At 35.6% G+C, this 72,089-nt stretch overlaps 1 protein-coding gene, 1 long non-coding RNA gene, 1 other non-coding gene and 1 pseudogene across 19 annotated transcripts; 3 read left to right on the forward strand and 1 right to left on the reverse strand.

Annotated features, from left to right (window-relative positions):
* Positions 1 to 27,676: 27,676 nt before the first annotated feature.
* Positions 27,677 to 29,671, forward strand: LOC147382045 (small ribosomal subunit protein mS80 (rPPR6) pseudogene; annotated as a pseudogene).
* Positions 29,672 to 40,888: 11,217 nt separating this feature from the next.
* Positions 40,889 to 40,995, forward strand: LOC147382046 (small nucleolar RNA R71). Its single transcript, XR_015174169.1, has one exon. It is a non-coding gene; the product is annotated as a small nucleolar RNA R71 (small nucleolar RNA).
* Positions 40,996 to 46,450: 5,455 nt separating this feature from the next.
* LOC147382047 (biotin carboxyl carrier protein of acetyl-CoA carboxylase, chloroplastic-like) lies at positions 46,451 to 55,056 on the forward strand. 17 transcript variants are annotated; one of them, XM_086429654.1, is made up of 9 exons: positions 46,451 to 47,766; positions 47,884 to 47,952; positions 48,142 to 48,217; positions 50,743 to 50,809; positions 50,949 to 51,030; positions 51,896 to 53,395; positions 53,533 to 53,604; positions 54,005 to 54,093; positions 54,246 to 55,056. In XM_086429654.1, the coding sequence occupies exons 1-5, from the start codon at positions 47,754 to 47,756 to the stop codon at positions 51,003 to 51,005; spliced, it is 282 nt and encodes a 93-aa protein (XP_086285780.1). In that variant the 5' UTR covers positions 46,451 to 47,753; the 3' UTR covers positions 51,006 to 51,030; positions 51,896 to 53,395; positions 53,533 to 53,604; positions 54,005 to 54,093; positions 54,246 to 55,056. The 17 variants fall into 16 exon arrangements, with proteins under 17 accessions (XP_086285780.1, XP_086285767.1, XP_086285776.1 ...); XM_086429641.1 differs by having other exon boundaries at positions 46,451 to 47,952; XM_086429650.1 differs by lacking the exon at positions 50,743 to 50,809.
* Positions 55,057 to 68,185: 13,129 nt separating this feature from the next.
* LOC147382048 (uncharacterized) lies at positions 68,186 to 71,031 on the reverse strand. The gene is made up of 3 exons (XR_015174168.1): positions 70,894 to 71,031; positions 69,899 to 70,001; positions 68,186 to 68,721 (listed from the first exon to the last, which is right to left on the reverse strand). It is a non-coding gene; the product is annotated as an uncharacterized LOC147382048 (long non-coding RNA).
* Between the last annotated feature and the right edge of the window lie 1,058 nt (positions 71,032 to 72,089).

The raw sequence follows: 72,089 nt of genomic DNA on the forward strand, positions 1-72,089 counted from the left end.
ATAAGAATAAGATTTTCCAAAAGAAAATAAAAAATTGATCTTTTACATGGACCTTGGAAGAGTACTAAAATACCCTTTTGTGTCAAACCAGGATGCTAGTCGCAGGCGATAACCCAATCGATTAGTTAGTCAAAACAACCGTCGTAGGAATGCACCCTGTAGAGAAGATCAATTTTGGGAGATTCATGTTGAGGAGTGCTCTTTACTTCCATGAGTTTGAGATAGACTGGAACCTCTTACATGCTATGGCTAAGCGATGAAACCCCTATCTTCACATATTCCATATGGGGTATATGCATTTATGCCCTACTCACGAGGATTATTGCGGCATCATGAGGATATCCACTTCAGGACCTCTAGTCAGGCCCTCATTGAAGACCGGATATTCTAGTGAACTTGCCACAGGACTAAACATTTCCAAAGAAGAAGCCAAAGTCTTAGTCAATGACGGGAGATTGAACTTAGTACCGTTACTGGGCCTGTATCGCTCCCGTAGTCACCTTATCAATGTAAAACCCGAAGCTTGGCGAGCCACTAGAGATTATCGATTATGTCTAGGAATCCTAGCCCAATACATACTGACCTCTAATAGTGATGGCCAAACTATCCCTGAGTCCTTCATAGATATAGCCTCTCAACTCTCAAGGAAAGCCAATCCAGTACCTCTCATCCTAGCCGAAACCTTCTCAGGTTTAGATGCCATAAAAAATGGTGAGCGGGAAAGCTTCAAGGGAAGCCCCTACTTACTCTATATGTGGCTATGTGACCATCTCAAAATCGTAGAGGTTCCTTCAAACCTCAAATATGGGCCAGAACATTTTTCCAAGAGAAACCTGTTAGTGCGTCATAACTCAGTCAAAGCTTGGAGCAAATGGTTAGACTCTCACCTCGCCTGTCACATTGATTTTAGGTGCCCTTGGTGGATGACTGATCCCCCTGTTCTAGGAACCAAAGGATCATACTATGTCCGTCTGATTGATTTAGAAGCAACATCTTTTTACCATCTTAATCTGATCCTAGAACAGTACGACATACCTACAGAGTTATCCTTACCTCAGCACAAAACTTTCTTTTCCCCCGAGCCTTTAACTGAAAAGTTAGTACACCTCATTAAGAAAGCTTGGAACAAACGCACCTTAGGGTATCCAGAGGGACCAGCAGAATTCAGAGAGTCAGTTGTTAGAGCCAAGAGGGTCAAGCCTGACAGCAATCCTGATGACCATCAAGACAAAGCCAAGCGTCCATGTAAAATAGATCAAATCAAATTTGTTGAAAGATGTTTTATAAGAACATATTGTTTGTCAATCATTTTCAATAAAACTATCTTTCTTTTTGAATAAATATCTCATTTTCAAATACTCATTTTGTGAATGGATTAATTAATGGATTGGTGCACAAACCTCAATAAAATGATTCTTAAAAATGTTATCAAGGGGGTAATACTGAAATTGACTAAATCTACCTTTGATAGGGTCATATAGGATTATCATTGCGCCCAAACTCAAGTGTCCACCTCCTAGTTGGAGTCGTAAGTCCAGTCGGTTAAAAAGAACCACAGTACCAAGTCAACAAGCAGAGATGGCTTCAGAATCTGATCTCACAGAGATCCGTAAGATCTTGGCAGCCTTTGCCAATGATATCAACAATATAAAAGGCAAAGTGAAAATGTTAGAACAGACCTCAGAATCGACGGGAATTCCCTTAGATGACCCAAAGGGGAAAAAGGTTGAAGAGAAACGTCCACGTGAAGTCTTCGAGCTCGACGGAGACAAAGAGTATGTTGATGAAAATCTGACGTTATCTAATAGAATGTCTCAATTGGAGTCAACAATGAAGAGTATAAAGGGTATTGATGAAATTGCAGCAAGCATTGAAGCTTTGAATCGCATCCCTAGAATCCATTTGCTAGAAAAGTTTGTGATGCCTGAAATGGACAAGTTCAGTGGGACAGGGTGTGCGAAAACACATCTTAAGGTGTATGTTACCAACATGCGCACTATGAGGCTCAGCGACGAACAGATGACATGTTGTTCCAAAGAACTTTATCAGGATCAGCACTACGTTGGTTATGTCTCAAGATCCAGTTACTGTGGGTACATGGGAAAAACATGTCAAAGGCCTTCTGGCATCAGTATAAGTACAGTACCGAAATTGAGACTTCAAGAAGGGATTTGGAAGCAACTAAACAGAAAAATGGGGAGACATTCACTGATTTCATTGGTCGCTGGAAGGCCAAGGCTTCTCAAATGTGGGATAGACCTTCGGAGAAGGAACAAGTAGCAATTATCCTAAAAAACCTCTCTCAAGGATATGCTCAACACCTAGTGGCCCAATACCTCCCTACCTTTGAATCCTTGTTGCAAGCCGGGAGCCAACTTGAGGATGCATTTGCCTCTGGGATCCTTTCTAACCCCTCAGATAACAAGCCTAAGAAACCATATGTTCCCAAACCCAACATCAACCATATTTACATCTTCAATACCTCAGTTACCCCAGCTCAACCCCCAGCCCGGACTAATAACCAGGTTCACCCAAGTCAACCTTGGACTCCGAGTCAGTTCACCAATCTAGGGATGAGTCTCACTGTAGCGATTCACAAATTGATGAAAAAAGGGCTTCTTACCCCTATCCAACCACGACCTTTACCTAATCCCTTGCCAGCTGGACACAATGCTAACGTGTTCTGCGAGTTCCATCAAAATCCTGGCCATCACACGGATCGATGTATCACCTTGCGCCATGCCATTCAAAACCTTATTGACAACAAAAGGTCACCATCCCTAGCCCACCAAATGTCACCACTAATCCACTACCTGCTTATCAACCTCCACCAACCCTGAACATGGTTTCTCACACCCCCATTTACCATTCGACCCTGTTTCTCTCATCCATCCAATCCAAGTTAAATCGCCCAGTTACCCCCTTGCCGGATAGCCTTCACTAATGAGGTTTTCACCACAAACTATGAACCATTTGATTTAACCTCGGATGATACCTATTATTTATCCCCGCCTCGTTACGATAGTCCCGCGTTCACTAGTTACCTGTTGGCCCAAATGAATCTGAAAAACCCTGAACCTTTGACAGCCGAAGATCCATACTTGTTGACTGAGGAAGATGAGTCTTTCCCCCTTTCCTGTGATGAAGTTAGACATATGACTCGAGGGGGAAGAGTTTTTAAGCCACAAGAACTCTGTGTTGATAATCCTGCAGCCCTGGCAAGAAAGGAAGGAGAAGATCCCACCAAGGAAAGCATCGAAGAGGATAACTCCGTGATCAAACAGTTAAAAAAATCAGGGGCCAATATCTCAGTATGGGGTTTACTCATGGCTTCCACTGCTCATAGGGAGGCTGTTCTCAAAGCACTAAACACAGCCCAAGTCTCCCTTGAAACTTCTCCAGATCAGCTGACCAGTATAGTAGGGGCAACTTACGTGGAGAATATCCTATCCTTCTCGGAATCGGATCTCTCAAAAGAAGGGGCAAGCCACACTAAGCCGTTGCACATTACAGTTGACTGTAACGGGATGAGGGTACCTTTGGTTTTGATCGACAACGGGAGTGCACTGAACGTTTGTCCGCTGAAAACTGCTACTTGTCTCGGGTTTAAGGCTAAAGATCTCAAACCTACTAATCAAGGTGTTAGAGCCTATGATAACACCAAGAGAGATGTACTGGGAATTTTGCACCTTCGACTATCCACAGGCATAGCTGAATTTCCTGTGGAATTTCAGGTCATTGACATCCAGTCTTCTTTCAATTTACTGTTAGGGAGACCATGGTTACACCAGATCAAAGCCATCCCTTCTACGCTACACCAGAAGGTCAAGTTTATCAAAGATGGGCTAGTAATTACTCTTCATGGAGACGCTGAAATTGTAGGGATCGTAAATAATACTGAGGCTAAGGATGAGCCGTTGCTTGAGATTCAACTAGAACAACAGGGAATAGAACTCAGTGGGTTCGAATTTGAAAAGATATGCTCAGTCCAATGGGATCAAGCCATGAAAGAATATTTTCCGATGAAAAATACCTCTAATTGCTACATGGCCAATATATTCAAGAAAATGAGATTCTTCCCTGGTATGGGCTTAGGTCGCAAGCAGCAAGGTATTAAGGAGGCACCAGTGATTAACGAGGTCATCGGCACATTCGGACTAGGATATAAACCTACTAAGGAAGATTGGGCCCAATACTGGAAGACAAAATGGGTTAAGGCCATTGCTAAAAGGCAAAGGCGTACCACAGATCTCATTAAAATGAAGTCCTATCGAAAGACCCTCAATGGTTATTTTGTGAAAGAAGGAGAAGACTTCCGCTACTGTGGGTTCCCAAAGCCGTTCATTGATCACATCACAGGTACTCGTCTGCCGGGGTTTGAAATCTTTTTTGGCATGGAATGGCCCGAAAAGGAAGTAAGCATATAAGTTAAGGAGAAGAATGTTAAAGACTGGCAGCTCGATCTGGACTCCCTCAACATAGATCAGCTATTCATTGAAGATCATGGTATCTTAGTGTTGTCAGTTGAGAAAGGAATCCCAAATCCTCAGTCTGTAATCAAACCCGTTGTTGGGTCTCTATCAAATTATCATGTAATCAGTCATGTGTTGCATGTCAAGGCTAGGTCTGTCAGTCCCATTAGTCCTGTTCAGTCTGACATGCCAGTTGAGTCATTTATTTCTGTTGAGTCAAGTAAGTTAGTTGTTTCTGATGAGTCTGTTGTTTCTAGGGAGTTGGTTTTTCCTACTGAGTTGAGTGAGTCTGTCAAGTCTGCAATGAGTCCTGTTACCCCATCTCTTTTTAATGAAATAAAAGAAATTTTTGATTACCCCGAGCGCAATAATAATTTAACTAATAATCTGACTTCGGAAGGAGAGTCTTCTGACGAAGAACCTCCCCTTGAAATAATCAAATTACTTAAACAAGAAGAGGAACGTCAGGCTCAACCTCTAATAGAGGAAGTAGAGGTTATTGAAAGCGCCCTCGATCCGCAGGGTGCGCGGATCCGCTTTTGACCCTTGAGGTTTGGGAGTCGCCACCTAGTTATTACGGTCTAGGAACCGATCAATGACTCTAAACGGATAAAACTAATCTAAAACAAAAAAAAACTGAATTCGGGGATCATGTTACGGGATTGGAAGGTGTTAGGCACCAATCCCGCCCGGCCAAAGCCGGTCTCTACTAAATTCCCAAGTAAATTACATTGCTAAAACCTAGATAAAAATAGAAAATAAAAAAAAAATACATTTCCGATGCAAAGACTTTATTCCCTCAGATCTGACAAAAAGAGCTCCTTGTACCGTGCTCCCTTGCTTCGTTCTGCTTCCGGATTTGACTTCGGATCTCCGAGGCAAGGTATCTCCTTGTTTTTGAATTTGAACTCTTCAAGTTCGTTGCGGATTTAGGGATGTTTTTAGAAGGCTTTTGGGTGTTTTCTAGACTAAAATTGAAGGAGGGATGTTAGCTAAGGAGTTGGGGCTCCAAAACTAGGGTTTATGGGGGGCTAAGGGAGCTTCTAGACCTACTTATCTTTGGTTTATATTTGATACGAAAATAGGGTGTGAGCACCTCTATTTATAGATGTTTTTAGGGGTTGATTTGGATAGAGTTAGTGTTTAATTAGAGATCTTTTAATTAGAGTTGTGTTTTAATTTGACTTGTTTTAGGTAGAATTGGTTTAATTCAAATTGTTTTAGGTAGAATTGTTTTTAAGTTAGAACTCTATTAGATAGAGTTATTATTTAATTAGATCTCTATTATGACTTTTGGTCTTATTTGATTGACTTTTAATGTTTTGACTTTAGTCTTAATTGATTGACTTTCAATATCTTGACTTTAGTCTTGCTTAATTGACTTTAATTTTGACTTCAGTTTCACTTGATTGACTTTAATACCTTGACTTCAGTCTTGCTTGATTTACTTTAAATCTTTGGAGAAGGCCCCTCCATTATTTCTTTAATTCTTTGGACCCCCAAATGGAGGGGTCCTTAAAGAAATATCCCACGAACCCTCAACAATTTTGCCTGAGAGTCCGATTGATCGATTTTTTAGGTTCAAATTTTTAAATTAATTTCATTAATGTTTAAATTTAATTATTTAATGTTTTATTTATTAATTTCGAAAATTTTTTATCATGAAAATTGTGAAATTACCGTTTTGCCCCCGGAGAGGACTTTTCACGTTTTAAGTCGGTTTTTAATGTTCTTAAGATGTTTTAGAATCGATTTTTCGTAAGGAATTCAATGGAAATATTATTTTGTGTTATTTATAAAAATTTTATGTGAAATGATTGTGAACTTTATGAGGGGCATTTTCGTAATTTTGTCAAATTCTGTTAAAATTGGTGAAATGATTATTTGGTTCCGATTTATTATTTTATAGGTTCGAAAGAGTTTTTCTAAGCGTAATGTAGGCTCTATGGTTGTTTTGATGTTAGGGGTATTTTGGTAATTTGGTAATTTTTAGTGATTTTTAACGTGAAGCTTCTTTTTGGTCTGCAAGATGATGATTTCTATGTTTCTGGGGTCGTATTTTCCTAGCGTAGCGTGGTTTCTAAGGTTTTGTCAGTTTGAGATACCTCATCCGGATTTCTGAACACATCTGGTAACAAAATAAAGCAATAGAATACAAATCCATCATTGGGAATCATTGCGATCGGGTTGACGAGTTGATTAATCAGGCGGATGCAAAAATGGGGTGTCTACAGATGCCCCTCTTTGGCAGAGGGTTGAAGCAAACTAGATAGCAAATCTATTTTGGTAGATAGTGCGATATCTGAATGCCAAAGCTAGTGACAGTTCATTTTGCAGCCTGATTCAGCAATTCGTCAGGGTGTTCGGATCCTTGAGGGTAAAGCTCTCCCCGAATTAAAAGGTTGTCAGGTCCTCGAGCTTGAACTCTCACTGACGATCTCAGATCCTCGAATTTTAGAAGATTCTCCCTGACTGATGCAAAAGTGCACGTGTGTGCAATGGTGTGATGCTGTGTGAAACTAAGTAAAAATGTGCCAGGTCCTAGAGATCTTCTCTCACTGACAATAATGATTCAAAATTGAGATACACTTATGCAACGAAAACAATCATAGCAAGGTTTAACAAAAGTAATTGGAGTTATAACATTGTAGGAACTTCGTTAAATCCTATTTGAAATTCTTTTTAGAGTTCGAAAAAGTTTGAGTCTTATTTATCGGACTGGAGCTTATTGTAGCCAAGCTTCTCAGGCTAAGGAACTTAAACAATCCTATTAATTCAATATGATTTCAAACAAAGTTGGAGTCTCGTTTCTCGGACTCTTGCTAAGGTTTGCAGGAACTTAAACAATCCTATTAAAATTGAAGTTTCGTTTCTCGGACTCGAACTAAGGTTAATAGGTACTTCAAAAAGCCTATGATTCAAAACGTTGGAGTCTCATTTCTCGGACTCGAACTTAGGTTTATAAGCACTTCAAAAAGCCTATATATTATTCAAAAAGTTGGAGTCTCGTTTCTCGGACTCGAACTTAGGTTTGTAGGCACTTCAAAAAGTCTATTCATTCTATGATTCAAAAAGTTGGAGTCTCGTTTCTCGGACTCGAACTTAGGTTTGTAGGCACTTCAAAAAGCCTATTCATTCTATGATTCAACAAGTTGGAGTCTCGTTTCTCGGACTCGAACTTAGGTTTATAGGCACTTCAACAAGCCCATTCATTCTATGATTCAAAAAGTTGGAGTCTCGTTTCTCGGACTCGAACTTACTAAGCCACGTTTCTCGGGCTTAGATTTATAGGAACTTAAACAATCCTATTAATTCATTTTATGATTCAAAATCGAGTTTAAAGTTTGAAAGATCAAGCCTTTATTGGCTTATCATGCATCTGGATTCATAATTATCATTGGGCCTCACCGGACTTTTAAGCTTTTGTAAGATTTTCTTTTTATCATGTGATTAAGAACAAAAACTTTGGAATTAAATGACCTTCAAAAATGCCCCTAGTTTCAAGGTTGGCTTTAATTGGGACTTGACTACGAGACTGATGGAATAAGACTCTTAAGATTATCATATGTGCAATAAAGAATTGATCATTTTCTTTCGAATTTCTTTTGAAAAATGCTTGAGCTGGACTTAAAAAATCTTGATAAATAATAGAATAAAAGATCTTCCTCTTCAAAGTGGTTGATGATTCTACATCTTTCATTAGCGAACACTTGAACAAGTAAACATACTTTTGAAGATCCTACAATGTTCAAGATGACTTCTGATTTTTTTCGACTTCAATATTGTCTTTGTCGGATGTGAGCTCTTGGCTAAAAGACAAATATCATGGCTTGAATGGTTCTGCAGTTTCTGCACAAGCTTCCTTCTGAATTTTTTTTCTTCTTGACGGGACCTTTCCTCCCGTTTGATGATGCCCTAATTTTTGCCTAGATCGCCTTTCAGGTTTTCAATCTAGCGGGCTTTGCTCTTTCTTTTTCTGATGATACCTTGATTTTTGCCTAGGTCGCCTTTTCAGGTTTTCAACCTAGCAGACTTTCTTTTTTTGGTTATGCCCTAAATTTTGCCTAAGCCGCCTTTTCAGGTTTTCGACTTAGCGGGCTTCTCTTTTTTTTCTTGATGATCTTGTGTAACCAAATCGACAATTTCTCAGTTTCCTGCACCTTAACCGAGTCAATTAGCCTTCAGGAGGACTTAATAGGTGGGCTTAGGATATGGTTTAGAAAGAAAAGGTATAAGGCTCAACTTCCCAAAATGCCCCTAGTTTGATATTCTCTCTTTTCTATCAATTATTTTGATTTTTTTTTCTAAATGCCCCTAGTTTGGCATTCTTTTCTTTTTGTCAATTCTTTTGATTCTTTTTCCTAATGCCCTTAGTTTGGCATTCTTTTCTTTTGAACATTTCAATAGTAGATTTTTCTTTTGGATGACACTTTCCTTAAGAGAATACATTTTTCTTTTAATGACCGGGCCTGAAGTAACTTCTCAGGTTGCCTACGTACCCCAAATATTTATTTTTTTCCTTTTGGGATCAGGTCAAAACGTAGTTCATACTAAGATTCCCTCCCAAGGTTGGTTGGTATGGTTTAGAAAGAAGAGGCTACTGCTTTTATTTTTCTTTTAAAAGACTGCAAGGGGCTAAAGAAGGTTTTTTTTTTTTTTTTTTGGTAAGACAGGATGATTGTTCGACCAAAGAAGGCCTCCTTTGGTGAATGCTGCTTGACTTGGTCAAAGTTTCAGGAATTCGATATCTAATTGCTCTGTCGAGCAAGGTCTTCTTTTGAGAATGAATATTCTTCAGTCTTCTTTTTGAAATCGAGTATGATTGAGTTTTCTAACTCTAAAATTTCGAGAAACTCTTTTATTCTCTTATGAATGAAAATTCTCCTCTTTTGAGTGAGAAACCTGGTAGATCCACTTGTAAGTCTTAGTGTCTTTGTCGATGCCTTCAGCTATATCATTTTTGACCAATAATCTTCGACTTTGAAGTTCACCCTTGACTATATGTCTTGATCTATATTTTTATGCGATCCATCTATATATCCTTATGAGACCATGCAAGAAATATTGTTGAATTTCTCAAGTAAGTTTACCATGCTCTCATGTTCTCCTGAGGATAATGTATCACCAATTTGCACTTCTTGAGTGTACTCTTTAATTCCAATATTTATCAAATTTGATTAGTGAGCTTTAAGTCATTTCTCATGTTAGATTTTATGTTCACATCATTATTGCACACATGATAATCAAAAGCTTCTTTATTAGAATAAAAAAGAACACAAACTGACAAACCTTACTAAAACCCAAAAATAAAGATGGCTAACTGAATTCAAAGACTGACGCAATTGAAGCTAAAAAAAAAACTAAGAAAACTTAAAAGATGACATCATTATGAATAGAGGGACACAAATCTAGAGTCTATGCCACTTCGGTTATCTTCGATGGATGACTTGAACTTGCCTGCTTTTACTATCTCTTCATATTTTGATTCAAGCCTCTGTCATATGCGCGACAATCCGTTGCTTCAATAATTTCCCTGTTCTTCAGTTCTGTCGTTGCCTTAGGGTAGTTGTGCTCATTCTGGCATGGAGCGAATGCACTGTTAAGACCCATTGGGTGAATGAAGGAAACTGGATCAATTGATTCGGGTTTGGATATGGATATTAGGTTCAGAGTAGGAGGGGGTTGATTTTGAAAAGTAGGCAAAGGGTTAGTCTTAACATTGGGAGTAGTAGGAGTGGGTATGGTGACTTTTCCTTGCTCAATAAGGTCTTGGATAGCATGTCTGAGAGTAATACACCTGTCAAGAACATGACCAGGCATCTGATGGAATTCACAGAATTGCCCATTATCCATGTTTGGAGGAAGAGGATTAGGCAAATGCTTAGGTTGTAAAGGCGTCAACAATCCCCTTTTCATCAATTTTTGATAAGCAACACTAAGGGACATTCCAAGATTGGCAAACTGTCTCCTAGGCTTAGTTTGTGAAGGTTGAGTAGCTTGAGGAGATAGTGCGAAGGAGGTGTTGGCCACTTGTAAGGAATTGACATTAGGCTTGAAATGTTTGGGTTTTGACTCAGACGAGTTACCAAAAAGTCCCGAAGAGTAGGCATCCTCAACTTGATTTCCAGCCTCAAGGAGGGATTGAAAAGTAGGAAGGTACTGAGGCATCAAGTACTTGGCATAATTTGGAGTGAGATTCCTGAAGATAATCTTAACTTGTTCCTTCTCTTGAGGTCCGTCCCACAGTTGAGCGGCTTTAGCTCTCCATCGAGCAATGAACTCAGTGAAAGTTTCCCCAGGTTTTTTTTTAGTAGTTTCTAAATCTCTTCTTGTGAGTTCAATATCCGTGTTGAATGAATATCGACCAATAAACTCTTTCATCAATTCATGCCATGTTCTTACCCGAGATGAGTCCAATGACATTAACCAGCGTAGTGCAGGACCTGTCAGGGTTCTTTGAAAAAGTTGAGCCATCTGTTCTTCATTTAGACCCTGAGATTGTATTATGCCGACATATACTTTTAAGTGAGTCCTAGGGCATCCAATACCGTCAAACTTCTCCATATCTGGCATTGTGAACTTTTCTGGTAGACGGACCGTGGGAAACAAGGTCATTGACCCTAATCCAAGAGTAAGATCATCAGGGTCTTTGATGTTCTTCAAAGCAGTTTCAACTTGAGTTATTCGATGAGTTAGAACAGGGTCAACGTGTAACTGATCATCTTCTTGGTTTTCAACGAGGTCAAACACATCCTGAGGTTCTATAGCTTTATCTTTTCCCTTTTCAATTTTCAGGGATTCAATTTGTGTTTGGACAGAGGCAATATCTGGGCTTGAAAAGATTCTAAAATCTGACGGAGCGCAGCTTCATCCATGATACTCGTTTCTTCTTGTGGGGCAATGACCGACTACTTGGCAATGGTACTCTAGAAAGACGACTCTTTTCACGTACCCAAAGTGGTACAGATGGAGGTTTAGAACGTTTAGGACCAATTATCACCTGATTGGAAGTAAACCAAGGTTAACCATTGACTCTAAAGGCTTGACTCTTAACCACATGATTAAAGTTTTGACATAAAATAGTCCAAGTCTGACGGAAAATTGAATCCAAATGCACCATAAGTCTATAGTGATCAAGAAAGTGAGAAAGGTTAGATGCGGGTCCACCCCTGATTGGGATTGAACCTTTGATCAGATAAATTAATTTGATCTTAAGATCGAATCTTTCTAGATGAAGTGGTCTGGATCTTTAAAAGTGAAACCAATTAGTCCAACTGATTTGGTATTGATCAGTTTGATCAATTTGTCCATTGAGTCAACTGGTTTAAGTGGTTCAAATTAATCAGTACATTTCACCGATTGGGTAGGACCGATATTGCGGGTTTTGTTTGATTATTCTGGATCGGTCCGCCCACCTACCTGTTGGTTGGATTGAATAAAGCAACCCGGGAACACCCATAGTCAGTTCGGGTCGTGACCTATAGGAAGGCTTCTAGACTCTAGGTTTACTACGTGCAATGCATTTTTATCTAGCCACCCTTGCCCAAGCACACCTATATACCTTTCGATACGTGGTGACTTGGTTTGATATACCGTATAGGTGATGATCTAAAACCTCAATTCACTTCTCTGAAGTCAAAAAACAGCCAATCCGATCTCCAGTTGAGAGGTGGCGCACAATGCTGAGCAAGGGCCCACTTAAATACCTCTCGTCTAGAATAAACGTAGTCTATCCCCCTCGTACAGTAGGGTATAGCGGGGCAAGATCTTGCTTAGGCACCGGTTTTGACCAAGAAGTGCAATTGTTATACTTAGATTACCTTTTATACCTACGGGTACGAGTCAAGAGTTGTAGCTTTCATAAATGGTTTGGCATCCCACGAGGGGACCGACCACGTATTAGTACTACGTTGGCAATCGGGACATGTGACTGTGTGGCTTACAATAGGACAAAGGCTCAGGTTGCCCCAGCCTGGGTGCATCAATATGTCTCTCAGAATCACCTGATCAGATGGTATTGATGCCCCAGTTCGATATACCCTAAGGTACGTGACTGGAGTTGTGGGTTTCATGAATGACGTCGCATCTCCGAAGAGACCGGGCCACGCACTAGTGCCACGTTGGCTAAATGGGACGTGTAAGTGAGTAAAGCGGTAAACGTGCATGTGGTGTGTGCAAAGTAGGGTGGGGTGTGCCCGGGGCCTTTTTCAAACACATGGGTCCATGGGCCTAATCGTATCATTATACATTGGATTATGTGAAAATCTAATCAAAACCAAAACTATTTGAATCATATGAATACAATCAAGATCAACATTATTCGAATCAGATAAGTATAGATAAGCACATTAAACATCTACTGATATTAGAAATAAGCATTTAATCCAACATTATTTCCTTATGTATTCCAATCGAGGGTTATTTCGGGTGATCCAAAATAATTTGAGACTCCTCAAACATTGAGCCAATGATAAGTAATGGAATAATAGTTATTGGGATATGGGGCGATGTGCTCTTTTATTATTATTTTTTAGAAACAAATTGCTTTCTATTTTTCCAAAACATCACGCCCTTTAATCAATTGATGTTTAAAAAAAACTAAAAACTATTACCAAAAACACAGCCTAACACAATTTTGGGTGACAATTGGTTTGCCAACAAATAAGACCCCAAAAAAAACTTCTTAAAATCCGACTCGGGGCTGCCCACAAATCGATCATTCATTTTTTTTTTAAATTTTTTATTATTTCTGATTTTATTTTGGGAAAAAATAAAACAAGAAAAAAAAAATAATAATAAAACAAGATAAAATGAAATAACCAAACTTTACACAGAAGACCCCTCATCACTGTTCAAAGCCTTTTGACTCATTCAACGAGTCACAACCAGATTCACTAATAATCTCGAACTCAATATCTCAACGAAATAACAAAGCTGATTCTCGTGGTTACATGCTTTTTTTTTTTTAAAAAAAATCATTGTCTACCATCCATTCACGCTGGAGGTTTTACCAAAGAAAACACTAATAATAGATCAAACAAGAAACAATGAGTTTCTTCTGCTAGATCGGAATGAGCAAACAGAGACATCTCATGGTTCAACAGATTTTTTTTTAAATCATAGAGAGAATTCAAGCCAAACTTGAATCGGATCACTATAAGCTTCGAAAATCATTAACAACAAAACCAAATCTCTCATGGAAACCAGCTCTTTGTTTCTGTGATTTGTGTTTTAGCAACACAATATTTTCGATTTTAAAAAACAGTGAAACCAAAGAAACCACCAAGGTTTCCTTCGGCAGCAAGCTCCCAAGTTCTTTCGATCGATCGAAACTTCTTGTAGATAATGGGGGTACGATTTGACAAGAACCTTCGACTGGGCTTAAGAGACCACATCGATCGATTCTGGGTTGGAACCAGTCGGTCTCTAATCGAAGAAGACGAAGTTTGAGTGAATCAGTGGAGAAGCCATCGTCTTGGAGCTTCATGCTTAATCATTGAAGGAACGCGGTAATTTTTTCGAGATCAGAAATTGATCAACATCGAAAAATCGCCGATCGTTTGGAGCTCAGATTGGTCTCCGTTGGAAAGAACAAACCCACTTGATTCTTTTAAGAAGATGATGTGCATATAGAAGAAATTAGATTTTCTTCTAACACACCACTCAAATCAGCATTGTCATGCGGTGTGGAACACATAAGAATCACACTTTACTTGGGACACCCCAATCCTACCAGCAACCTTGTGCTGTTGACAGAACCCACAAAAACCCTTTTTTTTTTTTAATTTTTTTTATATTTCTCCTTGCTGTTAAAAGGGCAGCATGCCTAAAAAATTTTTTTTTGAAAAATTAACCAACCAAATTAATAAAATTTAAAAGGCTAAAAAAATTACTTGCACGTACCTAAAAAAATGGTCAAATACCGAATCAAGCACACACCTAAATTTTAATCGAAATATACTTACACGTGTAAAAAAAATCATGGTCTAAAAACCTTATCCCATCCTCAATAAGATTATTCCTTTGAAATCTCATATTATTTAGGATCATTCCGAATGGCCCTTGATTAAACCATAGAGATGATATGTTAAATCAAAGTGCTCCAAGTAGAATCAAACAATTAATGACGTACCAACAAGAATAAAAATAATAAAGGATCAATAACATGAAACTAACTAAAAATTGAATAACATAAGCTAAACAAATAAAACTAGGTCATTGGCAATGTCCCGATACTTGGGGTTTTTCAAGTCTGATCCTCAATAGTCCCCAGTGGAGTCGCCACTGAAAGCGCCCTCGATCCGCAGGGTGCGCGGATCCGCTTTTGACCCTTGAGGTTTGGGAGTCGCCACCTAGTTATTACGGTCTAGGAACCGATCAATGACTCTAAACGGATAAAACTAATCTAAAACAAAAAAAAACTGAATTCGGGGATCATGTTACGGGATTGGAAGGTGTTAGGCACCAATCCCGCCCGGCCAAAGCCGTTCTCTACTAAATTCCCAAGTAAATTACATTGCTAAAACCTAGATAAAAATAGAAAAAAAAAAAAAAAAAAACCTTTCCGATGCAAAGACTTTATTCCCTCAGATCTGACAAAAAGAGCTCCTTGTACCGTGCTCCCTTGCTTCGTTCTGCTTCCGGATTTGACTTCGGATCTCCGAGGCAAGGTATCTCCTTGTTTTTTGAATTGAACTCTTCAAGTTCGTTGCGGATTTAGGGATGTTTTTAGAAGGCTTTTGGGTGTTTTCTAGACTAAAATTGAAGGAGGGATGTTAGCTAAGGAGTTGGGACTCCAAAACTAGGGTTTATGGGGGGCTAAGGGAGCTTCTAGACCTACTTATCTTATGGTTTATTATTTGATACGAAAATAGGGTGTGAGCACCTCTATTTATAGATGTTTTTAGGGGTTGATTTGGATAGAGTTAGTGTTTAATTAGAGATCTTTTAATTAGAGTTGTGTTTTAATTTGACTTGTTTTAGGTAGAATTGTGTTTTAATTCAAATTGTTTTAGGTAGAATTGTTTTTAAGTTAAACTCTATTAGATAGAGTTATTATTTAATTAGATCTCTATTATGACTTTTGGTCTTATTTGATTGACTTTTAATGTTTTGACTTTAGTCTTAATTGATTGACTTTCAATATCTTGACTTTAGTCTTGCTTAATTGACTTTAATTTTGACTTCAGTTTCACTTGATTGACTTAATACCTTGACTTCAGTCTTGCTTGATTTACTTTAAATCTTTGGAGAAGGCCCCTCCATTATTTCTTTAATTCTTTGGACCCCCAAATGGAGGGGTCCTTAAAGAAATATCCCACGAACCCTCAACAATTTTGCCTGAGAGTCCGATTGATCGATTTTTTTAGGTTCAAAATTTTAAATTAATTTCATTAATGTTTAAATTTAATTATTTAATGTTTTATTTATTAATTTCAAAAAAATTTTATCATGAAAATTGTGAAATTACCGTTTTGCCCCCGGAGAGGACTTTTCACGTTTTAAGTCGGTTTTTAATGTTCTAAGATGTTTTAGAATCGATTTTTCGTAAGGAATTCAATGGAAATATTATTTTGTGTTATTTATGAAAATTTTTATGTGAAATGATTGTGAACTTTATGAGGGGCATTTTCGTAATTTTGTCAAATTCTGTTAAAATTGGTGAAATGATTTATTTGGTTCCGATTTTTATTTTATGGGTTCGAAAGAGTTTTTCTAAGCGTAATGTAGGCTCTATGGTTGTTTTGATGTTAGGGGTATTTTGGTAATTTGGTAATTTTTAGTGATTTTTAACGTGAAGCTTCTTTTTGGTCTGCAAGATGATGATTTCTATGTTTCTGGGGTCGTATTTTCCTAGCGTAGCGTGATTTCTAAGGTTTTGTCAGTTTGAGATACCTCATCCGGATTTCTGAAACACATCTGGTAACAAAATAAAGCAATAGAATACAAATCCATCATTGGGAATCATTGCGATCGGGTTGACGAGTTGATTAATCAGGCGGATGCAAAAATGGGGTGTCTACAGTTATCAACCTCGGAACAGAAGAAAGTCCTCAAGAAATTCAGATAGTCACTTTATCTCCCAATGAACGCAAAGGGATAGTAGACTTGCTCAGAAAGTTCAAAGACGTGTTTGCGTGGTCTTACGAGGATATGCCGGGGGTAAGCACAGATATTGTCCAACATCAGATTCCGTTATATTCTGATGCTCGACCAATCAAAAAGAAACTTAGACGTATGAAGCCGGAATGGACTTTGAAAATCAAAGAAGAAGTTACGAAGTAGATTAACGCTGGATTTTTGAAAGTAGTAGAATACCCTGAGTAGATTGCTAATGTCGTTCCGGTACCGAGAAAGGATGGAAAAGTCAGGATGTATGTGGATTTTAGAAACTTGAACAAAGCAAGCCCAAAGGATAGTTTCCCTTTACCACACATAGATGTTCTAGTAGACAGTACAGCAGGACACGCGTTGTTGTCCTTCATGGATGGATTTTCAGGGTACAATCAGATAAAGATGGATCCTCGAGATATGCAAAAGACGTCGTTCATCACACAGTGGGGGACCTTCTGCTACAAGGTCATATCTTTTGGTTTGAAGAACGCTGGAGCTACCTATCAAAGAGCAGCCACGACTTTACTACATGACATGATACACAAGGAAGTCGAAGTCTATGTTGATGATATGATAGTCAAATCTAAGGAACGACTAGGGCATGTTACAGCGTTAAAAAAATTTCTCACAAGGATTCAAAAGTACCAACTCCGCCTTAACCCACAGAAATGTGTATTTTGAGTAACTTCTGAAAAGTTATTGGGGTTTGTTGTCAGTCAAAGAGGGATCGAAGTAGACCCTGTAAAGATTAAAGCTATTCAAGAGATGCCGCCGCCCGAGACTGAAAAGTAGATTCTAGGTTTTCTGGGCAGAATCCAATATGTTAGCAGGCTCATCGCTCAACTCACTAACGTCTGCGAACCTATTTTCAAGCTTCTCAAGAAAAATGAACCAACAGTTTGGAATGAGCAATGTCAAAAGGCTTTCGATCAAGTCAAGGAGTATCTCTTAAACCCACCTATTTTGGTTCCACCCACACCGGGCGAACCACTTCTTCTTTATCTATCAGTCACAGAAGAAGCTATGGGATTCATGCTTGCACAGTATGACAAAGATACTCGCAAAGAAAGGGCCATCTACTACATGAGTAAGAAGATGTTAGAGTATGAACAAAAATATTCATCCTTGGAGAAAACCTGCTTAGCACTGGTATGGGCCACTCAAAGACTCTGGCACTATATGTTGTCTCATTCAATTATCCTGTTATCTCGGATGGATCCCTTCAAGTATCTTTTCGAGAAGCCGGCATTGACAGGGAGAACCGCGCGATGGTTATTGTTGCTATTAGAGTTTGACATCACGCATGTTACACAGAAATCTATCAAAGGAAGAGCTGTAGCAGAATACTTGGCAGATCACCCTGTAGTAGAAGGAATAAGGCCCGTCGATCAATTCCCTGATGAGAACATCTTGCACGTTAAAGAAGAACCGCAGAACCAAACATGGCAGTTGTACTTTGATGGAGCCGCCAATCAAAATGGGTATGGAATAGGGGCAGTCATGTTTTCTCCGGAAGGATGCCACGTTCCTATTGCTATTAAATTAGCCTTTTCGAACACTAATAACACAGCCGAATACGAGGCATGCATCGCGGGGCTCGAAGTTGCTTTGAACTTAGGCATTACAGAAATTGAGGTTTTTGGGGATTCAGCCTTGGTCATACATCAATCGTTGGAAGAATGGAAGACTAGGGATGAAAAGTTGAAACCTTACCATGAGTATTTGTTAAACTTAGTCAGTAAGTTTAAGGTTATCCTGTTCCAGCATTTGTCAAGGGAGGATAACAGGTTTGTTGACTCTTTAGCAACTTTATCTTCAATGATCCATTTGCCCCCTAGCATGGAATTGAGACCGATCACTGTTGAAGTTAAAGACAGACCCGCATACTACCATCAGATCAACATTGCTACTCGACTATCCGATGGAAAGCCATGGTACACAGATATAAAGAGAGTGTTGGAAAAACAATAATTCCCGGAAGAAGCATCGAGGAAGGAACGACAGACCCTACTAAGATTAGCATCTCAATTTATCCTGTGCGCAGGAAGCTTATACAAAAGGTCTTATGATGGGATTCACTTGTCGTATGTTGATGAAGATCAAGCTGAACAGATAATGATTGAACTACATTCAGGAGAATGTGGCCCTCACATGAGTGGGAAAATGTTAGCTAAGAAAATTATGAGACAAGGATACTACTAGCCCACGATGGAAACAGATTGTCATCACATGGTCAAAACCTGTCATAAGTGCCAAATACATGCGAACCTTATACATGTGCCACCATCTCAATTAGTTGGTCTGACTTCACCATGGCCATTCTCAGTCTGGGGAATTGACATTATTGGTAAAATATCGCCTAAGGCATCAAACGGGCACGAATACATTCTAGTTGCCGTCGATTATTTTACCAAATAGGTCGAAACTGGCTCTTATGTTGTCCTCACTGCGTTTCGAGTTGCAAAGTTTATTCAAACGAACATCATCAGTCGATACGGAGTACCTTCGGAGCTGATCTTTGATAACGGGTCGCACTTCAAAGCTGAGGTTATCAAATTGTGTTCAAAGTTCAAAATCTCACAGCATAAATCATCTCCTTACCGACCTCAGACTAACGAAGCAGTTGAAGCAGCTAATAAGAATATTAAGACTATCTTTAGAAAAATGTGTCAATCACATCGAGATTGGTCAGAAAAACTGCCATTTGCATTAAGGGCATATCGAATCTCAATTCAATCCTCCACTGGAGCTACTCCTTACTCCTTAGTGTATGGCATGGAAGCAGTCTTGCCAGTTGAAATGGAGATTCCATCTCTCAGGGTTTTGTTAGAAAGTCAGTTGTCAGAAGCAGATTGGGTTCGCCAACGGTATGAAGAATTGAATTTGATCGAAGAAAAACGACTAAGAGCATTGTACCACGTGCAAGCTTATCAAAGAAGAGTCGCCCGTGCGTTTGACAAGAAAATCAAGGCCCGTCACTTACAAGTCGGGGATTTAGTACTCAAAGAGAACAGGGCACCTATTTTTTATCCCAGGGGGAAGTTCAAACCAAATTGGGGAGGTCCGTTCATCGTCAAAGAAATATTACCAGGAAAAGCTGTCAGACTTCAAGATCATGATGGAATCGAATTACCAGAACCAACCAACCTTGACCAAATCAAACGGTACTACATTTAAGGAGGCCATCTTTGGCCAAATCAATTTTCCTACTACCCAGTTCATTATCTCCTTTCTTAGCCCTTTGCAGCCTTTTCAAAAAAAAAATATTGTGCCTTTTATTTCTTAGCCTGATCACCTAACCTAGGGGAGGGAAGGTTCGAACTACGTTTTGGTCTGATCCCAAAATTCTAGGGTACGTAAGCAACCTGAGAAGTTACTTCAGGCCCGACCACATCAAAATAAAAAAAATATATAGATTCCCCGACAAAGAAAAAATCTAAAAAGAAAATAATTCAAAAGAAAAAAATTGTCAAAGTGGGAAAGAAAATTCAAGAAAAAAAAAATAATTTAAAAGGAAATGTCACACAAGGGGCATTTGGGTTTTTGAGCCTCAAAATCCCTTTCTTTTTATACCCAGTCCTAAGCTTACCCATGAAAGTCCTCTTAAGTACCGTGCGAGAAGTCAAGGAAGATAGTAAAGCATGATCCGACAGCAACTCCAGAAGTTCAGAGGAGAAGAAAAAGATAAAAAATGATGAAGCCTGCTAAGTTGAAAACTCGAAAAGGGTGACTTAGACAAAAATTAAGGCAAGCTCGCAAGGTTGAAAATCTGAAAGGACAACTTTGGCAACAATCAGAGTAAAGAAAAAAAGAGAAGAGCTCGCTAGATTGAAAACCTGAAAAGGCGATCTAAGCAAAAGTTAGAGCAACAAAAAAAATAGAAGAAAATCCCAAGCTGAGAGCGGTCCGAGCTGAAACATGTTTACTTCCCCGAATGAACCAATGGAGAAAAGGGTGAATTCTATGATGAGTCCCAAAAGGAAATATTTTGTTCTCTTGAGCCTGACTCAAAATCTTTAATAAAATTAATCAAAATTAAAAGTTGAATCTTTATTACGCTTGTGGTAATCAAATATTTCAAACCTTCATACAAGGGGCATTTTCTTTCCTGTAACTTTTCCCCCTTATACTAGGGGTATTTTTTTAATTTTTGCATGATGTGTTCAATTATCTTCAATGTCACGTACATTGTAAAACTAGGGGCATTTTGTCTTCGAGCAATGTTAATCCTGAAAAAATAATAAGAACCCCAAACTTAAGGTTACCCTCTTGATAACAGTTTTTTTGAAAAACTTTTGAGGTTCAAAAGAAATAAAAACTCAGGTTTTACATTCATAAAACTTTTTGATAAATCTTTGAGGTTCAAACAATAGCATTTTGGATCTCACATAGGAAATATGACATTCTTTCGTTCTTCAGATTCTTTTTCAGATCCAATCATTCTTGGAATCGATCATTTCTCCTCCAGATTCATTATCTTCCAGATTTATTCGTTCTCCGATTCGTTTTAATCAGTTTTCTCCAAATTCATTCATTCTTTCTCAAAATTCATTCATTCCTCTGCCAGTTTTGCTCAGTTTCCGCCAAGGGTTATCTTAGATTTTGTTCAGTTTCCGCCAAGGGTTATCTTGGATTTTGCTCAGATGCCGTCAAGGGTTTTCTCGGAACTATGCTCAGATGCCGCCGAGGGTTTTCTCGGAACTATGCTCAGTTACCACCGAGGGTTTTCTCGGAACTATGCTCAGATGCCGCTGAGGGTTTTCTCGGAACTATGCTCAGTTACCGCCGAGGGTTTTCTCGGAACTATGCTCAGACGCCGCCGAGGGTTTTCTCGGAATTATGCTCAGTTACCGCCGAGGGTTTTCTTGGACCGTCGAGGGTTTTCTTAGAACTATGCTCAGATGCCGCCGAGGGTTTTCTGGGAACTATGCTCAGATTCCGCCGAGGGTTTTCTCGGAACTATGCTTAGTTACCACCGAGGGTTTTCTCGGAACTATGCTCAGATGCCGCAGAGGGTTTTCTCGGAACTATGCTCAGATGCTGCCAAGGGTTTTCTTGGAATTATGCTCAGGTGCCGCCAAGGGTTTTCTTGGAATTATGCTCAGATGCCGCCGAGGGCTTTCTCGGAACTATGCTCATATGCCGCCAAGGGTGTTCTTGGAATTATGCTCAGATGCCGCCGAGGGTTTTCTCGGAACTATGCCCAGATGCCGCCAAGGGTTTTCTTGGAACTATGCTCAGTTACCGCCGAGGGTATTCTCAGAATTATGCTCAGTTACCGCCGAGGGTTTTCTCGGAATTATGCTCAGTTTATATTCAAATTATGCTCAGTTTATACTCAGATTATGCTCAAATTATGCTCAGATTTTAAATCACACACTTGCACAGTTGTTACATCAGTCAAGGAGATTTTTTTTAAAATTCAAGGATTTGACATTGTCAGTGAGAGTTTGCGCTCAAGGACCTGACAACCTTTTAATTCGGGGAGAGCCTTACCCTCAAGGATCCGAACACCCGACGAATTGCTAAATCAGGCTGCAAAATGAGCTGTCACTAGCTTTGGCATTCAGATATCGCACTATCTACCAAAATAGATTTGTTATCTAGTTTGCTTCAACCCTCTGCCAAAGAGGGGCATCTGTAGACACCCCATTTTTGCATCCGCCTGATTAATCAACTCGTCAACCCGATTGTAATGATTCCCAATGATGGATGTTATTTCCATTGTTTTATTTTGTTACCGGAAATGTTTCAGAAATCCGGATGAGGTATCTCGAATTGACAAAACCTTAGAAACCACGCTACGCTAGGAAAATACGACCCTAGAAACATAGAAATCATCATTTTGTAGACCAAAAAGAAGTTTCACGATAAAAATCACTAAAAATTGATCAAATTACCAAAATACCCATAACCTCAAAACAACCGTAGAGCCTACGTTACGCTTAAGAAAACTCTCTCAAACACATAAAACAACAAATCGAAACCAAATAAATCATTTCACCAATTTTAACAGAATTCAATAAAATTACGAAAATGCCCCTCATAAAGTTCATAACCATTTCACACAAAAAATTTCATAAATGACACAAACTAATATTTCCATTGAATTCCTTACAAAAAATCGATTCTAAAACATCCTAGAACATTAAAAACCGACTTAAAACGTGAAAAGTCCTCTCCGGGGGTAAAACGGTAATTTCACAATTTTCATAATTAAAATTTTCAAAATTAATAAATAAAATATTAAATAATTAAAGTGAAACATTAATAAAATTAATTTAAAAATTAGAACTAAAAAATCGATCAATCGGGCTTTCAAGTAAAATTGTTGAGGGTTCGTGGGATATTTCTTTAAGGACCCCCCATTTGGGGGTCCAAAGAATTAAAGATATAATAGAGAGGGGTTCTCCAAAAATTTAAAGTCAATCAAGCAAGACTAAGGTCAAGGTATTAAAGTCAATCAAGTGAGACTAAAGTCAAAATTAAAGTCAATTAAGCAAGACTAAAGTCAAGATATTAAAAGTCAATCAAATAAGATCAAAAGTCAAAATCATAATAGAGTTCTAAAAAAATAGCTCTATCTAATAGAGTTCTAACTAAAAAACAATTCTACCTAAAACAATTCTAATTAAAACACAATTCTACCTAAAACAAGTTTAACTAAAACACAACTCTAATTAAAAGAACTCTAATTAAACACTACCTCTATCCAAATCAACCCTTAAAATTTTTTATAAATAGAGGTCCCCACACCTTATTTTCGTATCAAATCATAAACCCTAAGAGAAGTAGGTCTAAAAGCCCTCCTAGCCTCCCATAAACCCTAGTTTTGGAGCCCCAACTCCTTACCTAACATCCCTTCTTCGTTTTTAGCCTAAAAAACACCTAAAAGTCCTCTAAAAACGCTTCAAAATCCATAAAAACTCGAAGAGTTCAGATCAAAAAATAGGGAGATACCTTATCTCGGAGATCCGAAATCAAATCCGGAGATAGAACGAAGCAAGGGAGTACGGTACAAGGAGCCATTTTTGTCGGATTTGAGGGAACAAAGTCCTTGCTATCGGAAATGTATAACTTTTTTTTAAAATTTTTATCTAGGTTTTTAGCAATGTAATTTATTTGAAAAGTTAGTAGAGACCGGCTTTGGCCGGGTGGGGTTGGTGCCTAACACCTTCCAACCCCGTAACATGATCCCCGAATTCAGCTTTTCTGTTCTAGATTAGTTCTTATCTATTTAGAGTCATTGATCGGTTCCTAGACCGTAATAACTAGGTGGCGACTCCCAAACCTCAAGGGTCAAAAGTGGATCCGCGCACCCCGCGGATCGAGGGCACTTTCACACGGATAGAGGATTGAAATCCAAATGCCTATATGAAAACTAATATCTTTGTTGGTGTTAAATTACGACTAATGTGATTGGGAGTTAACACTCCACTGAGATGTATACTAAACATCTCTACTACCTTCACGCCATCTAGACACGTGACCATACTTTTTGTGTGGTTTGTCTCTTTTTGGAAATATTGATTGTCGTGATAATCTGTCCCAGCTGTTCATTTGCATTACCTCACCTCGTTTGTCAAATTCTCCAACGATCGATAGGTGTCCTAATGGTCGGATTACTCATACGAGGCAGTTAAGGGCATCTCTCAGTCTGTAGAGGAAAACGAGCCTTCAATACCTGTGTGCAAGGTCTTTGGTCTTCTAGCATCAATGAAGAGGAGCATGCTGGCCCTCAGGGATATGGAACCAGGGGAGGAATTTGACGAATATTAACTAGATGAAGACCGCACTCCAAACCCGGATTTTAAGAACATTTCCTAGCTAGATAAGATACCCCAGATAGGATACCGCTCTACCTTTGAGAATGTTTTCAAAGGACTTAAGAAGGTCAACCAATGTTGCAAAGATCTACAAGCTAGTCAATAGCAGATACTGGCCTACATTGAAGAGAAGAAGGCACGTGCTGTTGAGAGTTTAGATTCTGATTAGGATGAGTTTAATCTAGATTATGATATTTTTAATTCCTTCATTAGGTTGTTTTTCAATTCTTAGGTAAGATTTTATTCTTCTGCAATCCTGTTTCGGAAATCATCATTGTCACAACTTTTAACTCTTTTCAGATTCGTTGTAATAAGAGTTTGCACATTAACGCTCAATCCATTTCAAGTATAATCTAATCTTTTTTTTCTTTTTTTACTATTTGCATATTGAGGACAATATGTCATTTAAGTTTGGGGGTAGTAGGTTAGCTCACAATTGCATTACATTTCATTGTTAGTTTAGTTTTATGTTTTTAGAAAAAAATTGAAAAAATAAAAAATATTTAACACTTGCAAAATATTTTCTTTAAACTTTTTCTATGTATTGTTTACATATGAATTTTAAATCTCAGGCTCATGTCATAATTTTTTATCATAAGTTTTTTCTGGTTACTCCTCATAAAGAAAATAAAAAAATACTTTGAAAATTCACGACATTTCTAATTGACTAAAAATAAGATTTTATGGAATAAATATTTCCTTCTTCTCTGTCTAGAGTGTTAGGGGAAACTGAATCTAGTAAACTATGACTTCTGTGTCCTTTAGTGGGCTTGTTAGAAGAAAAATAGAACTGGAGATAACATGATTTAGACAGCAATCATATAATTAGACTGAGTACCTTAAAAAGGGCTACCTATTTTTTTGAAAAAAAAAGAATATTAGAAAATGATGAAGTGTGAAAAAATTGAAAAGACCAAATCAAAGTAAGAATACTAGAATTGAAAAAGTACAAAAATAAAAAGAGTCCAATGAGACCAAATAGTTCAGTATGATGAAAGTCATCAATGGTAAAAACATGAGTAAACTGAAATATCACAAATAAAGTCTCATAGAGGTATTAAAATGAACATTCACATATCTCACAATCCCATATAGGATACTTAGTAGGCGTTTGGATAGGACTCCTTGGCTACTTCTGATTCTTGCGGGGAGTTAGAAGTCGTTTGGATGCGTTTGGATGAACAACTCCTTCGAAGAGTTACTCCGCGCAAGAGCAAGAAATTACTCTTTGTGAAGAAGTCGAGAAAACCTTTTCTCAAAACTCATCTTGCGGGGAGTCAAAATCTAACGGTTCGTTTTACCAAAATACCCTTAACTTTATTAATTTTCTATGAAAATATTCCTAATTCATTTGCCCTTAAATCAAACGAAAGAAACCTTTATTAATATTTAATTTTTTTTTTAATTTTGAGTATAATGGATTTAACACATTATATTAATATTTAATATTTAAAATATTATATTATATTATATTAATATTTATTATATTATATTATATTAATATTTATAGTTAAAATGTCAAAACAATATAGTTTGAAGGCATATTATGACACTAAAAGACGGTCTGTCAATTTTTTTTTAAATTTTGAGTATAATGGATTTAAACACATTATATTAATATTTATAGTTAAAATGTCAAAAACAGTATAGTTTGAAGGCATATTATGACACTAAAAGACAGTCTGTCAATTTTTTTTTAATATTATGTCATATTATATCAAAAATAGTCTGTCAATTTTTTTTTTAATTTTGAGTATAATGAATTTAAACATATTATATTAATATTTAATATTTTATATATATATATTAATATTTATTATATTATATTATATTTATAGTTAAAATGTCAAAACCGTATAGTTTGAAGGCATATTATGACACTAAAAGACAAAAAACAATAACTAGTATAAATAAGGGTATTCTGGTCTTTTTTCTAGAAGTTATGAGAAGTCAGTATGGTTCCCAAACAGACTTCAAGTACAGAAGTACTTCTACCAGTACTTCACAGAGTTGATTGCCAAACGCCCTTTCTACACAGAATTACTTTTCCAACTCCTCCACAGAGTACTTCAGCTCCTGTTCTTTGGAAGAGTAGTTCTACTCCTGGTATCCAAACAGGCCCTTAGTTTCAAGTTAGAACTTAAGTAGAACCGACCATTCTTAGCAGTTAGGAGGTGGAATCTTGTTTCTAAAAAGATGTTGCTTTTAAAAAGAAAAATCAGAAAAATTGCACAAGCACTCAAGTTACTCTTGAAATTTTTTGAACTGAGGAGTGGAAACTAAAACTTTGTAAAACGTATGGACCTTTGATTGATTTGTGAAATATTGTTATGTTTACATTACATCGATTGAGTTTGATTTTATATTCCTGTAAAGTATTTGAATTCTGTGGGTATATTCACTGCAAACCCTCATAAGTCAAACTCGTCTATTGGGGGTAACTTAGGGGTTTAAGGGCTTGTTGCATCCGTTAAATGCAGTCGTGTAACCTATAAAAGTGATTTATAATTTAATTTTTATTTTATTTTTTCTCGGGACTAACAAAATCTAAGTTTGGGGTGTGATCAGGGTTTAGAAAGTTGTTTCTAGAACTTTAATTACATAAACTTTATCGATAAATCATACACTAAATAATCTAATTGCATAGAGTTCATTGTTAGTTTATAATAATTCTTGTTTTTAATTTAATTATGTATTTTAGAACTAATTACTATTATTTACATCTAATAGGAATTATTCGCAAAGTTTCAAGATGAATCGGGAAAATTCGAAGTTACCACTGTGATCTAGGATAAAAAAAGACCGTGAATCAAAATTCAAGACATTTTGACTAAATTTTACCGTGGCAACATGGCCAATGGTAGAGCCGCCATCAACGGAGAAAGTCAAGTCTCGAATTTCGTACTGAAGCTTGGTGGCTGAACACCATTCGTAATAGACTAGTTCTTGGTATTTTTTATAAATACGGAATGCCTCTGAAATCCTAATTTTTACAAAAAACCCTAATTCTCTATAAATAAGAGACCAGATCAAGTAAAATTATCTAACTCCAACAAAATTGGTTTATAAAAAATAGACAATTTATGATTGTTGAATTTGTTTCGATGAGGTTAAAAGTTTTGAGACGAGAGATTATCCTCACAAAAAAAAAACAGCTTATTCCCAAACTTTTAACTCATATAAGATAACAATTTGGCTATGGTGTAAGTTGCCCTTATCAATTCGTGGGGTGCTTTTATAATCACTTATTCTAAATTCTAAAACCCTATTAAATCTCAGCCTACACCAGTCGAAAGAGGATCTCAGCCTACACCAGTAGAGAGAGAGAGAGAGATGTGGAGATCGAAAGGGAGGGATCTTCTCATCAGATGTTCAAGACGAACTGTTCCTTCGGTTCAAAATCAGGTACCATCTAAAACCTTAACAGTAATTCGACCTCCTTCTCCACATTTCTCAACCTCGCTCTTACAAAACCCGAGATTCTTCTCAAACGAATCGAATTTTATCAGTCAAAATGATGTTTTTGATGCAAACCCTAGTTTTGTTTCTCAAGAATCAGAATCTCCTTCAGTGTTTTTTGACGAAAACCCTAGCTTGATTTCACAAGAGGATATCGAGGGTGAAACCAATGGTTTTTCCACCCAAGAAAATGAAAATGGTGACGAGCAAATGAGCAGTTTTGTCTCAGAAGAATCAGTTGTCGAAGAAATCACCGAGACCAATATCGAGCAGGTTGAGAGTGTATTATCTGTTCTCCAGAGTAGCTTGGATGGATCTCTAGAATCAAGCCTTGATTTGATGGATTTGAATGTAAATGAGGAGTTTCTGATCAGAGTAATCCAAACCCCACTTGTTCCAGCTGAGAATTTAATCGGGTTCTTCAAATGGGCTTGGGGGAAACCAGATTTTTCAATTACTACTCACTCTGTAGATTCCCTTGTTCGATCTGTTGGTCCAGGTCTTAGAAAGAGAACTGTTAGAAATGCCTATGCTTTGTGGAACTTGGTTAAGGAAATTGGTGAAAAGGAGAAAGGTGTGTTAAACACACAGATTATCAACGAATTGATCAACTTGTTTTGGAAGTTGGGAAAAGGCAAGGCTGGCTTGGAAGTTCTCGATAAATTTGAGGAAATTGGGTGTGACCCAAATGCAGATTCTTACTATTTAACGATTGAAGCACTTTGTCGATGTTCCCTCTTTGACTTAGCTTGGTCTGTTTGCGAGAAGATGCTTAATGTGGGTAACTTACCTGATAGTGAGAAGATTGGTAATATTATTTCTTGTTTCTGTAAAGGAAATAAAGCAAAAGATGCACATTTGGTTTATTTGATGGCAAAGGAGAAGAACAAATACCCTCCTCAATCTCCCGTTAATTTTCTCATCAGTTCTCTATGTAGAGAAGACGAAACTCTCAAGTTAGCCATGGACTTGTTGGAGGATTTCTCAGGAGATGCACGCAAGTACGCAATTAAGCCCTTCTCTACCATCGTTCTTGGACTTTGTAGAATCAAAGATATCGAAGAGGCAAAAAAGTTGTTGTTTAAAATGATTGATGCGGGCCCACCACCTGGGAATGCAGTATTTAATTCAGTCATTAATGGCCTTGCAAAGGCCGGTGAAATGGAGGAGGCAATGGGGTTGGTCAAGGTGATGGAGAGTAGAGGACTGAGACCGGATGTATACGCCTATAGTGTTATTATGAGCGGATATGCCAAGGGTGGTCAGATGGAGGAGGCACAAGGAATCTTATCGGAAGCCAAGAAGAAGCATTCCAAGCTTTGTCCTGCTACTTACCATACACTCATCCGTGGGTATTGCAGGCTTGAGGAATTCGATAATGCTCTAGAGTTGTTTAGAGAGATGAAGGAATATGGCATTGTGCCAAGTGCTGATGAGTACAATAAAATGATTCAATCTCTTTGTCTCAAGGCATTAGACTGGGGAACAGCAGAGAAGTTGTTAGAAGAAATGAAAGAGAATGGTTTGCATCTCAATGGGATTACTCGGGGTCTTATAAAGGCGATCAAGGAATTGGAAGGGGAGGAAGTGGAGGGTGAAGGAGTTAGTGTCAAAGCTTAAAATTTTTCAAACTTTCATAGGTTTTGAAGCTAATATGAGCTGAATTTGTTTAATTTAAATCTATGTATTGATTTTCATCTTACTGAGAAGATGGGGACAACTTTGCATGAGTATGCATTTCTTGTTTCCTTTTAAATAATTTAGGTTGTAAGATTTTTGTTCGTGTCTTTTCAACTTCATGATGACACCATTCTGTGAGGTCATTAGATGTAGCAAGCAGTCGGGCAACAAGCATTTATACCGTTATGATGGCCATTTTTTTTTTTTTTGATTAGTTAAAATTTTATTGAAAAAAAGGGGGACAAGTTGGCCCCAAATCATTATCAATTTACGGCCTTTTAAGGTTTAACAACCATGTTTTCTTTGCACAATAATGGGTATTGTGACCCATAATAGAATTTTCGTATTTCCTTTTGATTAATGTTTATATTGGATGGATGTAATCATTTGACAGGGTTGACAGTTTATTTGTGATCTAGTTCGTGGAGATCCCAACTCATCTCACCCATTGGCATATTCCTGTGATTGCTTGTGAAAGATGAGTGTGCAATGCTTAATAGTGAGAAAATCACTTTTCTAGTTTTTTGGACTGAAGGTTTTCACATACTGTATGTTGATTCTGAAATCAAGAGTATTTATTGTTGCAAAATTCTTCTTCTGTCTTCCTTGTTTCCCTGTAAATCACCATATGTGCTTTTAAATTTTCATAACTAGCTCTCTCATATTTTGAGTGTTGGAATACATGGTTTACTATGCTTCCCTTGTCACATTCATGGATGCATTCCATTTATCTCCTTGTAGTTCTGGGCAACACATCATGTTAGTTCTGGGCAGTGCAATTTTTATTTAGGACTTGTTTCTACTTGGATGTTCTATTTAAAAAATTATCAAACAATTAGGACCAATGGGATTTCTACAATACTCACAACCTTCCACCAGGAGAGGGTATACATCAACCACCAGGCGAAGTAGGGGTGTGTCACACGTGATCATTCTGGACCAGATAAATCTCCATCAAGGTGTGTTGTAATTTTAACCTGTACAATCTCCCTCCTTCTATTGCAAATATTCCTTCTATTTTCCTTTTTATATTTTTCTAGTAGTTGATCAACTTTTGATGTTGAGTGCTTGCACGCACGCACACATGCCTCTGTGGCAGAGAGCATAAATAATGACTGAGTTTCAACAATGCAGTTGTTTGTACTTAGAAGCCTGCAGTTGCTGCCATGGATGACTGTTGTACCAGTTGGTTCCATATTTGTAGCTCATACATCATACATACCTACCAATAAAACACGCCCACCTCTTTTTTCTAAGTTAGATGTTTTTTTTGGTGCATTTATTCTTTTCTAGATCTATATGTTAAAATATGTTCCACATGAAAGGGTAATATGGACATTATGTGGACTTAATGAGATAAGGTGGTTATTGGCTTTTGAAAAGACATACACGGTTACTTAATTAGTGAGAGATAATAGGGGCAGTTATTTTCCTATCTACCTACTTTTATGGGGAGTAGGATAACTGTTTTTCTTTTTGTACGTTAGAATTATCCTCTCTCTACCTACATTTTCATTTTTATCAGATTTTCCCATACATTTTGGTAAAGCAAAGAAAAGGGGTTAAGTGAGAAATAATTTCTACAAGTTTTCTTGAAGAAGGAGATTTCATTATGGCTAATTCTGGTATGTTTTATGAAAGATTTATTTCCCCATAAAAGATGATTATGTGATTTTCATGATAGTTGAAGATTCCTATTTCAGTGAAATTATTTTTTACATGTGGTATCAAAGCTTGGTTGAAACTATCATGATTTTCCTTTTAATATAGAAATCGATTTCATTAATATTTTTTGATCTGGCTATTGTTTTATGTGCAATGTTTTGTGCTCATAATGTTCGGAACTCACTGTTCACTAATTCTGAAAATTCCTATGATGTTTACCGGATTTATTGGGATTTTACGTTATTGGAATATCATGATTCTGTGTGGATATTTATTAGCATGTGTTGGCTTGATTTCGTATGAGTTGATTCCGAATTTGTTGGTTGCATAATGGTTTCATTTACTCACAATTTAAACTGTCGAATTATTAGCATAAATGTTCCATTAATTGTTTTGAGTCTTGACGTTCGCTGGCCATCTTCTTTGTTTTTTTTATTGGGCTCACTATTTTGTTTAAATGATTACTTTTTGGTGAGCATTTGTTGGGCCGTATGGTTTAATGCATGCAGACCATTTTTAGTATAGGATTTTGAACTCAGAACATAGTGTTCAAAACAATACATGCTTACCAATTGAGCTACTCTCTTTCATGATAATATTTTTTATTCTAGGATATTATTTATTTGTTTTGAATGTGGACATATTTTTTGCTTGGTTATTTATCAATCAATATTTATATTATGGTTAGCATGTTGTCACCAAAGTGATCTTGTTGGGAAAAGTTATAAATATTGAATTGAATTATGACTTTGCAAAATTGTTATGGAATAATTATTTGATTATTATGGTTTTACCCAAAGGTGCACCAACTTTCAAATTGTCATTAAATTAATTAGGATAACTAATAGAATGATAGTGAGATTGGAATGGATGCCCAAAGGGCGATATTGTCTAATTTTATGCACGCAAGTATACGTATCGAAACAAGTAATAAAGTGATGAGAAAGTATCGTTCCCAAGGAGATTAAATACCAATCTATTGCTAATTATCAATTTATCTCACTCTAATTTTATCCAAACAATAGTGAAAATAAGATTTAAAAATAAACAAGGAAAATAACGTAGACAATAAATTTGCAGATTTAAAATCAATGAGTGGTAAAACTTAAGTTTATAATTTCCCCCAAACAATCCACTTGATTAAATTCTCCTTCCTTCTATGATAAATTAGTCTACTATGATTGTCACCCAAGAGTATTAAATTCTCTACAAGCCTCTATCGATGGTCATGTAAAAATACCCTCCTAGATTAACTCCTTATATGTCTATGAGAATTAAATCAAGAAGAATTCATTAAGAATAGACTCTCATAAAGGATACATACGCAACGTGAGTATATGTCTATCTCAAATTAGCGTATGTTATTCTATGTAGGTCATGAATACAAAACAACTTTGTTGATATTATTAAGGTTCATCAATTCAATTCAATTAATGACCAGTTAATTAAATCGCATTAAACATTGGATAGAATAAACAATCACATGTAGAAATAATCATAGAAGAAAGACGAAAAATTAATTAAGCATCATGAATGGGTTTCATTATAACCCTAGAATGGAAATTAGTTCATCATTGAAAATAAAATGCAATTACAAAAGTATTCAGTCATTCTTAGAGATTACAAAATTAAGAGAAGAAGTAAGTTCAAGAAAATAAAACTCAAAAGTCGATCTTCAAATCTTGTCCTCATTATCAACTTTCTTCCTCCAAGAAAAACCTAGAACTTGTGAACCCTCTAAAAGTCTGAATCTTTTCTATTTATAGGTATGGAGTCATTAAGGTTTAACTGTATCCAAATTTGCCTTTAATTCGACCCCAAAAATCAACGAGTAATGCTGAAAACGTAATTGGGCCATAGTCTCAAAACATGCTATGCTGTGGCTCGCATTTTATCTTCGTGTTGTGCAATTCTTGAACTTGCGTTGTGGCCTCGATTGCTATCAAGCTGCGGTTTTAAGACTTTTTAGCTTGTATGCATATTTTTCTCTTCCGAGAGTGAATCAATTTGGAGATAGAATTTCTTCTAAATATTGGTAATTATCCCAATATTCTATTATGCTTCTGAATTGCAAAATAAGCATAAAAACCAAATAAAAACACAGAATCACACAAAACTAGAAAAAAAACTAAACTTAAATGAAAAAAACTAAAAGACTCAAAAATTAACAAAATATTATATCTAAAAGTGGTTAATTCGCAGGTATAAAACCTACTTATCAAATACCCCCAAACTTAACATTTTACTAGTCCTCGAGCAAAACAAAAATAAAGAAAAACCTAATTAAGGGAAATAAATCCAAAACAAAGAAACACACAAGTGGTGATATTAGCCTGATTCTCCACACTTGCCTCAAAGATTGTACAAATTTCATAATTCTCAGAAAATTTTTAGAAATTTAAACAATCTAGATTTTCAACCCCAAATGTTACTCAATCTCACCTTGAACCCCTCACATATGTGCAAACAACCCCTTATCACTTAATCAGTTTTCAACCCAAATCAGTTTATGCAATCAAGAGTAAACACAACTGATCTCCAGATATTCACACTGATGAACTCCATAGGCCTATTTTTCATGCTATTCTTCACTAATGTAGGTTGTTACTAAATTAAGAATCAATAGGATTTTGATTCGGCTTGTAATGTGTGGCTGGGTTAAAGGTAGGATAAAAGGAAATTTTGTGGCTTAGATCACTCTTTAAACACATCAATTTCTTAGGATTCTCACAGAACGCAAACTTACATTTCAACATCAAGTCACTCCACATTATCAATCATGTTTCACTTCATTCCTTTGACAACCCTTTCACCATTTTTTATTTTTATTTTTTTAAAGAATGGAATTGCCACTGCACCCCTGAACTTATTTGATTAGCATTCTTTAACAAGAAGGGATATAGTAATGAGACAAATTTTTTTTTTTCAACATAAGTACTTTTTGAAACCTCAACTGAATATTTTCAAAACTTCACTTTCTACCTTTATTTATTTGCATAGCTCAACATTATCCAGTAGAGATTAATATGCCTAAGAGGTGATGGGTTAAATTTTGGAAAAATTAAACAAAAGGGCTTGGTTAGAACTGTGGGTGCCAAAGAACATGAGAAACAAGGCTCAATGGGGATGACTAGTGATAAAATCAACACTAGTAAGCTTAAAAAGACTAAATTGATCCAATAATGGCCTAAATCATGTCCTTAATCAAGTGCAACCTAGGATTTCGCCTTGAGTAATAATCAAATAAGTTCTAAAGTTCATTGAGATCATGGAAAACGCTCTAATGCATAAACATTCTTCAAGTGTATCAAACAATCAAGTGTATCAAGATTATAATCTCAATGTAAAAGAGTTCAAAACAAGATTGAATTTCATTAGAGTTAAGCATACAGATAAGTTCAACCTTCATCATTTTCCAAGAACCATGTATATACTCAATCAAAATCCTTATCATTGGCTGCAGATTATCAGGCAAAAATCATCACAAAACACAAATATATATATATATATATATATATAAACACTGACTTAAACACAACAAGACTAATCTTAAACATATTAAAGTAAACACAAAAATAAAAAAAAAGTTTTTAGAAAAATACTACTTTCATCCCCAAACTTAGTTATTGCATTGTCCCCAATGCAAACAATTAGAATCAAAAGTTGGTGAAAGCACTTCCCTGAAATTTTTATTGGCGGCCAATATTCATCCGCGCCATCTTTATTGCTCTTGTCATTCAGTTCTGGCGATGGTGATGAAATGGTGAAGCTCGTGTTATGTTACTTTTCACAATCGGTGGCCAAAAATGAAGACCTCAACAAGTAATCAACCCAATCACCCACAGTCCAAATCACACGTAAAGCAACTGCCCTTGCTGATATCCAACACGCACCATATACCTCAAACAACCCCAAAAATTTGTAATGAATTAACCTACCCAACCTCTTTCATTGTCATCAAACTTTTCACAAACACCTGGTATGCACAAAAAATTAATGATCTCCCCAAAATTAAGTAATACCAGCCACTGTCATAAAAGACCGTACATATTGCAGCACATAGTACTCCACCAAACAAACAATCCAAACACCCACTCCAACGTCAATCACTGGTAAACCAATCAAACACTCCCACTTAGCCATGATTGCAATCAAAACTCGAATTTTCCAATCCAAATAATCAAATTTTTATTCATAATATGCAATATAAGCTAATAGAATGTAACACTTATGAATAAAACCTGATGGTACCCCAATTGATTTGGTTGAATCGGTAAAGAAAGTACTCAGAAGGTCCACTGAAATATGGTGAAATGGTGCTCACAACTTTGATCTTTCTTTAGCCACCCTTGAATATTGAGAGGGAAACGTAGGAGTACTACTGGAGAAGCGGGAGAGAGATGAAGAGTCTTTTGTCGTAGAGGCACGAAGAGAAGGTTGTTTGTGAAATTGTGCAATATTAGAAATATTAGGGTAAGTGTAACCCTTTTCTATGTGGGTACGAGTTTGGACCGAGGTCTAGTAGAATATTATGCCACGGCCCGCATTTTTATATTTTTGCTTAGTTCTGTCACGGACTATTGCCTCGCCTGAGAAAAGTTAAGGCCACGGCCTCTTCGAACTGTGAGCTCAGGATCCGCTGTCTGTTTTAGATGCTACGGTTGTAGATGTGTAGAGGCCACGGCTTCTTCAATCTGTACTTCTAAAGCCTTGTGTTATATTACTAATGCCTTTGATTTGCTTAGAGACTCCCAACATGTTTCAACAAAACATAATTAAAAAGAATTCTAAAAATTATGATAAAAGCAAACTAATAACTTTTTTTTTTTTTCTTGAAATTAAAATAAGTAACGAAGAATAATGAAAATCAAAATAAATGAAGAGAGAGTTTAGAACACTTGGGTTGTCTCCCAAGAAATGCTTATTTTAAAGTCTTCAGCCTGACTTTTTCTGAAGTCACTCTGGGTTTGCTAGAATGATGGTGGATTTCTGACGGTTAATTCCACCACCCTAGTAATACTTGAGATGTTGCCCATTCACCTTGAAGATGTCCTTTGTGATTTCATCTTGGACCTCAACAGCTCCATGTAGATATGCTTTAATCACAGTGAATGGCCCCGACCATATTGATTTGAGCTTACCCGGAAAAAGTTTTAAACGAGAATTGAATAAGATGCAAGTTGTCCTGGCTCAAAATGTCTCTCCAATATCTTCTTGTCATGCCATCTTTGGGTTTGTTCTTTGTAAAGCTTGGCATTCTCGTAGGCTTGGAGACGGAACTCATCTATCTCATTGAGTTGCAAAAGACGCTTTTCACCGGCGGCTTTTTAATCAAAATTCAAATTCTTTATTGCCCAAAATGCCTTGTGCTCCAATTCGATCGGGAGATGACACGTCTTGCCAAATACCAACCGATAAGGTGACATTCCAATTGGTGTTTTGTAGGCGGTCCGATAAGCCCATAATGCGTCGTCTAATTGTTTGGACCAATCCTTGTTAGATGGGTTCACAGTCTTCTCCATAATTTGTTTAATTTCCCTGTTAGAAATCTCTACTTGACCATTAGTTTGCGGATGGTAAGTCGTAGCGATCTTATGAGTTATCCTAAATCTAGTTAGAAGGGCTTCAAAATATTTATTGCAGAAATGAGTATCTTCATTGCTAATTATTACCCGAGAAGTGCCATAACGGGTAAAGATATTCTTCCTCAAAAAATTCAGCACCACCTTAGCATCATTGGTGGGCAATGCAGCCGTTTCCACCTATTTTGAGTCATAATCGGCTGCTATTAGAATGTAGAGATTATTATAAGAAAAGATGAAGGGGCCCATGAAATCAATTCCCCACACATCAAAGATCTCCACCTCCAGAATGTTTTTGAGTGGCATCTCATGTCTCTTTGAAATTGTACCAACCCTTTGGCATCGATCACACCTTGAGACAAAGCAATGCGCATCTCTAAATAATGTAGGCCAATAGAAACCTGATTGTAGCACCTTGGCTGCGGTTCTCTCTCCCCCAAAATGGCCTCCATATTTAGACGAATGACAATGTCGAAGTATGTCTTCAATTTCTTCCTTAGGAACACACTTCCTTAAAATCTGATTTGCACATTGCTTGAACAAGAAAGGCTCGTCTCAAACATAATGCTTGACATCATGCAAGAATTTTTTCTTCTGTTGAGAGCTTAACTCAGGAGGGAACACTTTGTTGACGATGAAGTTCACATAATCTGCATACCAAGGCAAGTTCTTTTGACCACAAGCAAATAATTGTTCATCTGGGAATGACTCATTGATCATAGTCTCATCATTAACTTTCCCCCCATTATCTAGCCTTGAGAGATGATCAACCACTTGGTTTTCGGTCCCCTTTTTGTCTCGAATCTATAAGTCAAACTCTTGTAACAAGAGAACCCACTGGATAAGTCGAGGCTTTGCATTTGGCAATTAAATACTACATAGCGGCATGATCAGTAAAGACAATCACCTTTGTCCTGATGAGTATGCACGAAACTTATCAAATGCAAATACAACTGCTAGCAACTCCTTCTCAGTGGTGGCATAATTCATTTGTGTGTCATTTAATGTCTTGCTAGTATAATATATAGTATGAAAAATCCGATTTTTCCGTTGGTGAAAAACCGCGCCAACAGCAAAATCGCTAGCATCACACATAAGCTCGAACGGGAGACTCCAATCTAGGGCAACAATGATGGGTGCTGGCACCAACCTAGATTTCAAGATCTGAAATGCCTCAAGGCACTTTTCATCAAATTTGAAAACCATTTCTTTTTCCAACAAACTACAAAGCGGTTTAGAGATCTTCGAGAAATCCTTAATAAAACGCCAGTAGAAACCGGCGTGGCTAAGAAAGCTTCGAACACCCTTAACGGAAGATGGCGGTGGTAGTTTCTCAATAGTCTCAATCTTTGCTCTATCCACCTCGATTAACTTACTTGATACTCAATGGCCGAGGACAATTCCTTCTTGCACCATGAAATGGCATTTCTCTCAATTCAACACAAGATTCGTTTCTTCACATCTTTTGAGCACTAATGCCAAGTTGTTCAAGCAAATATTGAAAGAATCACCAACTACCGAGAAGTCTTCCATGAATACCTCTATAAAGTGCTCCACCATGTCAGAAAAAATTGCCATCATACACCTTTGAAATGTCGCCGGTGCATTGCAAAGTTCGAAAGGCATCCTTCGAAATGCAAAAGTTCTGTAGGGACAAGTGAATGTTGTCTTTTCCTGATCTTCAGGTTCTATAGCAATCTGATTGTTTCTTGAATACCCATCCAAAAAACAATAATAGGAGTGCCCCACTAGTCTATCAAGCATCTGATCAATGAACGGCAAGGGAAAATGGTCTTTTTGAGTAGCTTTATTTAACTTCCAATAATCCATACAAACACGTCACCTAGTCACTGTCCTTGTCGGGATAGGCTCATTATAATTATTTGTCACAACAGTCATTCTTCTTTTTTTCGGTACACATTGCATCGGACTAACCCATGAGCTATCAGAAATAGGATAAATTATGCTTGCGTTAAGCCACTTTAGAATCTCATTTTTCACCACTTCCTTCATAATTAGGTTAAGCTGATGTTAGTGCTCAATAGAGGGCTTATGATCATCTTCCATAAAGATTTTGTGCATGCAAATAGAAGGACTAATCCCCTTAATATCCGTTATGGACCATCCCAACGCTTTCTTGTACTCTCGCAACACCCTTAATAACTTGTCTTCCTGTTCAGGCTCAAGAGAAGTAGAAATAATAATCGGCAAAACAGACGATTCACCAAGGAAAACATACCTCAAATGACTAGGAAGAGGCTTGAGCTCTAGTGATGGTGGTTCTTGAATTGAAGGCTTCAAATGAGAACCTAACGATGGCATTTCTAACAACTCAAACTCTGGCTTAGAACGAGTGAATTTTGGTGCAGCCTCCAAGTAGTTTACCAACTCCAAACACTCCAAATCTTCCTCATTGTATGCATTAAGGATTGCTAATTCAAACTGGTCAGATGGGAGTGTTTCTTCATGGTCATATCGAACACATGTGTCCACTACATCAATTCTATAGCAGTCTTCAGGCTCTTCAGTGTGAAACTTCATAGCTTTGAAAACATTAAACTTCACCTCTTGATCTGGAACTCTCATAGTAAACTCCCCCTTTTTCACATCAATAAGAGTTCTACCTATGACTAAAAATGGTCTGCTAAGAATGATTGGAACATTCCTATCCTCCTCCATATCAAGAACAATAAAATCCGCAGGGAATATAAATTTGTCAACCTTAACAAGCACATCTTCAATAATCCCCCTTGGATACTTCAGTGATCGATCCGCTAACTGGAGTGTCACAGTAGTAGGCCTGACTTCTCTCAATCCCAATTTTTGAAATATAGACAGTGGCATTAGATTAATACTAGCCCCCAAATCACACAAAGCCCTACCAGAGAATTGATTACCTATGGTGCATGGTATAGTGAAGTTCCCTGGATCCTCAAACTTTGCTGGAAGTTTCCTTTGGATTATAGCACTGCATTCTTCAGTCAAACCCACTGTTTCGAATTCACTCAATCGCTTTTTTTTAGTCAAGATATCTTTCATAAACTTGACATAACTTGGCATTTGCTCTAAAGCTTCAACGAATGGGATATTAATATGCAACTTCTTGAAGACATTCAGAAACTTTGCAAACTGCTCATCATGTTTTTGTTTCCTGAAACGTTGAGGAAATGGTAGGGGTGGGTTGTAAGGAGTAATCTTTTCCAAGCCTGGCTTTTTGTGCTCCTGCATTGTATCTTCCTTTTCTTGTTCACCCTGCTCATCAAAAACTGTCTCTTTTGCCATTGAAACATCCAATTCCTTTGGTTCCTTGATAACATCATTCAGCTCTTTTCCACTCCTCAATGTGATAGCCTTGCAATGCTCCTTGCCATCTCTCTTCGGATTAGTCTCTGTATTGCTAGGCAAGGTTCCTTGAGGACGATTGTTAATTGTTGAAGCAAGTCGACCCAACTAAATTTCTATATTCCGGATAGAAGTTGCTTGGTTCTAGAATTGAGTTCTAGTCTCTGTCATGAACTGATTAGTATTGGTTCCCATCTGATGTACTAGATCTTCCAAAGAAGGTTTCTTTTCTCTAGGAGGAGCTTGAGGATGATAACTCAGTTGAAACATGGGCTTTGCAGATGAAGAGGCCTCAACTTGATTGTTGTTACTCCAAGAGAAGTTCGGATGATTTTTCCAGTCCGGATTGTAGTAGTTGGAGTATGGATTATTTTACCTGTTACCAACAAAATTGAGAGACTCTGGATTATTAGGGCACATATCTACTAAATGATTGTCTCCACAAATTTCGCATGTAATGGTAGGAGTTTGAATGTCATGAACTCCAAATGAATCAAATTTCTTAGATAAGGATGCTACTTGAGCAGTTAAAGTAGTAAGAACATCTAATTCATGCACTCTTGCTGTTTTTCTTGGATTCATCCTCTTTGTATGGTATTGGAAGTTATTAGAGGCCATCTCCTCCAATAAATTATACTCATCCTCAAATGGCTTCGCCATAAGAGATCCACATGCTGCAACATCAATTCTTGTTTTGATAGATCCAACCAACCCATTGTAGATAGTTTTGATGATCAACCAATCTGGTAGAGCATGATGAGGACATCTCCGAAGCAGATCTTTATACCTTTCCCAAGCTTTATAAAGAGACTCACTGTCCAACTGCATGAAAGTAGTGATATCATTCCTCAACTTTGCAGTTTTTGAAGGCGGAAAGTATTTAGCAAGTAACTTTTTTACCAAGTCATCCCAAGTGGTGATAGACTCCCTTGGCAATGAGTTCAACCAATTCTTCGCCATGTCCTTCAATGAGAATGGAAATAGCCGCAACCGGATGGCATCATCATCAACACCGTTATACTTGAAAGTGGCACATATCTCTAGAAAATTAGCTAAATGTGCATTGGGATTTTCGATATGTGAATCCCCCAAATTGAAATGCTTGTACCATCTGAATAGTAGTCGGCTTGAGCTCAAAGTTGTTGGCCTGCACCGCTGGACGAAGAATACTAGTGTGAATCCCATCCACCAATGGAATAGCATAGTCTCGCATAGACTTAGGAATCTCATTACCATTATTTTGATCGACCATTGTATGGTGTTGAAAAGCTTATCACTTATTTTTTTTATTTCTTAGACAAGTTTTCTCGATCTCAAGATCCTAAGGAACAAGCTCAGAATTTTCCGTACTAAGCATACACTAGCTAAACACCTACAAAACAAAGAAAAGTTTGGTCTAAAATCAAGTATGATTGAATTAATATTAACAAAAAGATTAATAAATTAGTCCCCGGTAGCGGCGCCAAAGACTTGTTTAATTTTACGCATGCAAGTATACTTATCGAAACAAGTAATAAAGTGATGAGAAAGTATCGTTCCCATGGAGACTAAATACCAATTTATCTCACTCTAATTTTATCCAAACAATAGTGAAAATAAGATTTAAAAATAAACAAGGAAAATAACGCAGATAATAAATTTGCAGATTTAAATCAATGAGTGATAAAACCTAGGTTTATAATTTCCCCCAAACAATCCACTTGATTAAATTCTCCCACCCTCTATGATAAATTAATCTTTACCCAAGAGTACTAAATTCTCTACAAACCTCTGTTGATGGTCATGTAAAAATACCCTCCTAGATTAACTTCCTACATGTCTATGAGAATTAAATCAAGAAGAATTCATTAAGAATAGACTCTCATAAAAGATGCACATGCAACGTGAGTATATGTCTATCTCAAATTAGCTTATGTTATTCTATCTAGGTCATGAATACAAAACAACTCTGTCGATATTATTAAGGTTCACCAATTTAGTTCAATTAATGGCCAGTTAATTAAATCGCATTAAACATCGGATAAAATAAACAATCATATGTAGAAATAATCATAGAAGAAAGACAGAAAATTAATTAAGCATCATGAATGAGTTTCATTATAACCCTAGAATGGAAATTAGTTCATCATTGAAAATAAAACGCAATTACACAAGTATTCAGTCATTCTTAGAGATTACAAAATTAAGAAAGAAATAAGTTCAGGAAAATAAAACTCAAAAGTTGATCTTCAAATCTCGTCTTCCTTCTCAACCTTCTGCCTCTAAGAAAAACCTAGAACTTGTGATCCCTTTAAAAGTCTGAATTTCTTTTATTTATAGGTATGGAGTCATTAATGTTTAAGTGTCTCCAAATTCGCCTTTAATTCGGCCCCAAAAATCAACGAATAATGCTGAAAACGTAATCCGGCCATGGCCTCAAAACATGCTATGCTGTGGCCCGCATTTTATCTCCGTGCTGTGCAATTCTTGAATGTATGTTGTGGCCTCGATTGCTATCAAGCTGCGGCTTTAAGACTTTTTAGCTTGTATGCATATTTTTCTTCTTCCGAGAAAATCAATTTGGAGATAGAATTTCTTATAAATGTTGGCAATTATTCCAATATTCTGTAATGCTCTTGAATTGCAAAATAAGCATAAAAACAAAAAAAAAAAACACAGAATCACACAAAACTAGAAAACAAACTAAACTTAAATGAAAACAACTAAAAGACTCTAAAATTAACAAAATATTATATCTAAATGTGGTTAATTCGCAGGTATAAAACCCACTCATCAGGTGACAAACCAATCAAACTTTGAAGGGTTATCAATTATGCCTAGGTGAGTGAAAATCACCATTAAATTTGAATATTAGTATATTGCATTAGTTAATCCAAAGATTGAACGCAATATTACTAATGGAAGTGATTTTCTCAAAGCATTAATGTTGTGATGATTTTATTGCAGTGTCAGTTCATGTTTCACTTCATTCGCTAGCTTTTTCTGTTCCGATCTTTAATGGAACTAATTGATCTGATTGGAAGGAATAGATTCAGTTCCACCTTGGTGTTCTGGATCTTTGACTTAACACTGCGAATTGAAAAACCGGCTGTTATTACTAAAACAAGTAGTTCGGAGCAGCAAGCTTTGTCTAAGTCATGGGAAAGATCGAACAGATTAAGCATCATGTTTATGCGAATGTGTATTGCGAGCAATATTAAGTTAACGCTTCCTCAAATTTAAAATGCAAAGGAATATTTCAAGGTTGTGGAAGATCGGTTTCATTTAGCAGACAAGTCCCTTGGAGGGAGATTAATGGCTGAACTAACCACCATGAAATTTGATGGTAGCCGTGGAATGAATGAGTATGTTCTTGAAATGACCAATCTAGCTGCCAGACTCAAATCTCTGGGTATCATTGTTGATGAAAATTTTCTTGTTCAGTTCATTTTGAATTCCTTGCCTACTCAGTATGGGCCATTTTAGATTCATCATAACACTATTAAGGAAAAGTGGAATGTGAATGGATTGGTGAGTTTGTTAATTCAAGAAGAAGCAAGGCTTAGGCAACAAGGACAACATTCAGTTAATGTTATGAATCATGGAGTTGGAAGCAAAGGAAAGAAACCAAAGAAGAGTTTCAAGAAAGATCCATTGAAGGTTGCGGGGCCTTCTCATGTCAATGGGGGCTCGCAAGAGGGAACATAATGGACCGAAATGCAATTTCTATCATGGCTATGGGCATTTACAAAAAAATTGCTCGAAACATAGAGCTTGGTTCGAGAAGAAGGGTAAGCTATTGGCTTATGTAGTTTTGAATCAAATATGACACAAGTTCCTTCTAATATGTGTTGGATTGACTTTGGTTCTACTATTCATGTTTCAAATTCGATGTAGGGATTCCTTTCGATCTAGAACATAAAGGAAAATGAGAATTTTATAGTCTTGGGAAATGGCACTCAAGTTACTAGTTGTTCGGGTTGGAACTTTACATTTGTTTTTAGAGTCAGGCTACTGTTTGGACCTATTTGATACTCTTTATGTTCCTACTATTTCTAGAAATTTAATTTCCATGTCAAGACTTGATTATGATGGTTATGCTTTGTATTTTGAATGTAAGGGTTTTCGTTTGTTGAGAAATGACTCATTTGTTGGTTCTAGTGTTTTATTTGAGGGGTTATATAGATTTAGTCTTAACAAAATTTTTGCTAAAACACTCCTCACCCTGCATCATGATGTTGGAACTAAACGTAGTAGAGTTAATGAGAATTCTTCTTTCTTGTGGCATAAAAGACTGGGTCATATATCCAGAGAAAGAATGAAGAGATTGGTAAAAGATGAGATTCTTTCAAATCTTAAATTTATTAATTTCGATGTATGTGTGGATTGCATTAAAGGAAAGCAAACCAAATATACAAAGAAAGGTGCCACAAGAAGTGGATAACTTTTGGAGATTGTCTATACTGATATATGTGGACTTTTTGACTCACTATCTTTTGGTGGAGAAAAGTACTTTATCACTTTCATCGATGATTTTTCACATTATGGTTATGTCTATTTGTTGCATGAAAAGTCTCAAGCAATAAATGCTTTAAAGGCATATATTGCTAAAGTTGAACGACAATTAGATAGAAAGGTGAAAATTATTCGATCAGATAGAGGTGGTGAGTATTACGGAAAGTATGATGGAATAAGACAATGTCCAGGACTATTTGCTAAATTCCTAGAAAAGCATGGTATTTGTGCACAATACACAATGCCTGGTACGCCTTAGCAGAATGATGTGGTTGAAAGGTGTAATCGTACTCTTATGGAAATGGTTAGGAGTATGTTAAGTAATTCCTCAGTACCCATTTCATTGTGGATGGAAGCCCTTAAGACAACTGTTTATTTACTTAACCGGGTTCCTAGTAAGGCAGTTCAAAAGACTCCTTTGGAATTGTGGACGGGAAGAAAACCGAGTTTGAGACACTTTCATATTTGGGGTTGTCTAGCAGAGACTAGGATTTATAATCCGCATGAAAAGAAGTTGGATTCTAGAACTGTAAGCAGGTACTTTATTGGTTACCCAGAGAAGTCCAAAGGGTATAGATTTTATTGCCCTAAACATAGTACAAGAATTGGTGAAATTGGAAATGCCAAATTCCTTGAGAATGGTGAAATTAGTGGGAGTGATGTATCACGTAATGTGGTCATCGAAGAAGTTCGGGTGCCTATCTTGATACCCGTAACTTCAACGGAAATTGTTGTTTCTCCAGTTGTCCAACAGTATGATAACATTGAACAACAATCTAATGATCAGTCACTCCATAATGAGAATGTCACCAATGAACCAGTTGCAGAACAATCACAAGGAATAACATTAAGGAGATCTCAAAGAGAAAGGAGATCAACTATTTCAGATGATTTTTTGATATATCTGCAAGAATCTGACTATGATTTAGGGACAAGTAAAGATCCAGTTTCATTTTCACAAGCCATTGAAAGTAGTGATTCTAAAAAGTGGATCAATGCTATAAATGATGAGTTGAAATCAATGGAACAAAATGAAGTTTGGTACGTCGTTGATTTACCTGAAGGTTTTAAGACAATTGGGTCTAAGTGGGTCTTTAAGACCAAACGCAACTGCAATGGCAATATTGAATGACATAAAGCTAGACTTGTTGCGAAAGGTTTTACTCAAAAGGGAGGTGTTGATTACAAGGAGACGTTCTCTCCTGTATCAAAGAAGGACTCTCTTAAGATCATAATGGCTCTGGTGGCTCATTTCGATTTGGAATTACACCAAATGGATGTGAAAATTACTTTTCTGAATGGGAATTTAGATGAAGAGGATTATATGGATCAACCTGAAGGTTTCTTGATTAAAGGAAATGAGCATATGATATGTAAATTAAAGAAGTCAATTTATGGACTTAAACAAGCTTCCAGACAATGGTATCTTAAGTTTAATGATACCATCACGTCCTTTGGATTTAAGGAAAATACTGTTGATCGGTGTATTTATCTAAAGGTCAGTGAGAGCAAGTTTATTTTCTTGATTCTGTATGGTGAGGCAACTTACGTGATAGGAATTGAAATATTTCGTGATAGATCACGTGGATTGTTAGGGTTGTCTCAAAAGGGATGTATCGATAAAGTTCTTGACAGATTTCATATGGCTGAATGTGCAGCCACTCCTGCTCCTATTTGTCAAGGGGACAAGTTTAGTGAAAATTATTGTCCACAGATTGCATTAGAAAAGAAAAGAGTGGAAAATATTCCTTATGCATCTGTTGTTGGAAGCTTGATGTATGCTTAAACTTGTACAAGACCGGACATTAATTTTGTAGTTGGAATGCTTGGGAGATACCAAAGTAATCCTGGAATGGAGCATTGGAAGGCTGCAAAGAAGGTTTTAAGATACCTGAAGGGAACAAGACATTATATGCTCACATATCGAAGGTCTGATCAGTTGGAGGTGGTTGGCTACTCTGACTCAGATTTTGCTGGTTGTGTTGATAGTCGGAAGTCAACTTTTGGTTACTTGTTTCTATTAGCTGGAGGAGCAATATCATGGAAAAGTGCCAAACAGACTATCATAGCAGCATCTACTATGGATGCTGAATTTGTGGCATGCTTTGAGGTCACAATTCATGCTTTATGGTTGCGGAATTTTATCTTGGGACTTGGAATTGTTGACAGCATTGCCAGGCTGCTGAGAATGTATTGTGATAATTCTGCAGCAATCTTTTTCTCCAAGAACGACAAATATTCTAATGGTGCTAAGCACATGGAACTCAAATATTTGGCTGTTAAGGAGGAAGTTCAGAAACAAACAGTGTTTATAGAACATATTAAGATTGAGCTCATGATTGCAGATCCTTTGACTAAAGGGTTAGCACCAAAGACATTTAAGGAACATGTTGATTGCATGGGTCTTTGTTGCAATCCCTGAGGTATGTTGTGGATCTTTATGTTTTTTGTTCTATAACATCTATAGAGATATCACTAATTGTGTTTCTAACATTTTTCCTGCTTACCATCAATTACGTAATTATGAAGCATTATTGGTGACAGGAATCGTCTTCGGCAAAGACATTATGAGGACATTTCAGCTACTTCCTATTATGGATTATAATTAAGTGATTTGCTAGCATTGTAGTGCATGGAAGGGAAGATGTTGCTTTATTAATATTTACCGCCATGACTCATGTTGGTAAGTTATTTAAATTATGATATTATTGTAATCTCACTAAAGTGTGAATATGCTAATGTTATGCGCATATTATGTTTACCTTGTCAATCCAAATAAGAGTCATTCCTATGGGCCAAGTGGGAGAATGTTAAAATATGTCCCTCATGAAAGGGTAATATGGATATTATTTGGACTTAAAGAGATAAGGTGGTTATTGGCTTTTGAAAAGAGATGCATGGTTACTTAATTAGTGAGAGATAATAGGGGTAGTTATTTTCCTATCTACCTACTTTTATGGGGAGTAGGATAACTGTTTTTCTTTTTGTACGTAGGAATTGTCCTCTCTCTACCTACATTTTCATTTTTATCATATTTTCCCATATGTTCTGGTAAAGCAAAGAAAATGGGTTAAGTGAGAGAAATAATTTCTACAAGCTTTGTTGAAGGAGATTTCATTATGGCTGATTCAAGTATGTTTTATGAAATATTTATTTCTGCATAAAAGATGATTATGTGATTTTCATGATAGTTGAAGATTCCTATTTCAGTAAAATTATTTTTTGCACTATATTGATCCTTCTTGCTAGAGTTGCTATCTTTGCAGGGAGAGCACAATTATAACAGATTTGGTAGGTGGCTAGGAAAGAATCTTTCAGGTATCAGAGTGGAAATGGCAGTCACTTCCATGCAATTTCGGAATCTTCATTATAGTTCATTTAATTTAGGGTTCAATTTTGGGTTCAAATTAGGGATGTTTCCTTTGAGGAATTCCATTAGTGCATCTGGTAATTCCATAACGATGAACAATAAGATGTTGGCTGGTGGTGTTCTTGATTTGATTCCAGGGCGCAAGAATTATACAGAGTTGGTGGTGGAGTGGTCCGTCGAAGAGCAGTCTGAATTGGAAGAAGGCCTTGCCAAGTTGGTATTTCGCTTCAATTTTGTATTTTGTACTTCTGTTTTTGCCTTTTTTTTGTTGTTTCAATTTATTTTCCCTTGTAAAATATTCTCTGTTGTGTTTGAATAACTACTTGCAACTAATTATTTGTTCAAGGAATTAGGGCATTACAAATTGTCTATGACAACTAGCACAAGACATTAGAAATGCCAAATTTGATACTTTAAATAATCGAATCAATTTTTTAATCCTGTTTCAAGTTATTGAGGGTATTGTTGGGTCTTTCAATTAAAATTAATATAAGTTTACACTTCTACTCTTGCCCTTTTTAATGTCTACTTGTCTCCATAATTACTTCTCTGTTGTTTTTAAAGAATTTGTTTTTTTGACAGGGTGTCGGGACCCGTAACCCGACTAGCAGGGGCGTGGCAACTTTACATTACGTTGTTGGATGACTTCTTCAACTTTTGACATTTTATTTTATCTACACAAGAAGTCTGAAACTTTTGTTTCCAGATCACGTGCCATTATCATTGAAGGAAGCTTGCAGCCTGTTGAGACTTGATGAGGCTAATATCTTTTTGAGTCTTTTCACTACTTTGACAATGGCATTGGGAATGAACTAAAGATAAACTTGTGGAAGTTTTCAGATTCATCAGATTCCCAATAAGTTGGTGGTGGTTGGTTCTTCCTTTCTGGAATAGAGACAACTTTTAATTGATGTCCAAATCCACACATAAGTTAAGCAAGCAAAGGAGAAAATAGCCACAGAATTGTAAAACCATCCAGGGAGTAAACCTTGTCATCCCCCAATACATAGTTCTTGAAGAAACCTTCTTCCGTTTTTTGTTTTTTAATTCTTTTTATTCATATTTATTTTTCAATAGACAAGCTACAACTGAATCCATGATTTTAATTGTTGCAAATCTCAGTAGAAAAACTTCTGTTTTGGCAGTGGGTTTAATCCCTCATGCATGCTTCCTTTAAGTCAACTACAAGAGGAATAATTGGATCACATGAATGTGTGATGTAATTGATGATCACTGTTAAAATTTCTTGAGGGGTAGTAGGTACTCCTAGTTTTTATTTTGTTCTACTAGGTGGTTCACCTTGTTCTAGGTTGGCAGGCAGTGTATCTTTTATTGTACTTTGTTCTCCTTTATCCAACAATTTTATCACCATTATTATCATCATCATCAAAGCCTTATCCTAGGGATTTGGAGTCGGCTTAATGAATACTGTTCCTCCATTCCACACCGTCTAGAGCTACATCTTTATTAAAGTGTAAACCAATAAATTTATAATTATCAGAAAAAAAAAATGAGCAAAGAGCTTTTTGGTCTCTGTTGAATATGGACAGCTACACCCAAGATTGTGGAGCCTATAGTTGAGGGCTAGAGCTGCTAGGCCATGAATACCAATGGATAAGATTTTCTCCATAAGTATACGTCGAGATCTTTTACCCCTCAGATTATTTCAAGTTTGACTGAGACTTGGCATCAGTTTCTTATGAAAAATGATCAGGTAAATCATGTTTGGGTCCATTCTGTGATACCATCACAGCTCCTGTTAGTAGGAATATGCAAGTTGAAGGTGCTGAACCTGAGTTGAGTGAGCTAAGGAAAGCAGATGTGAACTATATCAATAACAGAAGATGTGGCTCTGGGCAGGACTAAGTGGGGGAACAATGAACATAATTTGTTTAGCAGACCCCAAAGCTTTGGGATAAGGCTTCAATGATGACCAGCTAAATCTGAAGAACACAAGAAATTCCCCATCATTTCCCTTGAGGTAGGTTCCAGATCCATCATCAATGAATGGTAGTTTTTTATAGCATGACTTTAGATTTTGACTTGGCCTGAAGATACAAGTACATAGATCTCATATCAAAATGATTTCACTTTTTTTTTTTTTTTTTTTTTACGTATATTTAATAGGTTTTGTTTTTTTTGTGTGTGTGTGTGTGGGGGGTGGGGGGTCCAAGTATGAAGGCATTGTTTTGATTCCAGGTCTCCAATATTACCGCACACAAAATTTACTGCTGAGGTGGCACCTTTGAGATGCATCATTAGAGGACAACCCTTCTGATACGAGTTACGTTTTAATCTTCAATCATTTTTCTCAATTAGGGATGAAAAAAAGAATCAATTCTGCAAATCTTAATATGGATAATTTTCACATTTTGTTGCTGTTGCATTCTCTTGGATGATCAGTAAATATATGAACAGATCCGAGAAAATTTACAAATAAGATTACTAAGACTCATTCGATTGGTTGATTTTTGACTGGAGGAATCCCTTGACGTTTCCCATTTAGATGTTGCATCATCCTGAACCCCTTAAATGTATGCATATGGCGCAGGCAGTGAGAACAATTTGATCCCATCCATTCTGATGCAATTGTTCCTCCCCATACATTTTGACAATTCATTCACATAATGCTTGATTTTCTGTTAAATAGCTCATTTTGTACATTTGACACAAATGCATGCTTTTGTGTCAAATGTTCTGAACCTATCGGGCTTGATGGGCAACTGTTTTTCATGCAGATACAGGATAATGTCAACCTCTTGTGTCTCACTAGGAACAATATTACAGCTATATTATATTGAACAAGTATGAGGATGTCATTCATATCTTCATTTCATTAATAAGAATGTTCATGCTTCAATACACTCTGGTTTGTATTTTTTGACTACTGGTGCTAGAAGAAGCTTGGTTTTTGAAAAACAGGATAGTTCTTCAATCTCTGCAGCATGAAGGATATGCCTGGAATAAGGAGCCATATGGCACTATTGCGTGTATCAATTAATGAAGAGCTTGCAAATACAGTTCAGGTAAGCTGTCCTGCAAGTTTCTGAGGTTTTTAGTTCCTGAGTTTTTTTATTCCCCCCACAAACAGAGCACTATAACGGGCCCCATAAAATGGAAGAATACAAAGGGAAAGATTTCAAACCCACTAGAGAACTACCATTCATGGAATATCTGAAGAGGTAGATACTTATCATTTGATTTCTGAGGAATCTCCTTCGACCTAAGAATTGGAGAATGCCTGGATAGAACTAAATGGTTATGTTCCATATAGAAAAAACCTCTTTGGCTCCCATGCCAATCGAACCAAACGAATGTAGATTTCAAAAACAATAGAAAAGAAGCCCCTCACTTGCTACCACTTTTATTGTTGTTTTGAATTTGCAGGCAATGATGTTTTGCTAGCCTGACAGATTCTAGATTTGAAGCAAGAGCCTTTATATTGATGTAGAATGAGAAGGAAGGGGTGGGGGGTGTTTGTCTGAACATTGTAATTACAATGATTTTTCTTCTCTTCTGTAAATGCATAAGAAGATGGTAGGGCCTCCTTCCTTTGTATATGTACAAACTCCCATAAGACGTACACCTGAAACATGTGTCCATCGTAAGAAAAGGGAAATTTGTGCTCGCCTGTTTGCGTGACGGCTGTATGTAACCCATAAATTTTATACTTAACCTGCATAAAATTACTTATTTTTTCACCTATTTAATTTTTTTTATTCATTTTCTAGATAATGGAATTGCAACTTAGAAATAATAATAATAGTGGAATTGCAAAAAGTATGTTGACCTTAATCCTTGTACTCTTAAGTTATAGAGAAATGGCTTGAAATTAGGGTTTTGGATGGTCTGAATTATGAGTTGGTGTGCTGATGGGTTCGCCAAATGCAGTATATTTTTTATTCAATAGCTAGAGGGCAGAACACAACAGAAGGAGACAGTGTGGCTCCAAACCTCAAGCAGGCACTAGCACAAACAAACAGTTTGGGGAACTAGAAATCTGATGATAATCTTCTCAGGTATGGGGATTGTTCTTAAACAAGTGTAAACAGATTTTTGAATTTGAAAATCAGTTTTTATAATCTTATTTTGACAACCAAAGATCAATATCAGGAATTTAAATCATGGCCAAGAAGGTTTCTTCTGTTTTTTAATTTTCTTTTGTAACTCACCCTGCGTTCCGAATAGGAATGTAAGTTGGCCCATAATAAAAGAAGAGAAAAAAGATGGTTTATTGTACAAGTGCTTTAATTGAAAACACCGCACAGGATTTTACTATTCACAGTATATCAAATTGTATTTGCTTTTAGTTGAGATTACATCATGTAGTTAGGGTGGTTATGTTGCATTATGTTAAGGTGTAAAAAGATAAACCAAGTCATATTTGATACTAATTAGGATTAGATAATGTAATTAGAATAGTTGGAGCAATGCATTAGCTAGTCAAGGGAATCCTACCCTGGCAAAGGACTCAAGATTCGATACTATCCAAAATTACAAAAGCTCTTTGTCTGCAAATCCAAGTTGGTGGCTATCCTTGTGGAGGAATCAAGACTCAATTTTATCCATTCTAGCCAATCCCAATGACTGTCTTGACAAAGTTAAGGGAATCCTATACTAGCAAAGGACTCGAGACAGGTTCTATCCATGCTAGCCAATCATGTTCTCTCCTGCTAGAGCTACAACATTATACCATTGAGGAAATCCTAGGCATTATTTGGCAACAATGTGTCTTTTTCATAAAGCATGGGGCTAGTAATTGTCCTGGTTGCCAATCACCTAAGGGTTTTTTTTTTTCGGCTAAATGAGCAGATTGTATAATATAAACAGGAAAAATTAAGCAGGGTTAGAACCTTAGCAATGCCAAATAACAGAAACTGCAGAGGTACGGATTATGGATGGTTGGCAATGGTGGAGGAGAGTTTGGAAGTGTGCGTCTATTAAATCCTTTCTTATCTAGCAATAATAAGATCCAGCCCCCCTCCCCTCTCCTCCCGCTTACACTTTGGAAGTCATAGGTAATAATGCTGATGTGACTGCTGTTGATTGGCTCTTACAAAAGGTTGTTCTATCCACAAATCTGGCATTAACTTCTGACTATGTAGTTACGGTGATCTATGGTGGCTGTACAACCATGGTTTTAAAACTCGTTTTGAAATTTGGATCATCCTCATGCATTAAATATTGCTTTTATATCTGGACAGGCTGGTGGATTCAAGAGATATTATGGAACTACAGCTAAAGCAAGGAGACTGTGGACTCATTATAAGGAAGAAGGAAGCTTTGCCGCAGCCAGCAGCCGCTCCTATTTTTATCCCGTCGCCTTTTAAATGCCCTATGGCGGGAACATTTTATCGGTCTCCTGGACCTGGGGAACCAACATTTGTGAAGGTAAATGTGTTTGTTGTATGCATAGATGTATAGAAGTTCTACATGCAGGCTTATGTCTAATTATTATTATGGTAAATTACATAGTGTCTGATCCAATTCTTACTTGTTGGATCCATCATGTGCGTGTGTTTCTTCAGGTGGGAGATAAGGTCCAGAAAGGTCAGGTCATTTGCATCATTGAGGCTATGAAACTGAAGAATGAGATTGAAGTAAGTGTCTCTCCATCTCTTAACGTAGGATAGAGTAGAGTAGCAGAAATAAAGCTTTAAGAAATATGGAGAAAACGTACTTAGGTGGGTTTGTTAGCAACATATTTTAATAGGAAAACTCAAGCATAGGATCGTATGATGGATATAATTTATTCCTTTGCAAGTAGGAGTGGCTCGGGTATTCCTAAGATCTGATGTCCAAAGCCAGATTGACGAGATCGAAACAAAGATTAATACGTTTGCTTACACATTTTCTAATAGAACAGAGAAGAATTCAGATAAAATACAAAACACGTTGAATGCCATGTAAATAAAAAGCTTTTACATATTTAAAATGTGGTTTTGTTGCTTTTGAGATTAATTCCAACTAAATCCATTTCATCTGTTTCTGTTCATGTAGGAGACTGAGTCTAATCATAATATTGGATTATGTTTTGGTACATAAAACATATGATCATGAGACATGTAATGGGGCTGTTTTTTCATTTGGTATGTGAATTCCAATGATTTGGGTATTTCCTATTTTTATTCAGATTTATGAATTAGGTTTGGTTTCCTTTTCATCTTGTTTATGGGTGTTGATGTAAAATCACAGTAGGCATTGTGATGATTTGATCCTTGTGTGCTTCTTTTTTATTAAGGAATGCTAAGGTGGACTAGGTAAGCCAATTTGACATGGATGCTCGGGTGATATGGGTTGTAGAGGACACAGGCACAAAGCAAAGGAGGACCATACTTGTGTGAAAGACACCCAACATACCAAAAACTTGTTAACTAGGGTGGTATGGGTTGTAGAGAGCATGTATTACTCTTAAGAGTTACTTTTAATTTCATTTTGCAGCGAAGCAATTTGTTGTGGGCAACATCAAAGCACGATGTGTACCTTATGTAGAATTACTCTCTCATGCATTGGTCATCATTGCTGTCGTGGAAATGAACCCGCCATCTAGTCATCAAGTTCAGGTATGAAACAGATTACTGAGAGAAAATGGTGGATAGTTTCCACAGGTGTTGAATAAGTGCTTAAAAATATAAACATTAATTTGAAATAAAATGCCAAGTTTATTTTTGAAAAAGAAAATTACAAAAGTATCCAACTTATACTACCCATACCCCCAAAACTAAGTTGGATTTAGTTCTCGAAAATCAAAAATTATATGCATGCGTGGCAGTAAAGAGTGAAAATTATGGATAATACCTTAAACATATTCTATAGACCACGAATATGTGAACTTCTTATAGCAAGTGGGGCTAAATACAGAATTGCTAACAAAAACAAATAACATGGAAAGAAATGTACAAACACATAAAATAACTTATACAAATTTAGACAATATTAAATGAGATAGTTTCTGATTTGTACAGACCTAGTCACTACCCATCTCAATCCATCTAGTGGACTTACTCAACTGTAACATTCCCATCCATAATCATTTATTATGTGTATTTTAATACTCCTCAAAAGTAGTGTCAAATGAGAATTAAGACTAGACATTCTTTCCGCAATACAACTACCAAAACTGAAATGAAAAAATCTAACCTAAAAAGATAGAAAAGGAGTCCCACTGATCTATTGGAAGATTAAGTTGGTAGTTTCCATCACGACACACCTAAGTTGGTAAACGCAAAACATTGGAAAACAACTGCCTGTCTCCAAGGTAATCTACCAATCAGGGCAACTCGTACACAGTTGCAGTGCGAACTTTCCAATACTATTTCCCTCGGGAACAATAATAAACTCTAAAATGTGTGCTACTATGTTCGCCTAGTCCAGGGCAACTTTCCTTCAAGCAACAATGATACCAACTGACCATTTTTTTATTTCCTTTTCAGAGTATAAAGGCTAGTAATCAGGGTCTAGAAAGTCATTTCTAGAGCCCTAATTACATAGACCTTATTAATAAATTAAACACTAAATCCTTTCATTAGACATAATGCATGGTTAGTCCATATTTATTATCGTTTTCAATTTAATTACGTAATTCAGAGTTGATTACTGTTATTTACATGTAACAAAAATTATTCGTAAAGTTTCAAAACGAATCAGGAAAATTCGAAGTGACAACTTTGATCCAAGATCCAAAATAAGATTGTAGACCAAAATTTATGTCAATTGACCAAAACTTTGCCACGACGCATTAGTCAACGAAAGCGGGATGGTCAACGAAGAAAGTCAAGCCTCGAAATTCATACTGAAGCTTGGCGGCTAAAATACATTCGTATTGAAGTAGGACTTTGGTATTTTTGTAATCATGGAATGTTTTCGAAACCCTAATTACTCAAAAAACCTTAACCTGATCTCTTTATAAATAGGAGACCAGACTAAAGGACATATCATCTGGGAGATCTCCAATCTCTCCCGGAGGCTAACTTCTCTATCTTCTTTTAGTTCTTTTTTTATATTTTTCTTTCTTAGTTTTACGAAAGTTGTACGGAGGTTCTATCGGTTTCAAGTCAAGAGACAATAAAGATAATTTCTTTCTCTCATCTCTTTTTCTTTCAATGTTTTTTTTACTTTATTTTTACTTAATTGTTCTTATGATAGCTATTGGCTAAATCTCCATTAGATCGGTTGAGGAAGCCTGAGCAAGATTTGTCAGTGTTTAATTGTTCTAGAAATTGCTTCATAACTTTATTGTGATGATATTAGGTTTGTATTCTGATGATTCTTTTTTTGATAAGTTCAAGAAGAACCATCCTCTACATAGAATAGTTAATGTTTACTTAATAATCTCAGCCTAAACTATTACATACTTTCGATTATGTTTATATTTTAACTGCTTGATTTTCCGATCCACAAATATTAGCTTTGTTTAGTAAATCGAGATAATTAGAGAACCAAAATTCATTGATAAAGCTTGTGAAAGTGGATCCAATTGATCTACAGTTTCCTTTCATATTTTTTTTTTGGATTTTATCTTAGTAGTTTATTTTAGATAAATCATCTCTTGCAAACTGATTTTAAATCGATTACGTAAACTTGAATTGGATTGAAAGTAAAAATACCTTGGATTAACGTTGTCTCTATGGTTTGACCCTTGTTTGCTAAGATTTTCTTTTGTTCTTTATTTTATCATTATTTACAGCTTGAACAAATTAGCACTACTACCGGGGACAACGGTGTAAACCAACATTTTTTTTATTAGGAAATCCTATTTGATTTTCAATTGGTCAAAATTTTTGTTTTAGAAAAATTTGAAAAAAATATCACTGGATTCTTGAAGGCAGCATGAACAAAACACTATAATTTGAGTCAATTTCATTAAAAAATTTCCGCGTCGCCTGGGTCAACTGTGGTGTCGCGGTCAAACCTTGAGATTCATACTTCAAATCTTTGCATAATATTTCTTCAGACTTCTGAATTTTAATGAACATATAATTTTTCTAGGATTCTAACTTTGATTTGTCCTCTGTTTTCAATCGAAGGATTCGACAAGGAGCAACGTGGTTCGGAAATTTTATCCCACCACCTTGAACTGATTTTTTGACAAAGAACAAGAATTTTTTATTTTTTTTTAAAGTAGAACTAAAGTAGGATTTTCTTTTAGAAGTTATTCCGAGAAGGCTCGAACTGTAAGAGAACTAAGGAAGGACAATAGTAGGACGTAACTGTCTCGACTCCTCGGGTCGTACACCGAGTTTGGTGTTGGTGGCCCAAGTCAACTTAACTGGATCAACATCCGTCTATAATAGGAAGTAAAACTCAAAACCCCCACGCATCCCTTGCAAGTGAGTTTTTGTATTGAATTTGAGTGATTTAATTGCACTCTTCCGACTGCACATTAGTAAAAAAGGTAGCTTTACGAGAATGACACAAACAAGATAAGAATCAGATTTCATCACTGATCTGTTGTCCTATTAGGAAATTAATTCACACAAGCCCAATTTAATTAAAATCTAATTAGACTTGACTATAAGTCCTTTCGAGCTCAATAGGCAAAGCTATCCTGAGTTGCACCAATTGCACCTCTTGATCGGAGTCAATGCCTAAGTGCAATCCTGCCCCACTGTACCCTGTTGTACTAAGGGGATAGATTACGTCTATTCTAAACGAAGAGGTGATTTAAGAGTGCCTTTGCTAAGCATCATGCACCACCTCTTATCTGGGGATTAAACTGGCTAATTTTGATTTCTGATAACTGGATTGGAGGCTCAAGTTATCCATTTGAAACAGTTAGGAGCTGTCTAATCTAATAAAAACCTAAAAAGCATGTGTGAATTCTCCTTGTTTTCTGTGCGAGTCCATAGTGTATATTAAATTAGATATAGAAGCTCAAGTAAATTTTGCATCATCATGGAGTTTAAGAGAGAATCGTGAATCCTATGCGTTCAATGTAATAATTATGGTCATTCTATTAACTATAGTCCGAGTCTGCCTATGGTCTGTAATTCTCAAAATTCTTATTTGATGCCGACACCTAGTTTGTTCGACCAACCATACCACGTAAATAATTGATCTCCCTCGAATACCATACCTAGTCAAAACAAGTTCACCTAAGGTAGTCACATAGGTAGCCATAAGGATTTTTATATGCACGACACCTCGAGGATAAATCCAATCATAATTCTCCAACAATCTTATGATTTTCAACAATTCTTGGATTATAGAACTATAGAGCCTGAGTGAACATCCAGTCACACATATTTGACTTTTCCTCCAACTTTATCATTAAAGTTCATAATTACTGAGCTCATAATTCAATAACAACAGTTCTTACAACAACTGTTCAATCCCCAACAATAATAGCTCAACCAAGAACAACAGCTCTAGGACATTAGTAAAGCCTTAGTTGAAATTGCGGCTTAGTTGAGTCACTCTGAACTACTATTAGAAAAAGGGCAAATTGATCAATTCGAAACTGAGGATGTCTCAATTTTAAAAAATCTACAATTTTTTCAAAATAACCTTAGTGACCAGTTCCAATCTTTTGTAGATTTCGATAATTGTCTATCAATAACTGATAATCTCATATAAATGGAAGTTCAAACACAAACCATTCAGGTTACAGTTCCAACATACACAATGATAGAAGCCAAATTAGGTCCATTCATTATGCCTTTAGAAGAAAAAAAGAATGATCAATTTTCGAATGAGATAGTCCTCGAGAGTCAAGTTATGTTCCAAATTCCGAATGAGCAAGTTGATTGTACAAATTTGGTTAAGGAAATTTGTTCCACCATTTGAGGAAACTGTTATTCAGGAATAACCAATGATGAACTCTAATGTGTTAATCACACCAATTCTAATCACTATCGATCTAATCTTGTATCCCATCCAGCTTATCATTTCATAAGATTGTAAAAACCTCTTCTGTCTTACAACTTCCATTCTCTTTGGAAATATGATGGATGGAAATTGTTTTGAAAAGGTGATGACACTTAAAATTGAGGACAAACGAGGGTTGCTGATCATTTTAGAAAATCAATTTCGTGTCCTAATAATGATCAAAATCTGTCTCCTTATCATTTGGGGTGGTAAGTCAATCATGCCTATCATTTGGGTGGAAAGTCGATTTCTATGTTTGTAAAATTAGATGTTAGGAAAATTCTTAGATATCAAACCTTTCGATAAGTCTGGCGAAGATGTTAAACTTAACGCTACTCGGGAGGCAATCAATGTATTTTTATTTTTGAATAGTGTAATTAGGATTTCTTTTTAATTTAAGGTTTCCACGTTGGACCATAGTCTCCTTTCTTTTTCTCAATTTGAACTCACCAAAAAAGGGTTCAAAGGTTGAAAACTTCAAGAGATATTCCAAAGAAGAAAATTTAATTTCTTAAAAAATTCTCCTTAAAAACCTTCAAATCCTAATTTCTTTCTTTTTATTCTCTTTTTCAAGCCAACTTTCAACCAAACCAATCAACCAGCTCTACTAGGATTGCAGACTAATCAACAATTGTTGATTGAGTAGCAGAGATAAATAATGGCCTATATTGAGGAAAGGAAGGCACGTGTAATTGCACACTTCGCTGAGAGTTTAGATTTCGATTAGGATGAGTTTAATCTAAATTAGGATGTTTTTAATTTTTTAGTTAGGGTGTTTTTCAATTCTTAGGTAGGATTTTATTTTTTTACAACCCTGTTTCGAAAATTATCATTATTATAACTCTTAACTCTTTTCAAATTAGTTGTAACGAGACTTTGCATATTAATGCCCAATTTGTTTCAGGTGTGATCTAATATTTTTCTCTTTCTTTACTACTTGCATATTGAGGACAATATGTTCTTTAGATTTGAGGGTATTAGCTCAGCTCAGAATTGCATTGCATTTCAGTAGTAGTTTCACAATTACATTGCATTTCAGTAGTAGTTTAATTTCATATTTTCAGAAAAAAAAAATTTAGCACTTTTAAAATATTTTTATCAAACTCTTTCTATGTATTATTTACATATAAATTTCGAATTTCAGGCTCATGTCCTAATTTTTTTATCATAAGTTCTTGTTGGTATTCCTGATCAAGAAAATTAAAATAATACTTTGAAAATTCACGATACTTCTGATTGAATAAAAATAAGATTTTATGGAGCAAGAGTTGACCTTCTTCTCTGTCTAGAGTGTTAAAGGACCGAATCTAGTGAACTATGACTTCCTTGTCCTTTAATTGACTAGTTAGAAGAAAAATAAAACTAGACATAATATGACTTGGAGAACAATTATAGGATTAGATTGTGTACCTTGAAAAGGGTTACCTGTTTTTTGTAAAAAGACCACCGAAAAAATGGTGATGTGTGTAAAAGTTGAAAAATAAACAGAAAAGTGGTAAAGTGGGAAAAAGTTGAGAAAAGAAAAAGTAGAAATACGTGAAAAATACCAAATCAAAGAAAAAATGTTTGAGATGAAAAAATACAAAAAGAAAAGTGTTTAATGAGGCCAAATAAAGTAGTTATAGTAGGATGAAAGCCGTTAATAGTAAAAACGTGAATAAGCTAGAATATCACAGATAAAGTCCCTTAAAGGTATTAAAGTAAACAACCATACCTCTCACAATTCCAGATAGGATGCTTAGTTTCGAGTTAGAACTTAGGTAGAACCGACCATTCTTCATAGTAAGGAGGTGAAATCTTGTTCCTAAAAAATTGTTGTTTTTAAAAAAAAAAATCAGAAAAATTGCACAAACACTCAACTTACTCTTGAAATTTTCTAAACAAAGGAGTGGAAATTAGAGTTTTGCTCAAACATATAGACCTGTAATTGATTTATGAAATATCGTTATGTTTGCTTTACATCCATTGAGTTTAATATTTATAGTTTTGTAAAGTGTTTGAATTTTATGGGTATATTCATTGCAAACTTTCACCAGTTAAACTCGTCCATTAGGGGTAACCTAAGGGTTTAAAGGCTTGCTACATCCGCTAAATGCAGTCATATAACCTACGAAAGTAGTTTGTAACTTAGTTTTTATTTTATTTTTGCTCAGGACTAGCAAAATCTAGGTTTGGTGGTGTGATAAGGATCTAGAAAGTCATTTCTAGAGCCATAATTACATAGACTTTATCCATAAATTAAATACTAAATCCCCTCATTAGACACAATGCATACTTAGTTCATATTTATCATCATTTTCAATTTAATTATGTAATTCAAAACTAATTACTGTTATTTACGTGTAATAGAAATTATTCGCAAAGTTTCAAGGCGAATAAAAAAATTTCGAAGTTACCACATTGATTCAGGATCTATAATAAAACCGTGGATTAAAATTCATGTGAATTGACCAAAACTTTACAGTGGTGCCATTGTCAATGGCAGTGGCGTGGTCAACGAAGAAAGTCAAGCCTCGAAATTCATATTGAAGCTTGACGGCTAAAAGACATTCGTATTGAAATAAGACTTTGGTATTTTTGTAATCACAAAATGCTTCCGAAATCCTAATTATCTAAGAAATCCTAATCTGGTCTCTTTATAAATAGGAGATCTGACTAAAGGGCATATCATCTAGGAGATCTCCAATTTCCCCTGGAGGTCAACTTCTTTTTCTCTTATTTTAATTTAAGTTTTTATATTTTTTTTTCTTAGTATTACGAAAATTGTAAGAAGCCTCTACCGGTTTCAAGTCAAGAAGTAACAAAGATAATTTATTTCTCTCATATCTTTTCCTTTTCTTGCTTTCTTTACTCTATTTTTTCTTTATTGTTCTTGAGATGACTATTGGCTAAATCTCTGTTTGATCAATTGAGGAAGCCTAAGCAAGATTTGTTAATGTTTGACTGTTCTCGAAATTGCTTCATAACTTTATTGTGATAATGTTAGGTTTGTATTATTAAGTTAACCATTGAATGTTTCTCAAGAAAAATCATGCTCTATAGATAATAGTTAATGTTTACCTAATAATCTCGACCTAAACTATTGCATGCTTTTAATCTTATTTATATTCTAACTGTTTGATTTTTCGATCCTAAAACATTAGCTTTGTTTAGTGGATCAAGATAATTAGAGAACCAAAATTCATTAATAAAGTTTGTGAAGGTGGATCCAATTCATATTTTTTTTTATTTTTATTTTTTATTTTAGTAGTTTATTTTAGATAAATAATCTCTTACAAATTATTTTTAAATCGGTTATGTAAACTTGAAATGGATTGGAAGTAAAAATACATTGGATTAACATTGTCTTTGTGGTTTGACCCTTGCTTGCTAAGGTTTTCTTTTGTTATTTATTTTATCATCATTTATAGTTTGAACAGCTAGTACCCTGAAAAGGCACCCTACCAGGAGTAGAACCTGGATCCATTTAACGTCAGTCAGTAACACGAAAATCCAATTAAGGGTCAACCTTCTAATCATGGATGGACAACGACTAGTAATTATGTTGCATGATTGCAAATCAGTTTTGGCTATGATTCCCATGCTTTCCATAACAAGAAATCCAATCACTTAAGATTAAACGTCAAGGCTAGGCTATTGTAAGACAAGGAAAATGTGTGGAAGAAGATTGAGATAAAGCTTATGGAAGAAGATAGGTCATGTTTTCTAAGAAAAAACATCTTTCAAATGGAAGTAGTGGAAAATATATTTTCTATGAAAAACTTAGAGGAAAATTAAATTTCCTACAAAGGATGAGTACGAGGGTTGCCTCCCGAAAGTTCTAAGTTTTACTTATTCAGTTAAACTGGGCTATGTTAAACCTATAAGGGCTTGAAAATCTTAGTTTCATGGGTTTCCTTCTAAGAAGCACTAAGTTTTATGTCTTCAATCAGACAAATTCTGAAATAATTGACACTGGGTAAATTGGGTTGATGAGTAAAATTCTTTCTTTATTTGGAATGGGTAATTTGAGGAAAGGCTTTAGGCGTTGACCATTAACTTGAAAGGTGTTGCCACCTTTGAGATTTTAGACTTCAATAGCAACATGATGGTGGACTGTTTGAATAACGTAGAGCCCTTTCCATCGAGACTTAAGCTTCCCAAGAAAGTGGTCAAGCTGAGTGTTGTAGAACAACTTTTTCTGGTCAGGGAAAAACATTTTCCTAGAGATGTGCCCTATCATATAGGGCTTTGGTACATTCCATTTACCTCTTTGTTGTGTTATAAGAATCATTTCTGAGTTCTTCTAACTCGTCCAGTTGTAATTTTCTCTAAATTAACTTGTCAAGATCAAAATTTAAACCTCTAAATTTCCCAATAAACAGAATGTTCTAACTCAACAGGAAGATGAAAAGTCTTCCCAAAAATTAGTCAATAAGACGACATGCCTATTGGAGTTTTGAAAGTTGTTTAGTACGCTCACAGAACATCATTCAAATGGGGCGACCAATCCTTTCTTGATGGATTCACGATTTTTTCCATAATGATTTTAGTTTCTTTCGTGGAAATTTCTACCTGCCCATTGGCTTGTCAGTGGTATGGTGTGGTGTCCTTATATGTTATAAGGAATTTCCTTATTAAAGCATCAAAAAGCCCATTGCAAAGTGGGAGCCTCCATCACTTATAGTGGCACCAGAAGTATTAAATCTTGAAAAGATGGTATTTTTTAGGAAATTGACCACAACTCTATGGTCATTAGAGTTACATGCAGCCCTTCTCTACCCATTTAGTTACATAATCCACAACAACTAGAATGAATTTGTAACCTTGAAAAACTGGGAATGGTCCCATTAATTGATGTTACAAACGTTGAAGTTTTCAATGGTTAGGATGGGTTGTTGAGGCATCTCATTTTCTTTGAAAATTTTGCCAAGCCTTTAACAGTTGTCACAATCTTTGCAAAAATTACATGAATAACGGACAATGGTAGACTAATAAAATTTACTTTACAAAATTTTTGCAACAATCTTTTTACCATTGAAGTGATCACCACATGCATGATTGTGGTAAAAGGATATGATACTCGGTTGGTCTGACTCAGGAATGCAATGTTTTATTATCTGATCAACACAGTATTTAAAAAAGTAAGGATCAATGCTAAAAAACGGAGTTTCTTTTGCTTTTTCCAAGAATTGGATACTTGTTCTACGACAAGGTAGTTGACATTGTTAGTATGACGTCAAGTTCTAGAAACTGACACAACCATGAGTTGTTCATCAGGAAATGTTTCAAGAATTAGTAAAGAATTATTAAGAGACTCTACAATTAGCTTAGAAAGATGATCGGCAACCACATTTTCTACCCCCTTCTTGTATCAAATTTTGAGATCAAATTCTTGTCGCAAAAAAATCCATCGGATTAGTCGAGCCATTGCATCCTTCTTTGTGAGAGGGTATTTAAATGCAGCATGATTTGGGAAGACTACAACCTTGAATCCTATGAGGTAAGGACGAAATTTGTCTAAAGTGTAGACAGTAGCCAACAACTCACTATCTGTGGTAAAGTAATTGAGTTGGGGGAACTTTGAGAGTCTTACTCACATAATGAATAGCATGAGGCAATTTGTTGACTCGTTTTCCTACAACAGTGCCTATACCATAGTTAGATGCATCCTATATGACTTCAAAGGAGACATTCAAATCAGGCAGTCGAATGGTAGGTGTGAAAGTGAGTTCATCCTTAAGCTTTCCAAAAGCATTAACACATTCAAAAGTGCACTTAAAAGAGACATATTTGGCCAAAAGGTTAAAAAGAGGTATCGAGATTTTCCCAAAATCTCTGATGAATTGTCAGTAAAATCCAATGTGTCCCAGGAATGAGAGCACTTCTTTGATGATTGTGGGAGGTGGAAGATTGGCAATTAAGCCAAAACATTTTTCCTAGGAACAAGGCTAATTTGTTCGTCGGTATTTTCGATGATTCTTTTAATAGAATAAATAAATATGTCCTTAATTATTTGGGTAAGTAAAAGGTCAAATTTATATAGAAAATGAGGGTTATCAATTTTTAACAAAAATAAACAAGTTTAAAATTAATTTTTTTCTTTTAAAATATTCACAACTAGGAATTTAATTGTAGAATTTAAAGACAGAATTATAAATAAAGCAATTAAAGGAAGAAAGTAAGTAAGTAGTAAATGAAAGCAAGTAAATGAAAGAAAACATAAAGGGAGTTGAATTCGCCATGAAATGAGTGCAAAGTTAGTGTTAGTAATTAAGTTATGTCCCTTGAATTACTCGGGTTAAGACTCCAGTAATGATTCTAAACCCCAAAGACAGAAATTTAGGGCCTGTTTGGATACCAGGAGCAGAACTACTCTTCCAAAGAACAGGAGCTGAAGTACTCTATGGAGGAGCTGGAAAAGTAATTCTGTGTAGAAAGGGCGTTTGGCAATCAACTCTGTGAAGTACTGGCAGAAGTACTTTTGTGCTGGAAGTCTGTTTGGGAACCATACTGACTTCTCATGACTTCTAGAAAAAAGACCAGAATACCCTTATATTATACCAGTTACTGTTTTTTATCTTTTAGTGTCAAATATGCTTTCAAACTATACTGTTTTTGACATTTTAACTATAAATATTAATATAATATAATATAATAAATATTAATATAATATAATATAATATTTTAAATATTAAATATTAATATAATATGTTTAAATCCATTATACTCAAAATTTTAAAAAAAATTTGACAGACTGTTTTTGACATAATATGACATAATATTAAAAAAAAATTGACAGACTGTCTTTTAGTGTCATAATATGCCTTCAAACTATACTGTTTTTGACATTTTAACTATAAATATTAATATAATATAATATAATATTTTAAATATTAAATATTAATATAATGTGTTTAAATCCATTATACTCAAAATTAAAAAAAAAATAAAATTGAGAGACTGTCTTTTAATGGCATAATATGCCTTCAAACTATATTGTTTTTGACATTTTAACTATAAATATTATATAATATAATATAATAAATATTAATATAATATAATATAATATTTTAAATATTAAATATTAATATAATGTGTTTAACTATAAATATTAATATAATATAATATAATAAATACTAATATAATATAATATAATATAATATTTTAAATATTAAATATTAATATAATGTGTTTAAATCCATTATACTCAAAATTAAAATTTTTTTTTAATATTAATAAATGTTTCTTTCATTTGATTTAAGGGCAAATGAATTAGGAATATTTTCATAGAAAATTAATAAAGCTAAGGGTATTTTGGTAAAACGAACCGTTAGATTTTGACTCCCCGCAAGATGAGTTTTGAGAAATAGGTTTTCTCGACTTCTTCACAAAGAGTAATTTCTTGCTCTTGCGCGGAGTAACTCTTCAAAGGAGTTGTTCATCAAAACGCATCCAAACGACTTCTAACTCCCCGCAAGAGTCAGAAGTAGCCAAGGAGTCCTATCCAAACGCCTACTTAAATTCCAATAGTCCAAGTCCAAAGATTCCTTCCCTTCCCGAGTCATAATTCCTAATGATTTAAAATAAGTTTCGAGCATCGATCATAAAGGGATTTAAATTAAGGATAATCAATAAAGAAAGGTGTTAAAAAAATTACACTTTAGAATTTAATTGTGAAATGAACCATATTATTCTTTAAAACATTTTGGGACATAATTTAAATTGCTAAACTAAGCTTACACTTACTCAAGGCTTCATCGCTTTCCTAAATGGGAAGATTTAGCCGATCATCGCAAGTTCAATGTTGCAAATTAAAATATAAGAGAAATAGAAAAGAAAAAAAGAGATAGAGAAAATTGAGGTTTCGATTAATCTTGATCTTTACATTACAACGACATCGAGATCTTCATTCTTCTTATTTGCAAAATCAAAATTACCCTAACTTATCTAATATTTACAAGAGAGCAAAATCTTAAAAAAAAAAAAAAAAAGTTGAGGGGGAAGAGAAATGAAAATAGATTAAAGAATTTTTTTGTTGTGTAAGGTGTAAAGTGTGTGATTGAGAGGTTTTTTTAGGAAAAATGAATGAATTATTTTATTAGAGTGGAGAGAGCATGAGTGAGAAATTTTGATTTTCTTATTATTGTTGAAACATAGAGGAGGAAATCAAAGAGTAATTTTAGGAGATGTGTTTGTAGAGAATAATTGAGGAGTTTGGGATGGGTTGATGGGTTTTGGGTTGGGTTGGATGATGAGTTTTGGGTGAATTGGGTTTGATGATGGGTTTAGGCTCTAATGTCCATTGGGTACAATTAAGTGAAAAAGTCCAATGTTTTATAAATTGAATTGGAGACACCCAAATTGATGGTAAGGGCTTTAATGTCCCTTCTGACTTCACTCTTCCTTCTTTGACCATTGTATTTCTTCTGTTATTAAAGTCTCTTCTTCTCCTCAAACAATAAATGCATATCTATTTAATTTTTGAAACGAAATCAAACAAGAACTAACCTTGAAATGGAATAAGTTTGGGCTTGGCGAATAAAATTATACATTTCCAATGAAAGCCTAAGTTATGTGGATGTGTAAACATCAATGATGACTATTGGAATATTGAGCAAAACAGTTCACTCTACTTTTTTGAAACCAAGGGAACAATAAATGTATATATACATTTGACAAACTTGAAAATTGAAAAGGGAGGGGAATCTAATTTTGACATTTAAACTACGGATCATGGCCCCTGTGTGTAGCATGCTTAAAACACAATCCATTATAGGGAGTATGGTGTTTCCCCATTGTAAATGTTAGTTCTTGTCTGGCTTCTTTTCAAAAATGAATTATGCATGCACTTTATCATTGTGCCAAACATTTTTCAAAATAGGGATTAGATGTTTCGGAATAGGCTAATTTTTTGTGAGGATGATCTCTTCCAAAAATCAGCTCAGTTCAAAACTTCTATCCCTACTTTACAAGCTGAAGAATAGTGGGTCGTTCGATTTTTGTAAACCACTTTTGATGGTGTTAGATGTAGAGATCATCGTCACCAAAAATCAGCCAATTCCGAAACTTCTAACCCATGCATTGAAAATAAATTGGGCACAATGTTTGGCTATCTTTAGGGCACCTTCAAACACCACCCTTTTTTATATATATAATGCGTCTTTTTTTTTTTTGTTTGTCAAACACTGCCCAACTCTTGTATGGTAAATATCCTAAATGAATTAAATTTTATTGAATGAAATGAAAATATTTACATCATGCTTCATAATTTAATTATATCCATCTAACAGTACACAAAAGAAGAAACAAAAAAAAAAAAAAAAAATTGTTTGGTATTTTACAATCAATCCCCTATATATGTCATAGGCACAATAATCCTAAGATATATAAAGAACTGAGAATAACTGTTGCATAATCACTACTATCAAAACTGCTTCCATTACCTATTTTGTATGATTTGCCCAAGTTATCTTAAAGATTATAGGTGATAATCTTTTTTCCCTTTTCAGTATGTGGTTTGAACTGAACTTCGTTTCCTGTAGGTACGGGTTTCTGCATGAAAGGAATCAAATGGGATTCGGAGTTTTTGTATATTTGATCCAGCATGAAGAGAAAGTGAATGCTTGACAAAGTCCATGAAAGTTTCCCTTTTCAGTTCCATTCTTGTAAATAGCCCAAATGTATCTCCATCTTTTAGATAAAACACTAGTTACGACAATGTCCTTGTGTGATAGAAAGGAGATAATGTGACTGCATATTTCATCTGGTAAGCAACTAATTCTATCATCATCTCCTAAAATCGGAAAATTTGGACAACATATTCTCTCCAATCGGAAAATCCAATACCACACGTAAAGAGCCCAAAAACCCTGTTCAAAACAATATTCTAATACATTTAGTTAAGATTTCATGCCATAATTGGTTCTTATAGGCATATTATCAAACAGGTTGTAACAAAAAGATAAATCACCAAAAAAAAAAATTCCAAATGAATAAAATGAAATAAAAGAGATTTGAATTGGCAAAAATATTGAATCAATTATATGCTTTGCTTTAAAAATCTACGCTTGGGCCTTGTTTTAGGGCTTCCAAGTTGATTTTTTTTTTTTGTCCCAGTTTTGACCAATATAAGTTACTATCTTTTTTTCTTGGGATCCACCTGTATGTGAGTTATTCTCATTTTTCACCATTATGTTTATTATCAAAGAAAATAAAACATGTTTATCATATAGTAAAAAAAATTATTTATCTTATAATACTTATTAAAAAGGGTAAACCTAGAGTAAATGTTGAATACACTTTAAATCAATTTTTCGGAAGATATGTTATAGAGAAATTGAATTTTTGTCAGGATGATTTCTAAGGTATAGAGGATTCATTGTTTAGTTAGATCATCTAATAGGATATCTATATTGGCCCTACCAGAGGGAATAATTTCAAGGCGTAAGCATATAAAACCTCAAATATGAGTAGGTTGACTAGAATTCTAGGGCTTGAGAATTACAAATTGATCTATTGTTACGTTTGGCTTAGATCAAAACCATAGCCCTTGTTTGATGAACTTTGTTAGTTGATCAATCCTCTTGACTCACAACTCTAGTTACCCTAATTAAGATTGTTTATTGATCGGATTGTTTTCTAGATGGTTAGACTATGGCTATGTCTGGTAATACTTCTGAAGTTTTAAGTCTAAAGTTTAGAGAGTAGATAGCAAACTTCAAAAGTTTCATCCAACGTCCCCTATCGCTAGTTCAACAACTTCTGAATTTTGATTTTAAAGGCTGAAATCTAAAACGAAACGAACGGAAGTAAAACTTCTAAAGCATGAATTTTAAAGGTGGATCACCTCCATTCAGACGTCAAAAGTGTTACCAAAACACACTATGATAACGATAGAAGGAAAAAAAAAAAATTACAACGTAAAAACTTTCTATGTAAAAATTACAAAAACTCTGACATAAGGACGGTGTCGTAACTAGTGTTTTCCATTTTTGTCTCTACATCCAAATAAACAGAACTTAAATGAAAGGAACAGTAACAACTGACCTTCAGTTTTCGAATATGGTGGGATCGAACCAGTGACCTCATGGTTGCAATTAACCTCTTTCATCTTGTGAAAATTGTAGGAGATTCTTCAATTGAACTACAACTACAAGCACAAAATTTAATAAAGATAAAACTTTCAACAATGAAAAAGTAAATAAGATGGCAAAATTTTTTTTAATTCTGAAGTAAGTCCAAGGGCACCTCACACCAGCAAAATTGTTTTATCTTATATGAGTTGAATGATTTGGAATGATGGTTAGGAAATCATCCTCCTAAAAAATCAGCTCATTCTGAAACTTCTAATCCCATCGAAACAAGTTGAAGAATTGTAAATCAGCAATTTTTGATGGGGTTTGAAGTTTCAGAATGAGCTGATTTTTAGAAAGCATGATCTCCTCGCCAAATGGATCATCTTGACCAAAAATCAGCCTATTCCAAAACTTCTAATCCAATAATACAAAAAAAAAAAAAAAAAGAACATTGGCTATGGTGTGGGGGTGCCCTTGGTAATTGGGGTGCCTTTAACCCTACCCAAAAACTAGAGAGACTAAGCAATACTAAAAGACGTCTTGGATAGATATTTCCACATATAATTTTTTTTCTTTAAAAAAAAAATTAAAATTAACAACTATGAATACCATCAAAAGACCATTTAACGAGCTTGCTTTTTTTTTTTTTAGTTTTTTGCCAATCACCTAGATTTTCCAATTGAGATCCCCTAGGTTTCTTAAATCTTATTATTAAAGTTATCTGAATAAAAAATATATTTTCTTTTCATAAAAGTATATTTTCACAATCTACAAACTCTACTTTGTTGGATCTAATTTTAACACTTGATAGACTAAATCGAGTTGAGAAATTATGACCTAAATTAAATAAAAGTGAACGAAATACAACCATTTATATATTTAGACTAGAAAAGATCAGTACAAGAAGCTTTCCATAACACAAACCAACAACCAGCAGATTTAGAGCAGAGCGAAACAACATCTCACCATGGATGGAAAAATAACTCGTTCGTTGACCGCGAGCCTTCAAAGGAGAATGAAAAACTTTTGTTTTTTACTTGATAACCAAAGCGATTAAGACAGAAAAAAGAAATGAGATAGGGTTTAGGGTTAAAATAGGAGATATTTATAGGAAATGAGTTAGGGTTTTGATGGATCCCAAAACTTCCTATATTTTGGTAGGGTGAGATTTTGTTCGAGAGAAAATTTACAATAAATGTGACACGTCATATAAAGGAAAGGGCAGATTTCGGAGGTGAAAAAAAAAAAAAAACTTCCTTATATGAAGAGGCCGCATGAGATTTTGGTGGGATTTTTTATAAGTGGCCAAATTATTACTATAACTGCGACACATCAAATCATATAAAAGTAAAAAAAGGAAGAATTCGGTGGGATTTTGTTTCAACAAACCAAGAACTAAGGGGTGTTTTGGGTATTCAACTTTTCAAAGCTTTCTCCAACTTTTCTTCAAATTTTTTGTGTTCTTTTCTTATTTTTTACACAATGCTTATAAAATACGACCACTATCTCGTGTCTTGAACATAACTTCATCAATTATATTTTATAAAATAAATTATAATTTTAGGATTATAAATGAATTTATTAATTATTTAATATTAACTTTAAGGATTTATCTCATTTGGGATGACTTGGCCAAGTCAACTCAGTAGTGAGGGACTAGATGTCTTCCATGGTAGAAATACAAGGAGTAGGGAAAATTGAAATGGATTTGGTGAAAGTATAAAATTTTGAATATCCAAGATAACCTTGACTTCTTGTTTAAGGTGAATTGGAAACAAAATTCCATCAAAATCATCTTTCTTTCCTCTTTACATTGTGTCACATTGTGAGTTATCTTGGTTTTGAACGTTTTTTTAAGCAATTCTTTGTAAGGTGTCAATAGGTACCCATTTAACTGAACTGGAACGTAATAGTTCTATCCAACGAGTAGCTGTGGGGTACTTGGACCCCCTTTATTTTGCCATTTCTTTTAAAATAAAGATTTACGGTATTCTTTTAGTTCGAAATTAATGCATGTTATGTAAAGTTCTTCAATTTTCATATAAATTGTTGATTGGAGCTTAAAATGAGTTACAACTTCTATAAAATTATTCCTTTTCAATAGGATAAATTTTTACTTTTTTGAAAAACTCATTAAATTATATATTTAGTATAACTAAAGT

This window comes from Akebia trifoliata, unplaced genomic scaffold, assembly GCF_017979445.1.
Source record: "Akebia trifoliata isolate Shusen 1 unplaced genomic scaffold, ASM1797944v1 Contig00073, whole genome shotgun sequence".
NCBI classification, from domain to species: Eukaryota; Viridiplantae; Streptophyta; class Magnoliopsida; order Ranunculales; family Lardizabalaceae; genus Akebia; species Akebia trifoliata.

What these genes read in the sequence shown, in the direction of transcription:
- LOC147382047 (XM_086429636.1), top strand. Translation starts at nt 46,457, where the DNA reads ATGCTTGGGAGATACCAAAGTAATCCTGGAATGGAGCATTGGAAGGCT.